We start from the raw sequence: 72,089 nt of genomic DNA on the forward strand, positions 1-72,089 counted from the left end.
CCAGTTCTCTGACCTGTGGCCCGCAGCCCTCCGCTGCACCCACTAGATGTGGATCCTTGGGGACACATTAGCATAGGAAATGGGCGTTCCTAGCCGCAGTGGCGACCCCGGAGAGCACAACTGGGACCGAACCCCCACCCACAGCCATCTAAATCTCGACCCGCGCAGCCCAGGTTTACCCCGCCCCGGGTGCGCTCCCGGCGCGTTTCCAGCCTCAGTGGCCACCACCGAGAGCACAACTGGGAAGCCCTCCCCCACCCCCGCCAGGAGCCAAACCCCGCCCCGCGCCACCAGGGTTCACCCCGCCCCTGCCGCACTCCCAGCGCGTTTCCAGCTGCAGTGGGGACCCCCGAGAGCACAACTGTTACCACCCCCCACCCCCTCCCGACCGGAACCCCGACCCGAGCCGCCTGGGATCGCCCCGCCCCTGGCGCGCTCCCGGCGCATTGCCCACTTCCACCAGGGGCTCCCGGTGAGCCCTGTCCCCACGCCCGGTTCCAGGAGAGGCTCTCGGACCTCGCTACTGCCGCCAGGTCAAACACGAGGACAATACATACACCCCACAGAGACAATCCAAGCTGTCTATGATTTAGGGTTCAAACGAGGACTACAGAAAGGAAAGATGTCCTGACCTAGGAGGGCCATGAGAGTCTATAGATCCAAACAAAATTGGGTACCAAGGAAGCTTTTTTCCTTGGAACCCGGAAAGCTGGTTCTTTTCATATGCAATGACCAACAATTAGCTTGTTACCCAAGCCTGCCTCGCTGCCACCCCCACTCCCCCCCCCCCACTTCCCAGGAAAACGGCTCAAAGAAATATTTTAAATCTCAGGCGGAAAACTGGAAGATGTCTTGTCTGTCTGTCTGGATTAAGGTATATGTCAGTGTGAGCCTTGTGTTTTTTGATAATATTGCTCAAGTTCTGAGTTCTGATTTCAATGGTCTCAAGACAAGTCAGCCCTTCCAAATCAAACTGCTGGAAATACAAGAAAACATTGACCTAAATGAATGTCAGAGTCCCGTGAACTGGGAACTAGTCAATATTAAATATCTAGTATTTTTGGTTTTGCTCCTCCACTATAGACATGTCTAAGAGTCAACAACATTAAGCACAACATGTTCATAGTGCCTAGGTTTCTTCTGAGGTAAAAATTGCTCTATTGTTATATGTGTCACAAGCTTGTCAGCAAGAAAGTACCTGGAAACAGCAACAACCAATGTAAAATATGTAAATGTGATATGAGCTTTTAGATAAACTCTTAACAATAATTATACTCTAAAATATCTGCCTCTCATAGTCTTGATTGAAGGCAGAGGAGAAGGGGATGACAGAGGATAAGATGGTTGGATGGCATCACTGACTCGATGGACATGAGTTTGAGCAAGCCCCTGGAGTTGGTGATGGACACGGAAGCCTGGCGTCCTGCAGGCCACGGGGTCACAAAGAGTCAGACTCGACTGAGCAACTGAACTGAACTGAACTTACAATCGTTCCTCCAGGTGTTTTGGTTACCTGAGTTTCTATCCTGGTGCTAAACTAAGTGACGACAGTGTATTGAATAGCTAGGTCACTTCCAAATAAATGAAACTTCTTAAACATTCACGACTTGAAAGGACCTCCCTTTTACACAGAAACAAAAGAGATTTTTGACTCTGCATGAATAGTGACTGGCACCATCCGAACATATTAAATGTAAGAAAGCAATTTTTTTGTTTTGTTTTGTTTTGTTCTGTTCTTGCAGGAAGCGGGGTGGGCGCTATTATCACTGATAGGTATGCTCACCAATCTATCAAATGCCAATATAAGAGTCAGTTCTTGGTTGCTGAAGGGAAATGTATGACTTGTTATTACAAGAATGTATGGAATGCAATCACACTTTAAGAAGGAAAACGAAGTAGTTCTGTCTTACAGGTGGCATTTTCAGGACGGGAGAAGCAAAGGAATGGGTACAGAATGGGATAAGGAGGTTGTAGGGAAAGTAGGCCCCCAGAAAAGAGTTTTGTGCCTAGCACAAGTTTTCTTGAGATGTTGAACTGCCTTTGCTAATGGAGTTTAAGTTTCTTTACCTCTTAAGTGATCTCTTCTAGGTTGACCTAGAACAGAAATCTTTCGTTAGCTTTGGCTAAGAGGAGAAGTATTGTTTCACGATGACATATGTGATCCTACCTGACTGTTCTCATCCCCTTTGATATCTATGCACTGCTGCTGCTGCTGCTGCAGCTGCTAAGTGGTTCAGTTGAGGCCGACCCTGTGCCACGCCATAGATGGCAGCCCACCAGGCCCCGCAGTCTCTGGGGTTCTCTAGGCAAGAACACTGGAGTGGGTTGCCATTTCCTCCTCCTATGCATGAAAGTGAAAAGTGAAAATGAAGTCACTCAGTGGTGTCCGACTCTTAGCCACCCCATGGACTGCAGCCTACCAGGCTCCTCCATCCTTGGGATTTTCCAGGAGTGGGGTGCCATTGCCTTCTCCCATATCTGTGCACAAGCCTGCCTAAATAATTGACTTCTAGCCAACTTTGGGATGCCCATGACCACCCACCCTTACCAGGCAACAGAGAAGAGAAAAACACTTACCACAGGAGGTTCTGATAAGGAACAAGGAACTAACAAGCTCCCACCTACCAGGATTCTGCAGAGGTCAACAAGAGGTCAGCAAGAGATGAGAGACTGCAGTCCAGAGGTCCTAGCTACTTCCATCTAGCAACAAACACCCAGCATAGTCAAAACGATTTCAATGTTAAAGAATAAATAAATAAATAAATAAAAGGACAGAAGTTCTTTGAACACATGTCTGAATTTAGGGGTGAGGCATTACATATGTGTCCCAGGATAATCTTAAAGTGTCAGAAAGTAAAGAAATTAAAGACAACTATCAAGCTGTCCAAACTGATAAAAATGAATGATTACACAGTTTTATCTGTATACATTAGCAGATAATAATCTGAAAAGGAATTTAAAAAAATTCCCTTTCAATAATATCAACATGAATACAACACTTTGCCATGGATGTAACGAGGATGACAAGACTGGCACACTGGAAATTATACACCCTGGCTGAAAACTATCCTGAATACATGGACAGATATTCCATAACGATGGAAAGACTTAAGATGGCAATACCATGGAATGCATCTTCAATCTGAAATGAAGATTTGATATGATTTGATCGCTCAGAGCTTTTGTGTCATCAATTGTTATTAAAGTATAAATGAGATAGAGAAAGCTGCTGACTTAGACTTGAGGCGGGGTGTACGCCCTGCTGGTCTCTAGCCAGATATTCTACAGGCACTAGCAGTCAGCTAAGGAAAGAAAGGCACTGTCTCAGGGAATGGCACCAGGCCCCTCCCCCACGACATGCCTTGAGGTCACATTGGCAGCAGGTGAGTCATCCTGGGCCAAAAACTGATTGACATGAATCTTGAAGAAAGGCAGTATTCCAGGCAAATATATCATTTCCTTAACATAGATTAGGAGAACAAGGTACGAGGAAAACATACTGTTTTGTTCAAGTCGCTTCTGAGCCTATTGGGGGAACCGACCTGAAGCCAGAGTCCAGCAGATATACATAGGATATTTACATCGCTTAAGACAAACATTTCCTCAGGAACAAATGCATTGCTTAGCTCAAGGTTTGTCTGCAAAATTCTTACACATCAGTAGATGGCTCCGAGCTGGGTTTCTACGCACAAGAACATGAATGCAAAGGACAAGCCTGCACAGCCCATCTGCCCCCCTCCCCCACAGCCAGCAGCATTTCCAAGTGACCTCCTAAGGCCTTCCCCAAAATACAGGGGCACCTCTGGGTTTCCTGTTTCAAGCTCTTCGAACACTTTTCTTAAAAAAAAAAAAAAATCCTGCACACTTCTTGATAGAATGCCACAGTGCAAGGAAAACAGGCCTTCAATACTTAAACCTCCCTGTGCCAAACACTTGGGGCTTGGTTTTGTTTTGTTTTGTTTTTTAATTACACCACCACATAATTTAAACTTTTTACAATTTCTAATTATTCAGTACCAAAACACCAAACTTTTATTGCACAAGGTCCCCATGAAAAGGCCCATGCATCAGGACAGCCACAGATTCTGCCATGAAAGGGCAGCAAGGTGCCCTCCCCACTTCTTTGCTGCCTGGGCGGCCACCAGGGTTTGAAATCCATGCACCCTACTAACTTTCTAGGGTGCAATTCGCGGACCCTTCCCTTTCTCATCCTAGCAGGTGCTCCAGGGCCCGCTGGCCTACAAAGTGCCAGAAGCAGGGCTGGGCCAGCCGGCCAGAGTTCAGGGTTCTGTCCCTTGGACTTCCAGGGGACACTAGGCTGCTTGGGAAAACCGTGCAGACTGAGATTTTTCAGCAAAGGGGTGGAGCGGTAAAGGCCTTGACACCAAGGGCGAGGCCTTTCTGCAACCGCCAGGTTGGGGAGCTCCGAGAATGTGCCAACAGAGGGCGGAATACGTGGTTCCCTGCTCCAAGCAGTCCCAGTTCTCTGACCTGTGGCCCGCAGCCCTCCGCTGCACCCACTAGATGTGGATCCTTGGGGACACATTAGCATAGGAAATGGGCGTTCCTAGCCGCAGTGGCGACCCCGGAGAGCACAACTGGGACCGAACCCCCACCCACAGCCATCTAAATCTCGACCCGCGCAGCCCAGGTTTACCCCGCCCCGGGTGCGCTCCCGGCGCGTTTCCAGCCTCAGTGGCCACCACCGAGAGCACAACTGGGAAGCCCTCCCCCACCCCCGCCAGGAGCCAAACCCCGCCCCGCGCCACCAGGGTTCACCCCGCCCCTGCCGCACTCCCAGCGCGTTTCCAGCTGCAGTGGGGACCCCCGAGAGCACAACTGTTACCACCCCCCACCCCCTCCCGACCGGAACCCCGACCCGAGCCGCCTGGGATCGCCCCGCCCCTGGCGCGCTCCCGGCGCATTGCCCACTTCCACCAGGGGCTCCCGGTGAGCCCTGTCCCCACGCCCGGTTCCAGGAGAGGCTCTCGGACCTCGCTACTGCCGCCAGGTCAAACACGAGGACAATACATACACCCCACAGAGACAATCCAAGCTGTCTATGATTTAGGGTTCAAACGAGGACTACAGAAAGGAAAGATGTCCTGACCTAGGAGGGCCATGAGAGTCTATAGATCCAAACAAAATTGGGTACCAAGGAAGCTTTTTTCCTTGGAACCCGGAAAGCTGGTTCTTTTCATATGCAATGACCAACAATTAGCTTGTTACCCAAGCCTGCCTCGCTGCCACCCCCACTCCCCCCCCCCCACTTCCCAGGAAAACGGCTCAAAGAAATATTTTAAATCTCAGGCGGAAAACTGGAAGATGTCTTGTCTGTCTGTCTGGATTAAGGTATATGTCAGTGTGAGCCTTGTGTTTTTTGATAATATTGCTCAAGTTCTGAGTTCTGATTTCAATGGTCTCAAGACAAGTCAGCCCTTCCAAATCAAACTGCTGGAAATACAAGAAAACATTGACCTAAATGAATGTCAGAGTCCTGTGAACTGGGAACTAGTCAATATTAAATATCTAGTATTTTTGGTTTTGCTCCTCCACTATAGACATGTCTAAGAGTCAACAACATTAAGCACAACATGTTCATAGTGCCTAGGTTTCTTCTGAGGTAAAAATTGCTCTATTGTTATATGTGTCACAAGCTTGTCAGCAAGAAAGTACCTGGAAACAGCAACAACCAATGTAAAAAATGGAAATGTGATATGAGCTTTTAGATAAACTCTTAACAATAATTATACTCTAAAATATCTGCCTCTCATAGTCTTGATTGAAGGCAGAGGAGAAGGGGATGACAGAGGATAAGATGGTTGGATGGCATCACTGACTCGATGGACATGAGTTTGAGCAAGCCCCTGGAGTTGGTGATGGACACGGAAGCCTGGCGTCCTGCAGGCCACGGGGTCACAAAGAGTCAGACTCGACTGAGCAACTGAACTGAACTGAACTTACAATCGTTCCTCCAGGTGTTTTGGTTACCTGAGTTTCTATCCTGGTGCTAAACTAAGTGACGACAGTGTATTGAATAGCTAGGTCACTTCCAAATAAATGAAACTTCTTAAACATTCACGACTTGAAAGGACCTCCCTTTTACACAGAAACAAAAGAGATTTTTGACTCTGCATGAATAGTGACTGGCACCATCCGAACATATTAAATGTAAGAAAGCAATTTTTTTGTTTTGTTTTGTTTTGTTCTGTTCTTGCAGGAAGCGGGGTGGGCGCTATTATCACTGATAGGTATGCTCACCAATCTATCAAATGCCAATATAAGAGTCAGTTCTTGGTTGCTGAAGGGAAATGTATGACTTGTTATTACAAGAATGTATGGAATGCAATCACACTTTAAGAAGGAAAACGAAGTAGTTCTGTCTTACAGGTGGCATTTTCAGGACGGGAGAAGCAAAGGAATGGGTACAGAATGGGATAAGGAGGTTGTAGGGAAAGTAGGCCCCCAGAAAAGAGTTTTGTGCCTAGCACAAGTTTTCTTGAGATGTTGAACTGCCTTTGCTAATGGAGTTTAAGTTTCTTTACCTCTTAAGTGATCTCTTCTAGGTTGACCTAGAACAGAAATCTTTCGTTAGCTTTGGCTAAGAGGAGAAGTATTGTTTCACGATGACATATGTGATCCTACCTGACTGTTCTCATCCCCTTTGATATCTATGCACTGCTGCTGCTGCTGCTGCAGCTGCTAAGTGGTTCAGTTGAGGCCGACCCTGTGCCACGCCATAGATGGCAGCCCACCAGGCCCCGCAGTCTCTGGGGTTCTCTAGGCAAGAACACTGGAGTGGGTTGCCATTTCCTCCTCCTATGCATGAAAGTGAAAAGTGAAAATGAAGTCACTCAGTGGTGTCCGACTCTTAGCCACCCCATGGACTGCAGCCTACCAGGCTCCTCCATCCTTGGGATTTTCCAGGAGTGGGGTGCCATTGCCTTCTCCCATATCTGTGCACAAGCCTGCCTAAATAATTGACTTCTAGCCAACTTTGGGATGCCCATGACCACCCACCCTTACCAGGCAACAGAGAAGAGAAAAACACTTACCACAGGAGGTTCTGATAAGGAACAAGGAACTAACAAGCTCCCACCTACCAGGATTCTGCAGAGGTCAACAAGAGGTCAGCAAGAGATGAGAGACTGCAGTCCAGAGGTCCTAGCTACTTCCATCTAGCAACAAACACCCAGCATAGTCAAAACGATTTCAATGTTAAAGAATAAATAAATAAATAAATAAAAGGACAGAAGTTCTTTGAACACATGTCTGAATTTAGGGGTGAGGCATTACATATGTGTCCCAGGATAATCTTAAAGTGTCAGAAAGTAAAGAAATTAAAGACAACTATCAAGCTGTCCAAACTGATAAAAATGAATGATTACACAGTTTTATCTGTATACATTAGCAGATAATAATCTGAAAAGGAATTTTAAAAAATTCCCTTTCAATAATATCAACATGAATACAACACTTTGCCATGGATGTAACGAGGATGACAAGACTGGCACACTGGAAATTATACACCCTGGCTGAAAACTATCCTGAATACATGGACAGATATTCCATAACGATGGAAAGACTTAAGATGGCAATACCATGGAATGCATCTTCAATCTGAAATGAAGATTTGATATGATTTGATCGCTCAGAGCTTTTGTGTCATCAAGTGTTATTAAAGTACTAAAGAGATAGAGAAAGCTGCTGACTTAGACTCGAGGCGGGGTGGGGGGGTAGTAAGAGTACCCCCTGCTGGTCTTTAGCCAGATATTCTACAGGCACTAGCAGTCAGCTAAGGAAAGAAAGGAACTGTTTCAGGGAATGGCACCAGGCCCCTCCCCCACGACATGCATTGAGATAATATTGGCAGCAGGTGAGTCATCCCGGGCCAAAACTTGATTGACATGAATCTTGAAGAAAGGCAGTATTGCAGGCAAATATATCATTTCCTTAACATAGATAAGGAGAACAAGGTACGAGGAAAACATACTGTTTTGTTCAAATCGCTTCTGAGCCTTTTGGGGGAACCGACCTGAAGCCAGAGTCTAGCGGAAATACATAGGATATTTACATCGCTTAAGACAAACATTTTCTTAGGAAAAAATGCATTGCTTAGCTCAAGGTTTGTCTGCGAAATTCTTACACATCAGGAGATGGCTCCGAGCTGGGTTTCCACACACAAGAACATCCATGCAAAGGACAAGCCTGCACAGCCCATCTGCCCCCCTCCCCCACAGCCAGCAGCATTTCCAAGTGACCTCCTAAGGCCTTCCCCAAAATACAGGGGCACCTCTGGGTTTCCTGTTTCCCTCACTTCGAACACTTTTCTTAAAAAAAAAAAAATCCTGCACACTTCTTGATAGAATGCCACAGTGCAAGGAATACAGTCCTTCAATATTTAAACCTCCATTTGCAAAACACTTGGAGCTTGGTTTTGTTTTGTTTTGTATTTTAATTACACCACCACATAATTTAAAGCTTTTACACGTTCTAATTATTCAGTTCCAAAACACCAAACTTTTATTGCACAGGGTCCTCATGAAAAGGCCCACGCAGCTGGACAACCACAGATTCTGCCATGAAAGGGCAGCAAGGTGCCCTCCCCCCTTCTTTGCTGCCTGGGCGGCCACCAGGGTTTGAAATCCATGCACCCTACTAAGTTTCTAGGGTGCAATCCATGGACCCTTCCCTTTCCCATCCCAGCAGGTGCTCAAGGGCCCGCTGGCTTACAAAGTGCCAGAAGCAGGGCTGGGCCAGCCGGCCAGAGTTCAGTGTTCTGTCCCTTGGACTTCCAGCGGACACTAGGCTGCTTGGAAAAACCGCGCAGACTCTGAGATTTTTCAGCAGAGGGGTGGAGCGGTAAAGGCCTTGACCCCAAAGGCAAGGCCTTTCTGCGACCGCCAGGTTGGGGAGCTCCGAGAATGTGCCAACAGACGGCGGAATACTTGGTTCCCTGCTCCACGCAGTCCCAGTTCCCTTACCTGTGGTCCGCAGCCCTCCGCTGCACCCACGGGATGGCGATCCTTGGGGACCCAGGAGCGGACGAAATGGGCGTTCCCAGCCGCAGTTGCAACCCCCGAGAGCGCAACTGGGAACCCCTCCCCATCCCCCCCGTGAGCTGACCCCGCCCCGCTCCGCCAGGGTTAGCCCCGCCCCTGCCGCGCTCCCTGCGCGTTCCCAGCCGCAGTGGCGACCCCTGGAGCACAACTGGGACCGACCCCCACCCAAAGCCATCTGAATCTCGACCCCCGCAGCCCGGGTTTACCCAGTCCCGGGTGCGCTCCCGGGGCGTTTTCAGCCTCAGTGTCCACCTCTGAGAGCACAACTGGGAAGCCCGCCCCCACCCCCGCCAGAAGCCGACCCCCGCCCCACGCCGCCCGCGTTCGCCCCGCCCCTGCACGGTCCAGGTACCTTCCCAGCTTCTAGCGTTCACGCCCGGGTAGGAGCAGGATGTAGGAGTATGGGAGATGTGTCTGGAGCCTGACAGCCTCAGCTCCGCTCTGGCCTGCCCTTTGGACCTAGGAGCCAGGCCAACTTGCAGAGGGCTTAGGGCCCCATTGTATGCAAACTACCAAGGCCTACCGCAAGGAGAGCTCTGTCCGAGGGAAGGGAAGTGCCCCAGGCTGCGTTCCCAAGCTGTTGCTTGGCAATGCAGACTCAGCGGTAAACGGAGGGAATCAGGCTCTCTGTAGCCGCAGCTTCACACACAGGTGTGTCTCCGTAGGAATCAAGAAAGATCCTGACAGGGTGAGGTTCATTAGAGCTATACTAAAGAGCAAAGGCTTGTCCATGTGGTCTTGCCTTCCCCTGTGCCTTTGGGTCTCCAGGCTCGGCCCCAGCTCCGTGGAAACAACCCCTGAGAAAATATCTTCAAGATCCACATTTCCCAGTGTCTGGGAACCGGGGTTCGTAGGAGGAGAGAAAAGCACGCCTCCATCGGGAACAAAAATGCAGCCCACCTGCCTGTGTTTTGAAGCCTCTATTTGGAAGGAATGGGTTAGCTTCTCCTAAAGGAGACCTCCAGATCTGCTCAGAAGTCGGTAATTCCAGAGGCAGGGTACTGGTTCCTGACTGCCCTTTGCTAGCCTTGCAAAGATATTCCTAGATTCTAGAGTTATTTTCCATGAAGGAGCAGGCTTCGGGAATGTGTCAGACGGGACTGGCTCCTTATTGACCTCAGCTCAGCTATTGCCTTTCCATTCAAACTAGGACAAGGCCCTAGTTTATGAAGGGTAAGGGTCTTCTTCTTTGCAAACTGCCAAGGGCTACAGCAATGAGACCTCTGTCAAGGTGAGGGAAGCCTAAGAGGATGGATTCTCAAGCAGGTGCTTTGCCACAAAGCATCAGCACCCCACGGAGAGAATCAAGCTCCCTGTGCACCAATGTTGGGAGTGTAGCTTCACATACAGAGTTGTCTCTATAGGAGCCAAGAATGTTCCTGAGAGATTAGGTTCACTAAACCTCTCCTACAGAGCATAGACCTGTCCATGTGGTTTTGCCTTCCCCTGTGAGTTGGGTCCTCGAGGTCCGCCACACCTCCGGGGAAACTGTCCCTGAGAAAATATCTCCAGGAACCGCTTCGCTGAGGCTGGGAAATGCTGTTCACAGGAAGTAAGGCAAGCGAATCTCCTGCAGAGTAAAAGAGGCCTTACAGTCCCTGGAGGAGCAGGCTGCCAGAGTGTGTGAAACCTGACTGTTGCCTTACTGGCCTCAGCTCCGCCATTGCCTGTTCATCCGAGCTAGCACCCAGGCCTACTTGGAAAAGCGTTTGGGTGCAGATTTCTACAAAGTGCCAAGGGCTACAGCAGTGAGAATTCTCTCAGTGGTAAGGGAGAGCATTTTATGGATTCTCAAGCTGTTTTCTGAACGACAGCGTCAAAATGAACAGAGAGAATCAGGCTCTCTGTGCCCCTATGTTAGGTACGCAGCTTCACACACAGAGGTGTCTCTATAGGAGCCAAGAATGCTCCTGAGAGATGAGGTTCACTAGAGGTCTGCTACAGAGCATAGACCTGTCCATGTGGTCTTGCCTTCCCCTGTGCCTTTGGGCCCCGGGCTCGGCCCCAGTTCCGTGGAAACAACCCCTGAGAAAATATCTTCAAGATACGCTTTTCCCAGAGGCTGGGAACTGGGGTTCATAGGAGGAGAGAAAAGCAAGCCTCCTTCGGGCACGAAAGGCAGCCAACCTGCCTGTGTTTTGAAGCCTCTATTTGGAAGGAAAGGGTTAGCTTCTCCTAAAGGAGACCTCCAGATCTGCTCAGAAGTCGGTAATTCCAGAAGCAGGTTGATGGTTCCTGACTGCCCTTTGTCAGCCTTGCAAAGACATTCCAAGATTCTAGAGTTATATTCCATGAAGGAGCAGGCTTCGGGAATGTGTCAGAGGGGACTGGCTCCTTATTGGCCTCAGCTCAGCTATTGCCTTTCCATTCAAACTAGGACAAGGGCCTACTTTATGAAGGGTAAGGGTCTTCTTTTTTGAAACTGCCAAGGGCTACAGCAATGAGACCTCTGTCAAGGCGAGGGAAGCCTAAGAGGACGGATTCTCAAGCAGGTGCTTTACTACAAAGCATCAGCACCCCACGGAGAGAACCAAGATCCCTGTTCCCCAATGTTGGGAGTGTAGCTTTACACACAGAGTTGTCTCTATAGGAGCCAAGAATGTTCCTGAGAGATTAGGTTCACTAAACCTCTCCTACAGAGCATAGACCTGTCCATGTGGTTTTTCCTTCCCCTGTGAGTTGGGTCCCCGAGGTCCGCCACACCTCCGGGGAAACTGTCCCTGAGAAAATATCTCCAGGAACCGCTTCGCTGAGGCTGGGAAACGCTGTTCACAGCAAGTAAGGCAAGCGAATCTCCTGCAGAGAAAAAGAGGCCTTACTGTCCCTGGAGGAGCAGGCTGCCAGAGTGTGTGAAACCTGACTGTTGCCTTGCTGGCCTCAGTTCCACCATTGCCTGTTCCTCCGAACTAGGACCCAGGCCTATTTGGAGAAACGTTTGGCTGCGGATTTCTACAAAGTGCCAAGGGCTACAGCAGTGAGAATTCTCTCAGCGGTAAGGGAGAGCATTTTATGGATTCTCAAGCTGTTTTCTGAACGACTGCGTCAAAATGAACTGAGAGAATCAGGCTCTCTGTGCCCCTATGTTAGGTACGCAGCTTCACACACAGAGGTGTCTCTATAGGAGCCAAGAATGTTCCTGAGAGATGAGGTTCACTAGAAGTCTGCTACAGAGCATAGACCTGTCCATATGGTTTTGCCTTGCCCTGTGAGTTGGGTCCCCGAGGTCCGCCCCAGCTCAGGGGAAGGAGCCCCTGAGAAAAGATCTCCAGGGACCGCTATTCCCCCAGGCTGGCAAACGCAGTTCACAGGAGGTAACACAAGCGAGCCTCCTGCAAGGCACAACAGGCCTTAGTGTCCCTGGACGATCAGGCTGCCAGAGTGTGTGAGACCTGACTGGTGCCTTACTGGCCTCAGCTCCGCCATTGCATGTTCCTCCGAACTAGGACCCAGGCCTACTAGGAGAAGGGTTTGGGTATGGATTTCTAAATACTGCCAAGGGGTATAGCAATGAGAACTGTGTCACGGGTAAGGAAGAGCATTGTTTGGATTTTCAAGCTGTTGTTTGAACGACAGCTTCAAAGCTGCACAGAGAGAATCAGACTCTGTGTCTCCATGTTCGGTACACAGCTTCACAGACAGGGGTGTCTCCATAGGAAACAAGAACGTTCCTGACAGAGTGAGGTTCACTAGAGCTCTCCTAGAGAGCAAAGACTTGTCCATGTGGTTTTTCTTCCCCTGTGCGTTTGGGGCTCCAGGCTCGGCCCCAGCTCCGTGGAAACAACCCCTGAGAAAAGATCTTCAAGATCCACTTTTCCCAGAGGCTGGGATGTGGGGTTCATAGGAGGCGGGAAAAGCAGGCCTCCTTCAGAGAGCAAGAGGCAGCCAAGCGGCCTGCGTTTGGAAGCCTCTATTTGGAAGAATGGGTTAGCTTCCCCTAAGGGAGACCTCCAGATCTGTTCAGAAGTCGGTAATTCCAGAGGCAGTGTGCAGGGTCCTGACTGCCCTTTGCCAGCCTTGCAAAGACATTCCTAGATTCTACAGTTATCTTCCTGAAGAAGCAGGCTTTGGGAATATGTCAGACTTGACTGGCGCCTTATTGGCCTCAGCTCAGCTATTGCCTTTCCATTCAAAGTAGGACAAGGCCCTACTTTATGAAGGGTAAGGGTCTTCTTCTTTCCAAACTGCGAGGGCTACAGCAATGAGACCTCCGTAAATGCGAGGGAAGCATAAGCGGATGGATTATCAGGAAGGTTCTTTGCCACCAAGCATCAGCACCCCACGGAGGGAATCAGGCTCCCTTTGCCCCTATGTGGGGTGTGTAGATTCACACACAGTGGTGTCTCTACAGGAGCCAAGAATGTTCCTGAGAGATGAGGCTCACAAGAGCTCTCCTACAGAGTGCTCACCTGTACATATGGTTTCGCCTTCCCCTGTGAGTTGGGTCCCCGAGGTCCGCCCCAGCTCCGAGAAAACAGCCTCTGAGAAAAGATCTCCAGGAACCGCTTTTCGCCCAGGCTGGGAAAAGCTGTTCACAGGAAGTAAGGCAAGTGAGCCTCCTGCAGAGAAAAAGAAGCCTTACTGTCCCTGGAGGAGCAGGCTGCCAGAGTGTGTGAAAACTGACTGGTGCCATACTGGTCTTAGCTCCGCCATTGCTTGTTCCTCCGAACTGGGACTCAGGCCTACTTGGAGAAGGGTTTAGGTGCAGATTTCTACAAACTGCCAAGGGCTACTGCAATGAGAACTCTCTCAGAGGTAAGGGCGAGAATTGTATGGATTCTCAAGCTGTTTTCTGAACGACAGCATTAAACCTGCACAGAGAGAATCAGGCTCTCTGCCGCCATGTTGGGTACGCAGTTTCACACACAGAGGTGTCCGCATAGGAGCCAAGAACGTTCGTCAAAGACTGAGGTTCACTAGAGCTCTCTTAGAAAGCAAAGACTTGTTCATGTGGTTTTGCCTTCCCCTGTATGTGTGGGTCTCTGGGCACAACCCCAGCTCCGTGGAAACAACCCCTGAGCAAAGATCTCCAAGAATCTGCTTTTCCCCCATGCTGGGAACCAGGGATCATAGGAGGCAGGAAAAGCAAGCCTCCTTCAGGCAAGAAGAGGCAGCCAACCGGCCTGTGTTTGGAAGCCTCTATTTGCAAGGAATGGGTTAGCTTCTCCAGAAGGAGACCTCCAGATCTGCTCAGAAGATAGATATTCCAGAGGCAGGGTTGAGGTTCCTGACTGCCCTTTGCCAGCCTTGCAAAGACATTCCTAGATTCTAGCAATATTTTCCATGAAGGAGCAGGCATCGGGAATATGTCAGAGTTGACAGGTGCCTTACTGGCCTCAGCTCAGCTATTGCCTTTCCTTTCAAACTAGGATCAGGGCCTACTTGGTGAAGGGTAAGGGTCTGCTTCTTTCCAAAGTGCCAAGAGACACAGCAATGAGACCTCTGTCAAGGCGAGGGAAGCGTAAGCGGATGGATTCTCAAACAGGTGCTTTGCCACAAAGCATCAGCACCCCACAGAGAGAATCAGGCTCCCTGTGCCCCTATGTTCGGTGTGTAGCTTTACACACAGAGGTGTCTCTGTACGAGCCAAGAATGTTCCTAAGAGATGAGACACACTAACGTCTCCTACAGAGCATAGACCTGTCCATGTGGTTTTTCCTTCCCCTGTGAGATGGGTCCCCGAGGTCCACCCCAGCTCTGGGGATAGAGCCCCTGAGAAAAGATCTCCAGGAACCGCTTTTTGCCCAGGCTGGGAAACGCAGTTCACAGGAGGCCAGGCAAGCGAGCCTCCCGCAGGGAAAAATAGGCCTTACTGTCCCTGGAGGAGCAGGCTGCCAGAGTGTGTGACACCTGACTGGTGCCTTACTGACCTCAGCTCCGCCATTGCATGGCCATCCAAACCACGACCCAGCCCTACTTGGAGAAGGGTTTGGGTGCAGATTTGTAAAAACTGCCAAGGGCTACTGCAATGAGAAGTCTCTCAGAGGTAAGGGAGAGCATTGTATGGATTCTCAAGCTGTTGTTTGAACGACAGCTTCAAAGCTGCAAAGAGAGAATCAGGCCCTGTGTGCCCCCTTGTTGGGTATGCAGCTCCACACACAGAGGTATCCCCGTAGAATCCAAGACTTTCCTCACATACTGAGGTTAACTAGAGTTCTCCTACAGAGCAAAGACTTGTCCATGTGGTTTTGCCTTCCTCTGTGTGTGTGGGTCTCCGGGCTGAGCTCCAACTCCGTTGAAATAGCCCCTGAAAAAAGATCTCCAAGAACCACTTTTCCCCCAGGCGGGAAGCGGAGTTCACAGGAAGCGGAACAAGCAAGCCTCCTTCGGGCAAGTAGAGGCAGCCAACTAGCCTGTGTTTGGAAGCCTCTCTTTGGAAGGAATGGTTAGCTTCTCCAAAAGAAGACCTCCAGATCTGCTCAGAAGACGGAAATTCCAGAGGCAGGGTCGAGGTTCCTGACTGTCCTTTGCCAGCCTTGCAAAGACATTTCTAGATTCTAGCGTTATTTTCCACGAAGGAGCAGGCTTCAGGAATATGTCAGACTTGACTGGCGCCTTACTGGCCTCAGCTCAGCTATCGCCTTTCCGTTCAAACTAGGACAAGGGCCTACTTGGTGAAGGGTAAGGGTCTGCTTCTTTCCAAACTGCCAAAGGCTACAGCAAAGACACCTCTGTCAAAGAGAGGGAAGTGGAAGCGGATGGATTCTCAAACAGGTGCTTTGCCACAAAGCATCTGCACCCCACGGAGAGAATCAGGCTGCATTTGCCCCTATGTTGGGTGTGTAGTTTCAAACACAGAGGTGTCTCTATAGGAGCCAAGAATGTTCCTGGGAGATGAGGTTCACTAGAGCTCTGCTATGGAGCATATACCTGTCCATATGGTTTTGCCTTCCCCTGTGAGTTGGGTTCCCGATGTTCGCCCCAGCTCCGAGGAAGAAACCCCTGAGAAAACACCTCCAGGAACTGCTTTTCGTCCAGACTGGGAAACGCAGTTCACAGAAGGCAAGGCAAGCGAGCCTCCTGCAGAGAAAAAGAGGCCTTACTGCCCCTGGAGGAGCAGGCTGCCAGAGTGTGTGAGACCTGACTCGTGCCTTACTGGCCTCAGCTCCGCCATTGCATGTTCCTCCGAACTAGGACCCAGGACTACTTGGAGAAGGGTTTGGGTGCGGATTTCTAAAAACTGCCAAGGGCTACAGCAATGAGAACTCTGTCACGGGTAAGGAAGAGCATTGTATGGATTTTCAAGGTGTTTTTTGAACGACATCTTTAAAGTTACACAGAGAGAATCAGGCTCTCTGTGCCCCCATGTTGGGTACGCAGCTTCACACATAGGGGTGTCTCCATATGAATCAAGAATGTTCGTGACAGAGTGAAGTTCACTAGAGCTCTCCTAGAGAGCAAAGACTTGTCCATGTGGTTTTTCTTCCCCTGTGAGTTTGGGTCTCCAGGCTTAGCCCCAGCTCCGTGGAAACAACCCCTGAGAAAAGATCTTCAAGATCCGCTTTTCCCAGAGCCTGGGAAGCTGGGTTCATAGGAGGCAGGAAAAGCAAGCCTCCTTTGGGCACGAAGAGGCAGCCGACCGGCCTGTTTTTGGAAGTCTCAATATGGAAGCAATGAGTTAGATTCTCCTAAAGAAGACCTCCAGATCTGCTCAGAAATCGGTAATTCCAGAGGCAGGGTGCAGGGTCCTGACTGCCCTTTGCCAGCCTTGCAGAGACATTCCTAGATTTCAGCGTTATTTTCCATGAAGGAGCAGGCTTCGGGAATATGTCAGACTTGACTGGCGCCTTATTGGCCTCAGCTCAGCTCTTGCCTTTCCTTTCAAACTAGGACAAGGGCCCACTTTATGAAAGGTAAGGGTCCTCTTCTTTCCAAACTGCCAAGGGCTACTGCAATGAGACCTCTGTCAAGGCGAGGGAAGCGTAAGCTGATGGATTCTCAAGCAGGTGCTTTGCCACAAAGCATCAGCACCCCACGGAAAGAATCTGGCTCCCTTTGCCCCTACGTTGCGTGTGTAGCTACACACACAGAGGTGTCTCGATAGGAGCCAAGAATGTTCCTGAGAGAGGAGGTTCACTGTTGGGGGCCAGAGTGAGGCACTTCGCCCATGGCAAACGTCATGAGGAAGGAGGCTCGACATACGCAAAGGCGGGATCGAGCCTCAGGAGTCCCCCTGGAAATCCTCGAGCATCTACCCCCATAACCAGAGCCTGCCTACCTTACTACTTTGTGCTCTCACCTACACCTCTGACTTTACGGGGGGCTGTCCCCCACCACCTCTTTCGGAGAAGGAGTTAACCTAGAGCTCCAGTTGATAAAAACCCCTGGGTGTGACAAGAGTGTTTTAACCTACAAACTCCTCTGAAGGTTCTCTAGCCTGCCTGACAGGCTTGTCCGGCCACATGTGATTGCTCACAGCCGCCCAACCATGAGAGGCATGAGATGCTTTAAACCTTCTAAAAACAGGTTCCTTAGAAAAGTTAGAAAATTATTAGTATAAGTATAATGGGCTGATTAGAAATCATATTGGTGAAGGGTTTTTCATTTGTTGAGCTGATGTTTACTGCTAAGTCTCCACATCCCCTGCCCTTATACACATTAATGAATATATAGAAGAAATAAGTAGTAACCTTTGCTATAAATCACGTTAGACCTTAGGCTAAGTAAATTCTTTCCTTAACTAAAACCCACTACACCCTCACCCTATAGGAATGTAACTTTATTTGGGTGGCGTCTGTTTTAAGAATAATCACCCCTGGAGAAATAAGTGTCCTGGTTGACTGACCGCTGTCACAAGGAGAGGGTCGTAAATTGTCAGCAGGCCCCCCGGCCAGAAGATGATGTAACACCCCTAAGACCTCTGTATACTTTTGTATGAAGCACCTGACTTTGATAAAAGTCAGGACTGCTGACCCCACGTGACTTTTGCATAACATCTCAGTGTATAAAAGTAGACCATGGAAAATAAAGAATTGGGATCAGTTTCTCGAAATACTGGTCTCCCCATGTCTCTCTCTCTCTCTCACTCTGGTTGAGTCTCTATCTGGAGCGCGGAACCCACCAAGCTTACTAATTTTGCCTGGGCTTCTAAGATCCGACCGGGGAGGCCTCAGTGTCTCCTCTCATTCGGGAGAACGGAAGGACGCCTGCAGCCTACGTAAGTGGTGCAAGCTTCTTGTCTTGAAGTTTTATTGGTCCCCCGCGTAAACCAAGCTACTCAGCCTCTTTTCTCCACTGAATTTTCCTACTGAGCTATCCTCATTTTATTACTCTTTATATCCTTAATTAACGTTTAATTAAGCAGTTGTTCCCTGACCCTCGCCTACGCCGTCTCTGCTTCGAATACCCTGGATCAGCTGGGGCTGGACCCCGGCAGTTCACTAGAGATCTCCTACAGAGCATAGACCTGTCCATTTGGTTTTCCCTTCCCCTCTGAGTTGGGTCCCCGAGGTCCGCCCCAACTCCGGGGAAACAGCCCCCGAGAAAAGATCTCCAGGAACTGCTTTCCGCCCAGGCTGGGAAACGCTGTTCACAGGAAGTAAGGCAAGCGAGCCTCCTGAAGGGAAATAGAGGCCTTACTGTCCCTGGAGGAGCAGGCTGCCAGAGTGTGTGACACCTGACTGGTGCCTTACTGGCCTCAGCTCCGCTATTGCATGTTCATCTGAACTTGAACCCAGGCCTACTTGGAGAAGTGTTTGTGTGCCGATTTCCAGAAACTGCGAAGGGCTACAGCAATGATAACTCTCTCAGTGGTAAGGGAGAGCATTGTGTGGATTCTCAATTTGTTGTTTGAACGACAGCGTCAAAGCTGCACAGAGAGAATCAGGTCTCTGTGTCTCTATGTTGGCTATGCAGCTTCCCACACAGAGATGTCCCCATTGGAGCCAAGAACATTCCCCATAGAGTGAGGTTCACTAGAGCACTCCTAGAGAGCAAAGACTTATCCATGCGGTTTTCCCTTCCCCTGTGCATGTGGGTCTCCGGGATCGGCCCCTGCTCCGTGGAAACAGCCTCTGAGAAAAGATCTCCAAGAACCTCTTATCCCCCAGGCTGGGAAGCGGAGTTCGCAGGAGGTGGGATAAGCAAGCTTCCTTCGGCAAGAAGAGACAGCCAACCGGCCTGTGTTTGGAAGCCTATATTTGCAAGGAATGGGTTAGTTTCTCCTGACCGAGACCGCCAGATGTGCTGAGAAGATAGAAATTCGAGAGGCAGGGTCGAGGTTCCTGACTGCCCTTTGCCAGCCTTGCAAAGACATTCCCAGATTCTAACGTTATTTTCCATGAAGGAGCAGGCATCGGGAATATGTCAGACTTGACTGGCGCCTTACTGGCCTCAGCTCAGCTACTGCCTTTCCATTCAAACAAGGACAAGGGCCTACTTGGTGAAGGGTAAGGGTCTGCTTCTTTCCAAACTGCCAAGGACTACAGCAATGAGACCTCTGTCAAGGTGAGGGAAGCCTATGCGGATGGATTCTTAGCAGGTGCTTTGCCACAAAGCATCAGCACCCACGGAGAGAATCAGACTCCCTTTGCCACTATGTTGGGTGTGTAGCTTCATGCACAGAGGTGTCTCTGTAGAAGCCAAGAATGTTCCTGAGAGATGAGGTTTACTAGAGCTCTCCTACAGAGCATAGACCTGTCCATGTGGTTTTGTCTTCCCCTGTGAGTTGGGCCCCGAGGTCCGACCCAGCTCCAGGGAAACAGCCCCTGAGAAAAAATCTCCAGGAACAGCTTTGCGCCCAGGCTGGGAAATGCAGTTCACAGGAGGCAAGGCAAGCGAGCCTCCTGCAGGGAAAAAGAGGCCTTCCTGCTCCTGGACGATCAGGCTGCAAGAGTGTGTGAGACCTCACTTGTGCCTTACTGGCCTCAGCTCCGCCGTTGCCTGTTGTTCCGAGCTAGGACCCAGGCCTACTTGGAGAAGGGTTAGGGTGCGGATTTCTACAAACTGTCAAGGACGACAGCAATGAGAATTCTCTTAGCAGTAAGGGAGAGCATTGTATGGATTCTCAAGCTGTTGTTTGAATGACAGCTTCAAAGCTACACAGAGAGAATCAGGCTCTCTGTTCCCCTATTTTGGCTGTGCAGCTTCACACACAGAATTTGACTCTGTTGGAGCCAGAAATATTCCTGAAAGACTTAGGCTCACCAAAGCTGTCCTCCAGAGCAAAGACATTGGATGTGGTTTTGCCTTCCCTTGTCAGTATGGGTCCCCTAGCTTGGCCCCAGCTCCGGGGATACAGCCTCTGAAAAAAATCTTCCAAGAAGCGATTTTCCTCCAGGCTGTTAAGCGGAATTCGCAGTTTGCAAGTTAAGGAAGCCTGCTTCGTGGAAGAGCAAGCAGCCAACTGGCCCTGTGTTAGGAAGCCTGTATTTGAAAGGAATGGGTTAGCTTCTACAGCGGGAGAACCTCAGATCTGCTCAGGGGACTGAAATACTAGAGTCAGGGTCGAGGTTCTCCCTTGTCCTTTGCGCACCTTGCAAAGACATTCCTAGCTTCTAGCGTTAGTGTCCCTGTAGTAGCAGGCTGCAGGAGCATGTGATAAATGACTGCCGCGTTCCTGTCCTCAGCTCCGCTATTAACTTTTTATTCGAACTAGAACCCAGGCCTACTTTGAGAGGGGTTAGGGTCCAGTGTTTCCAAACTGCCAAGGGCTACGGAAATGCGAGCTCTGTCAGAGGTAAGAAAAGAGCAATTGGTTGGATTCTTCAGCTGCTCCGTGGCTGCAGAGCTTCCGCGCCGCATGGAGAGCATGAGGCTCCTTGTGGCCCTATTTTGGGTACGCAGCAACATGCACACAGAATGTCTGTGTTCACTTATGTACAGGCTTATGTACACTAGAGCTCTCCTACAGAGCGAAGACCACTCAGTGGGCTCCAAGAGATACCTGTCGCGACTCGAGAAGAGAGTGGAGTCCTTTGCTTCCCCTCGAGATGAGGCCTGACTCCCCGGGTGAGTATGGAATGCAACCCCAAATCCCTGTCGCCTATGGAGAGGAACATTAAGTCCTGGATACAAGCCTAGATGAGGTCTAGTTTGCCCTTCAGTGAATGGAGCCCAATCCCCAGCTCTCCCTGGCAACTCAAATGGAAGATTAGACTTCCTGGGCCAACACAAGAGGAAGCCTGAATTCCCCGTCGTAACTCGAGAATCCGACCTCAACTCGAGAAAAACCACGTGCTTCCCTCGTCATCGCAAGATGAGGCCCTTTGTCCGCTACAGCATCTCAAGAGAAGTCCCACGTTCCATCCTGAAATGCGAAACGGTACTTGGCACCCTTGATGCGAACCCAAAAGTTCCGCGACATACCAGACTCACTCAAGGGGAACACCGAGTTTCCCGGCACCACTTCATCTGACCCCTTCTCCTCTCCTGATTGCGACAGGAGGGTCGACTCCCGTTCTCTGTCTGCAAGGGGTTCCCGACCTTCCGGGCGCACCTCAGGATGAGGCCGGTCTCATGAGGAAGTTCGAGACGTAGCCTCGTGGGTGGTGCCACATGCTGAAAGACCCCAATTTCACAGTCCACTCTTGAAAAGAACCCGATGCCAGCACACCTCTTTGAAGGAAAACCTGTGGATGAAGGCACAAGACGAAGGGGCACTGACACCCGCGTGCATCGTCCAGAAAAACCCGCAGGTCCCACAGACATTTCGAAAAGTGGACTGTTACCCTGTAAACAACTCGAAAGGCAAACGAAGGTCCACTTCCTCAACAGAAGACTAGGTGTGACTCTCTTGTGCCTACTCTGCAGGGACCATGGGATCCGAGTCAGAAACGGAGAGGAAGCCTGAGGTTCCTGCGTCAACTCGAGATGAGGCCCTCTTCCATTGCACCACACCCAGTGGAGTCCCGAGAGGCCCCTACCAACTCCACAGTATCCCTGAGTTCTCACAGGCACAATGAGAAGCTCCCTGAGGTCACAGGCACAAGTTGAGGGAACCCTGGGTTTTTTGCCGCGACTCGAGAAAGACCGCGAGAGTGCTTCAAAATGTCTTGAGTCGCAATTCCCCTACCATGACTCGAGAGCCATGACACGCTCCCCCTCGCCACGCGCATGGAGACCTGACTTCCCTGGCGTGGCACGAGAGGCTCCCTGAGATCCTCGTCGTGCCTCGGGAGAAAAACCCCCATGGGCTCCGCAGTTCGAGGAAACCCCTGAGACGCCCCCGTCCACGCGAGCTGAGGGCCTTCTTTTCCTGCATGGCCTGGAGAGCAATCCCGGGTCCTCTCTCCAAACGGAAGAGGAGGCTGGACTCCCTTGAGGCCGCTCAGGGGGCTCCAAGAGACCCGCGTCGCGACTCGAGAGGAGAGCGGAGTCCTTGGCTTCCCCTCGAGACGAGGCCTGACTCCCCGGGGGAGCCTGCAATGCAACCCCGAGATCCCTGCCTTCCCTGGAGAGGAATATTAGGTCCCGGACACACGCCTAGGTGAGGTCTCTTCGGCCCTGCAGTGACCCGAGCGCAACCCCCAGCTTTCCCTCGCAACTCGAGGGGAAGATTGGGCTTACCAGGGCCAACCCAAGGGGAAAGCTGAGATACCCGTCGTAACTCGAGAATGCCGCCGCAACTCGAGAAAATCCACGTGGTTCCCACCTCTTGGCAAGATGAGGCCCTTGCCCGCGACGGCGTCTCAAGGGAAGTCCCCTCTTCCGCCCTGAAGGGCGAAACGGTCCCTGACAGCCTTCCTGCGGCCCCCAAAAGTCCCCCGACACGCCGGGGTCCCCCGAGGGGAACACCGAGGGTCCCGGCACCGCTTCCTCTGAGCCCCTTCTCCCCTCCTGATCGCGACAGGAGAGGCGATTCCCCTGCGTGGTCTGGAAGGGGTTCCCGGCCTTCCCGGCGCACCTCAGGATGAGGCCGGTCTCACGTGGAAATTCGAGACGAGCTACGTGGGTGGGGCCACATGCCGAACGCCCCCGATTCCCCGGTCCGCTCTTGAGAAGGACCCGAGGCCCGGACCCCTCTTCGAAGGCAACCCTGTGGCTGAAGGCACAACACGAAGGGGCACTGCCACCCCCGTGCATCGTCCGCAAAGACCCGCGGGTTCCACACACAGCTCGACGAGGGGCCTGAGACCCCCTGAGCAACTCGAGAGGCCATCGGGGTTCCCTTCCTCAGACAAGACGAGGCCTGACTCTCCTGTCCCAACTCTGCAGGGACCCTGCGGTAGGAGTCCGAAATGGAGAGGAAGCCTGAGGTTCCTGCCTCCCCTCGAGGTGAGGCCCTCTTCCGTTACGCCAGACCCAGCAGAGTCCCGAGGGGCCCCGCCACCTCCACAGGATTCCTCGCCTCTCAGAGGCACCCTGAGAAGTTCCCTAAGGTCCCCGGCAGAAGGCGAGGGAAACGAGGGTTTCCCGCCGCCCCCCGAGAAAGACCTCGAGAGTCCTTCTTCAACGCGTCTCGAGGCCCTAGTCCCCTCCCGTGACTCAAGAGCCAGGACGCGCTCCCCCTCGCCACGCGCAGGGAGACCTGACTTCCCTGGCGCCGCACGAGAGGCTCCCTGAGATCCTCGTCGTGCCTCGGGAGAAAACCCCCACGGGCGCCGCAGCTCGAGGAAACCCCTGAGACACCCCCGTCCTCGCGAGCTGAGGGCCTTCTTTTCCTGCATGGCCTGGAGAGCAATCCCGGGTCCTCTCTCCAAATGGAAGAGGAGGCTGGACTCCCTTGAGGCCGCTCAGGGGGCTCCAAGAGACCCGCGTCGCGACTCGAGAGGAGAGCGGAGTCCTTGGCTTCCCCTCGAGACGAGGCCTGACTCCCCGGGGGAGCCTGGAATGCAACCCCGAGATCCCTGCCTTCCCTGGAGAGGAATATTAGGTCCCGGACACACGCCTAGGTGAGGTCTCTTCGGCCCTGCAGTGACTCGAGCGCAACCCCCAGCTTTCCCTCCCACTAGAGGGGAAGATCGGGCTTCCCAGGGCCAACCCAAAAGGAAGCCTGAGATCCCCGTCGTAACTCGAAAATCCCGCCGCAACTCGAGAAAAACCACGTGGTTCCAACGTCTTTGCAAGATGAGCCTATTGCCCGCTATGGCGTCTCAAGGGAAGTCCCAGTTTCCGTCGTGAAGTGCGAAAGAGTACCTGACACCTTTCTTGCGACCCCCAGAAATTCCCCGACACACCGGGTTCCCTCGAGGGAAACACCGAGGGTCCCGACACCACTTCATCTGAGCCCCTTCTTCCCTCCTGATCGCGACAGGAGTATCGATTCCCCTGCGTGGTCTGGAAGGGATTCCCGGCCTTCCCAGCGCATCTCAGGATGAGGCCGTCCGCACAAGGAAATTCGAGGTGAGCCACGGTGGTGGTGCCACATGCCGATCGACCTCGATTTCCTGGTCCACTCTTGAGAAGAACCCGTTGCACGGACACCTCTTCGAAGGCAACCCTGTGGGTGAAGGGACAACACGAAGGGGCACTGACACTCCCGTGCATCGTCCAGAAACACCCGTGGGTTCCACACACAGCTCGAAGAGGGGCCTGAGACCCCCTGAGCAACTCGAGAGGAAAGTGGAGTTCCCTTCCTCAGACAAGATGAGGCCTAACTCTCCGCTCCCAACTCTGCAGGGTCCCTGAGGTCGGAGGGTCGGAGTCAGAAACAGAGAGGAAGCCTGAGGTTCCTGCCTGCCCTCGAGATGAGGCCCTCTTCCATTGCGCCAACCCCAGCGGAGTCCCGAGAGGCCCCGCTAACTCCACAGCATCCCTCACCTCTCAGAGGCACCCTGGGAAGTTCCCTCAGGTCCCCGGCAGAAGTCAAGGGAAATGAGGGTTTCCCGCCGCCACTCGAGAAAGACCTCGATAGTCCTTCTTCAAAGTGTCTTGAGGCCCTTGTCCCCTCTCTGGACTAGAGAGCAATGATGCGCTCCCCTTCGCCTCGCGCATGCAGACCTGGCTTCCCTGGCGCCGCACGAGAGGCTCCCTGAGATCCTCGTCGTGCCTCGGGAGAAAACCCCCACGGGCGCCGCAGCTCGAGGAAACCCCTGAGACGCCCCCGTCCTCGCGAGCTGAGGGCCTTCTTTTCCTGCCTGGCCTGGAGAGCAATCCCGAGTCCTCTCTCCAAACTGAAGAGTAGGCTGGACTCCCTTGAGGCGACTCAGTGGGCTCCAAGAGATCCGCGTCGGGGCTCGAGAGGAGAGCGCAGTCCTTTGCTTCCCCTCGAGGCGAGGCCTGACTCCCCGGGGGAGTCTGGAGTGCAATCCCGAGATCCTTGTCTTCCCTTAAGAGGACTATTAGGTCCTGGACACACGCCTAGATGAGGTCTCTTTGGCCTTGCAGTGATTCGAGCACAACATCCAGCTTTCCCTCGCAACTCGAAGGGAAGTTTGGGCTTCCCAGGGCCAACACAAGAGGAAGCCTGAAATCCACGTCGTAACTCGAGAATCCCGCCGCAACTCGAAAAAAACCACGTGGTTCCATCGTCTTCGCAGCATGAGGCCCTTGCCCGCCACAGCGTCTCAAAATAAGTCCCACGTTCCTACTGAAGTGCAAAACGGTACTGGGCACCCAAGATGGCACCCCAAAGCTCCCCAACATACAGGCATCACTCGAGGGTAACACCCATATTCCCCGCACCACATCATTTGAGCCCCTTCTCCCCTCCTGATTGCAACAGGAATGTCGATTCTCCTGCTTTTTGTGGAAGGGGTTACCGATCTTCCCAGCGCACATCAGGATGAGGCCGGTCTCACGAGGAAATTGGAGATGTAGCCTCGTGGGTGGTGCCACATGCGGAAAGACCCTATTTCCCGGTCAGCTATTAATAAGAACCCGATGCCCGTACACTTCTTGGAATGCATCCCGTAGGATGAAGGCACAACAAGGAGGGACCCTGAACACCCGTGCATCTTTTGGAAAATTCTGCAGGTTCCACATACAGCTCGACAAGTGACCTGTTACCTCGTGAACAACTCGAGAGGCAAGCTAAGTTTCATTTCTCCACAGAATACGAGGCCTGACTCTCCTGTCCCAACTCTGCAGGAATCCTGAGATCGGAGTCTGAAATGGAGAGGAACCCTGAGGTTCCTTCCTCAACACGAGATGAGGCCCTCTTGTATTATACCACAGCCAGTGGAGTCCCTAGAGGCCCCTCCCAACTCCACAGTATCAGTGTCTTCTCAGAGGCACCCTGAGAAACTCCCTGAGGTCACCGGCACAAGTCGAGGGAACACAGGGTATCCTGCCGCAACCTGAGAAAGACCTCAAGAGTCCGTCTTCAACGCGTCTTGAGGACGGATTCCCCTACCATGACTCGAGAGCAATGACACGCTGCCCCTCGCCATGCGCATGGACACCTGACTTCCCTGGCGCCACATGAGAGGCTCCCTGAGCTCCCCGTCATACCTCGTGAGAAACCCCACACTGGCGCCGCAGCTCGGGAAAACCCACCGTCATCGCGAGATTGGGGACTTCTTTTCCTGCCTGACCTTGAGAGGAATCCCTGGTCTTTTCTCCAAACTTCACAGGAGGCTTTACTCCCTTTAGGCCACTCAATGGGCTCCAAGAGATACCTGTCGCGACTTGAGAGGACAGCAGAGTACTTTGTTTCCCCTTGAGACGAGGCCTTACCACGGGTGAGTCTGGAATGCAACCCCGAGATCCCTGTTGCCCCTGGAGAGGAACATTATGTCCTGGACAAAAGCCTAGATGAGGTCTATTTTGCCCTACAGTGACTCGAGAGCAACACCCATCTCTCCCTCGCAATTCGAATGGAAGATTGGTCTTCACTGGGCCAACACAAGAGGAAGTCTGAATTTCCCGTTGTAACTCGAGAATCCCGCCGCAACTCTTAAAAACCACGTGGTTCCCCATTCATCGCAATATGAGGCCTTTGCCCGCTACAGAGTCTCAAGAGAAGTCCCATGTTTCGTCATAAAGTTCGAAATGCTACTTGGCACCCTTGATGCGACCCCAAAAGTTCCCCAATATACCGGTCTCACTCCAAGGGAACACCGAAGTTCCTGGCACCACTTCATTTGAGCCCCTTCTCCGCTCCTGATCACGGCAGTAAGGTCAATCCCCCTGCTTTGTCTAGAAGGCGTTCCCGACCTTCATGGCGCACCTCAGGATGAGGCCAGTCTCATGAAGAAATTCGAGACGTAGCCTCGTGTTGGTGCCACGTGCCAAAAGACCCCGATTTCTCGGTCTTGCTCTTGATAAGAACCCGATGCCCGGACACCTCTTCTAAGGCAACCCTGTGGATGAAGGCACTACACGAGGGGGCACTGGCAACCCTGTTCATCGTCCGGAAAACCCCGCAGGATCCACATACAGCTCCACAACTGGCCTGTCACCCCTTAAACAATGAGAGAGGAAAGCGGAGTTCCCTTCCTCAGACAAGACGAGGCCTGAGTATCCAATCCCAACTCTGCAGGCACGCTTCGATCTGAGTCAGAAATGGAGAGGAAACCTGAGGTTCCTGCCTCAACCCGAGATGAGGCCCTCTTCCATTAAAACAAACCCAGTGGAGTCCCGAGAGGCCCCTCCCATCTCCACAGTATCCCTGACTTCTCATAGGCATTCTGAGAAGCTCCTTGAGGCCACCGGCAAAAGTCGAGGGAAATAAGAGTTTCCTGCCACAACCGAAGAAAGACCTCGAGAGTCCTTCTTCAATGCGTCTTGAGGTCAGATTCCCCTACCATAGATCGAGAGCAATAATGCGCTCCCCCTCGCCACGCACATGGAGACCTCACTTCCCTGGCGCCACACGAGAGGCTCCCTGAGCTCCCCGTCGTACCTCGTGTGAAACCCCACACTGGCGCCGCAGCTCGAGAAAACCCACAAGATCCCTCCGTCATCGCGAGATGAGGGCCATCTTTTCCTGCATGGCCTGGAGAGCAGTCCCAAGTCCTCTCTCCAAACTTCACAGGAGGCTTGACTCCCTTTAGGCCACAAAGTGGGCTCCAAGAGGTGCCCGTCGCGACTCGAAAGGAGAGCGGAGTCCTTTGCTTCCCTTCGACACGAGGCCTGACTCCCTGGGTGAGTCTGGAATGCAAACCTGAGATCCCTGTGGCCCTTGAAGAGGAACATTAGGTCCTGGACACAAGCCTAGATGAGGTCTCCTTTGCCCTGCAGTGACTCGAGCGCAACCCCCAGCTCTCACTCGCAACTCGAATGGATGATTGGACTTCCCTGGCCCAACACAAGAGGAAGCCTGAAATCCCCGTCGTAACTCGAGAATCCCGCCGCAACTCGAGAAAAACCACGTGGCTCCCCCGTCATCGCAAGATGAGGCCCTTGGCCGCTACAGCGTATCAAGGGAAGTCCCACGTTCCATCCTGAAGTACAAAACGGTTCTTGGCACCCTTGATGCGACCCCCAAAGTTCCCTGACATACCGGTCTCACTCGAGGGAAACACCAAAGTTCACGGCACCACTTCCTGTGAGCCCCTTCACCCCTCCTGATCGCGACAGAAGGGTCGATTCCCATGTTTTGTCTGCAAGGGGTTCCCGACGTTCCCCGCGAACCTCCGGATGAGGCTGGTCTCATGAGGAAATTCGAAAAGTAGCCTCATGGTTGGTGCCATATGCTGAAAGATCCCGAATTCCCGGTCCACTCTAGATAAGAACCTGACGCCCGGACATCTCTTCGAAGGCAACCCTGTGGATGAAGGCACAACACAAAGGGACAGTGACATCCCCATGCATCATCTGGAAAAACCCGCAGATTCCACTCACAGCTCCAAATGTGGACTGTCACCTCATGAACAACTCGAGAGGCAAGTGAAGCTGCATTCCTTCACACAAGACGAGGCCTTACTCTCGTGTCCCAACTCTTCAGGGACCCTGCAATTGGAGTCAGAAATGGAGAGGAACCCTGAGGTTCCTGCCTCAACTAGAGAAGAGGCCCTCTTCCATTGAACCAAACTCAGTGGTGTCCCGAGAGGCCCCTCCCAACACCACAGTATCCCTGAATTCTCAGAGGCTCCCTGAGAAGCTACCTGAGGTCACTGGCACAAGTCGAGGGAACCCAGAGTTTCCAGAAGTAACCCGAGAAAGATTGGAGAGTCATTTTTCAACGTCTCTTGATGCCCGATTCCCCTACCATGACTCCAGAGCAAGGACGCGCTCCCCTAGCCACAAGCAGGAAAACTGACTTCCCTAGTACCACACAAGAGGCTCCCTGAGTACCCCATCGTGCCTCGTGAGAAAACCCACACTGGCGCCGCAGTTCGAGAAAAACCACAAGATGCCCCCGTCAAGGAGAGATGGGGGCCTTCTTTTCCTGCCTGACCTGGAGAGCAATTCCTGGTCCTCTCTCCAAACTTCACAGGAGGATTGACTCCCTTTAGGCCACTCAGTTGGGTCCAAGAAATACCCGGTGCGACTCGAGAGGAGAGCGGAGTCCTTTGCTTCCCTGGAGACGAGACCTGACTCCCCGGGTGAGTTTGGAATGCAACCCCGAGATCCATGTCACCCCTGGAGTGGAACATTATGTCCTAGACACAAGCTTAGATGAGGTCTATTTTGCCCTACAGTGACTCGAGAGCAACCTCCATCTCTCCCTCACAATTTGAATGGAAGATTGGTCTTCCCACGGTCAACACAAGAGGAAGTCTGAATTTTCCATCGTAATTCGAGAATTCAGCCTCAAGTCTTAAAAACCATGTGGTTCCCCCTTCATCGCAATATGAGGCCTTTGCCAGCTAGAGTCTCAAGAGAAGTCCCACGTTCCATCTTAAAGTTCGAAATGCTACTTGGCACCCTTGATGCGACCCCAAAGTTCCCCAACATACCGGTCTCACTCCAGGGGAACACCGAAGTTCCCGGTGTCTCCAGGGAAGTCCCATGTTCCGCCCTGAAGGGCGAAACGGTACTTGACACCCTTGATGCGACCGCAAAAGTTCCCCGACACGCTGGGTTCCCTCGAGGGGAACACCGAGGGTCCCGGCACCACTTCATCTGAGCCCCTTCTCCCCTCCTGATCGTGACAGGAGAGTCGATTCCCCTGCTTTGTCTGGAAGGGGTTCCCGGCCTTCCTGGCGCACCTCAGGATGAGGCTGGTCTCAGGAGGAAATTCGAGACTAGCCACATGTGAGGTGCCACGTGCCTAACGACTCCGATTTTCCGGTGCGCTCTTGATAAGAACCCGATGCCCGGACACTTCTTCGAAGGCAACCCTGTGGGTGAAGGCACAACACGAAGGTGCACTGACACCCCCGTGCATCATCCGGAAAAACCCGCAGGGTCTACACACAGCTCGACAAGGGGCCTGAGACTCCCGGAACAACTCGAGAGGCAACCAGAATTCCATTCCTCAGACAAGACGAGGCATGACTCTAGTGTCCCAACACTGCAGGGACCGTGCAATTGGAGTCCGAAACCCAGAGGAAGCCTGAGGTTCCTGCCTCCCCTCGAGATGAGGCCCTCTTCCATTGCGCCGAACCCAGCAGAGTCCCGAGAGGCCCTGCCAACTACACAGCATCCCTCACCTCTCAGAGGCACCCTGGGAAGTTCCCTAAGGTCCCCTGCAGAAGTCGAGGGAAACGAGGGTTTCCCGCTGCAACCCGAGAAAGACCTCGAGAGTCCTTCTTCAATGCCTCTTGAGGACCTTGCCGCTTCCCATGACTCGAGAGTGATGACCAGCTCCCCCTCGCCATGCACATGGAGAACTGACTTCCCTGGCGCCGCACGAGAGGCTCCCTGAGGTCCTCGTCGTGCCTCGTGATAAAACCCCCATGGGCGCAGCAGCCTGAGGAAACCCATGAGACGCCCTCGTCATCGCGAGATGAGGGCCTTCTTTTCCTGCCTGGCCTGGAGAGCAATCCCGAGTCCTCTCTCCAAACTGAAGAGGAGGCTCGACACCCTTGAGTCCACTCAGTGGGCTCCAAGAGATCCGTGTCGCGACTTGAGAGGAAAGCGGAGTCCTTTGCTTCCCCTCCAGGCGAGTCCTGACCCCCCGGGGGAGTCTGGAATGCAAACCCGTGATCCCTGTCTTCCCTTGAGAGGAATATTAGGTCCTGGACACACGCCTCGATGAGGTCTTTTTGGCCCTGTAGTGACTCGAGCAGAACCCCCAGCTTTCCATCGCAACTCGAATTGAAGTTTGGGCTTCCCAGGGCCAACACAAGAGGAAGCCTGAAATTCCTGTCGTTTTCGAGAATCCCGATGCAACTCGAGAAAAACGACGTGGTTCCAACGTCTTCACAGGATGAGGACCTTGCCCGCTACAGCATCTCCAGGGAAGTCCCATGTTCCGTCCTGAAGTGGGAAACGGTACTTGGCTCCCTTGATGCTACCCCTAGAGTTCCCTGAAACGCCGGGTTCCCTCGAGTGGAACACCGAGGGTCCCGGCACCACTTCATCTGAGCCCCATCTCCCCTCCTGATCGCGACAGGAGAATCGATTCCCCTACTTTGTGTGGAAGGGGTTCCCGGCCTTCCCGGCGCACCTCAGGATGATGCTGGTCTCACGAGGAAATTCGAGATGAGCCACGTGGGTGGTGCCACATGCCGAATGACCCCGATTTCCCGGTCCGCTCTTGATATGAACCCGATGCCCGGACACCTCTTTGAAGGCAACCCTGTGGGGGAAGGCACAAAACGAAGGGGCACTGACACCCCCATGCATCTTCTGGAAACATCCGCAGGTTCCACACACAGCTTGTCAAGGGCCCTGAGACCCCCTGAACGACTCGAGAGGCAAGCAGAGTTCCGTTACTCAGACAAGACGAGGCCTGACTCTCCTGTCCCAACTCTGCAGGGACCCTGCGGTCGGAGTCAGAAATGGAGAGGAAGCCTGAGGTTCCTGCCTCCAAGACGCCCCCGTCATCACGAGAGGAGGGCCATCTTTAACTGCATGGTATGCAGATCAAGCGTGAACCTTCTGTCCAAGCTACACAGGACGCTTGACTCCCTTTAGGCCACTCATTGGGCTCCAAGAGTTACGCGTCCCGACTCGAGAGGATAGTGGAGTCCTTTGCTTCCACTCAAGACGAGGCGTGACCCACCGGGTGAGACTGGAATGCGACCCCGATATCCCTGTCGCCCTTGGAGAGGAACATTACGTCCTGGACCCAAGCCTAGATGAGGACTCTTTGCCCTGAAGTGACTCGAGAGCAACCCCCAGCTCTCTCTGACAAGTTGAATGGAAGATTGGACTTCCTGGGCCAACACAAGAGGAAGCCTGAATTCCCCATTGTAACTCGAGAATCCCGCCTCAACTCGAGAAAAACCACGTGTTTCCCTCGTCATCGCAATATGAGGCCCTTGCCCGCTACAGCATCTCCAGAGAATTCCCACGTTCCGTCTTGAAGTGCGAAACTGTACTTGGCACCCTTGATGCGACCTCAAAAGTGCCGTGACATACCGGTCTCACTCGAGGGGACCACCGAGGTTCCCGGCACCACTTCATCTGAGCCCCTTCTCCCCTTCTGATTGCGACCGGTGGGTCGATTCCCCTGCTTTGTCTGCAAGGGGTTCCCGAGCTTCCCGGCGCACCTCAGGATGAGGCCGGTCTCCCGAGGAAATTCGAGACATAGCCTCGTGGGTGGTACCACATGCTGAAAGACCCCAATTTTCCGGTACGCTCTTGAAAAGAACCCGATGCCCAGACACCTCTTTGAAGGCAACCCTGTGGATGAAGGCACAACACGAAGGGGCACTGACACCCCCGTGCATCGTCCGGAAAAACCCGCAGGTTCCACACTCAGCTCAACAAGAGGCCTGTCACTCCGTGAACAACTCGAAAGGCAAGGGGAAATCCATTTCTCCTCAGAAGACGAGGCGTGACTCTCTTGTCCATACTCTGCAGGTACCCTGCGACCCGAGTCAGAAATGGAGAGGACCCCTGAGGTTCCTGCCTCCATTCGAGATGAGGCCCTCTTCGATTGCACCAAACCCAGTTGAGTAACGAAGGGCCCCTCGCTAATCCACAGTGTCCCTGACTTCTCAGAGGCACCCTTAGAAGTTTCCTGAGGTCACCGACACAAATCAAGGGAACCCAGGGTTCCCTGCCGCAACCCGAGAAAGACCTCAAGAGTCCTTCTTCAACGCGTCTTGAGGCCCGATTCGCCTACTATGACTCGAGAGCAATCACGCACTCCCCTTCACCACACGCACGGAGACCTGACGTCCCTAGCACCACACGAGAGGCTCTCTGAGCTCCCCATTGTACCTCGTGAGAAATCTGATACTGGTGCCGCAGCTGGAGAAAACCCACGAGATGCCCCCGTCATCGCGAGATGAGGGCCTTTTTTCCTGCATGGCCAGGAAAACAATCCCGAGTCATCTCCAAACTCCATAGGAGTCTTCACTCCCTTTACGCCACGCAGTGGGCTCCAAGAGATACCCGTCGCGACTCGACAGGAGAGCGGAGTCCGTTTTTTCCCCTCAAGATGAGGCCTGACTCTCCGGGTGAGTCGAGAATGCAACCCTGAGATCCCTGTCGGCCCAGTAGTGGAACACTAGGTCCTGGACACAAGCGTAGATGAGGTCTATTTTGCCCTGCAGTGACTGGAGAGCAATCCCCAGTTCTAACTTGCAACTCGAATGGAATACTGGATTTTCCTGGCACCATACAAGAGGCTCCCTGAGATCCCCGTGGTACTTCATGAGACACCCCACACTGGCGCCGCAGCTCGAGAAAACCCACGAGACGCCACCGTCATCTCGAGATGAGGGCCTTCTTTTCCTGCATGGCCTGGAGTCCAATCCCGAGTCCTCTCTCCAAACTCCACAGGAGGCTTGACTCCCTTTAGTACACACAGTGGGCTCCAAGAGATACCCATCACGACTCGAGACGAGAGCGGAATTCTTTGCTTACCCTCGAGGTGAGAACTGACTCCCCGGATGAGTCTGGAATGCAAACCCGAGATCCCTGTCGCCCCTGGAGAGCAACGTTAGATCCTGGACACAAGCCTAGGTTAGGTCTCTTTTGCCCTGCAGTGACTCTAGCGCAATCCCCAGCTCCCCCTCGCAACCCGAATGGAAGATTGGATTTCAAGGCCAACAAAAGGAAGCCTAAATTCCCTGTCATAACTCGAGAATCCCACCGCAACTCGAGCAAAACCACGTGGTTCTCCCGTCATCGCAAGATGAGGCCCTTGCCCGCTACAGCGTTTCAAAAGATGTCCCAGGTTCCGTCTTGAAATGCGAAACGGTACTTGGCATCCTTGATGCGACCCCAAAAGTCCCCCAACACGCCGGTCTCACTCAAGGGGAACACCGAGGTTCCCGGCACCACTTCATTTAAGCCCCTTCTCCCCTCCTGATCGTGACCGGTGGATCGATTCCCCTGCTTTGTCTGCAAGGGGGCCCGACCTTCCCTGCACAACTCAGGATGAGGCCGGTCTCATGGGGAAATTCGATACGTAGCTTTGTGGGTGGTGCCACTTGCTGAAAGACTCCAATTTCCCGGTCCGCTCTTGATAAGAATCCGATGCTCGGACACCTCTTGGAAGGCAGCCTTGAGTATGAAGGTACAACACGAAGGGGCACTAACACACCTGTGCATCATCAGGAAAAACGGGCAGGTTACACACACAGCTCGACAAGTGGCCTGTCACCTAGAGAACAACTCGAGAGGCAAGAGGAGTCCCATCCTCCAGAAAAGACGAGGCCTGACTCTCCTGTACCAACATGCAGGGACCTTGCGATCTGAGTCAGAAATGGAGAGGAACACTGAGGTTCCTGCTTCAACTCGAGATGAGTCCCTCTTACATTCCACCAAATGCAGAGGAGTCTCGAGAGGCCCCTCGAAACTACACAGTATCCCTGACTTCTCAGAGGCACTCTGAGAAGCTCCCTGAGGTCGCAGGCACAAGTCAAGGGAACCCTGGGTTTTATGCAGTGACCCGAGAAAGACCTCGAGAGTCCTTCTTCAACCCGTCTTGAGGCCCGATTACCCTACCATGACTCGAGAGCAATGACGAACTCCCCCTAGCCATCTCATGGGGACCTGACTTCCCTGGCGCCACACGAGAGGCTCCCTGAGCTCCCTCTCGTACCTCGTCAGAAACAAGGCACTACTGCGGCAGTCTAGAAAACCCACAAGAGGCCGCCGTCATCGCGAGATGAGGGCCTTCTTTTCCTGCATGGCCTGGAGAGGAATCCCGAGTCCTCTATCCAAACAGCACAGGAGGCTTGACTCCCTTTAGGGCACACAGTGGGCTCCAAGAGATACCCATCGCGACTCAAAAGGACAGCGGAGTTCTTTGCTTCCCCTCGAGACGAGGCCTGATTCCCCGGGTGAGTCTGGTATGCAAGCCTGAGATGCCTGTCGCCCCTAGGGATGAACATTAAGTCCTGGACACAAGCCTAGATGAGGTCTATTTTGCCCTGCAGTGACTCGAGGGCAATCCCCAGCTCTCCCTTGAAACTCGAATGGAAGATAGGACTTCCCTGGGCCAACACATGAGGAAGACTGTATTCCCCGTCGAAACTCGAGAATCCCGCCACAACTCGAGAAACGCTACGTGGTTCCCCCATCATCGCAAGATGAGGCCCTTGCCCCGTACAGCGTCTCAAGAGAAGTCCCACGTTCCGTCTTAAAGTACGAAACGGTATTGGCACCCTTGATGCGCCCTCAAAAGTTACTCGACACACTGGTTTGACTCGAGGAGAAGACCGAGGTTCCCGGCACCACTACATCTGGGCCCCTTCTCCCCTCCAGATAGCGACAGGAGGGTCGATTCCCCTGTTTTGTCTTGAAGGGGTTCCCCCCTTTCCCGGTGCATCTCAGGATGAGGCCAGTCTCACGAGGATATTCGAGACATAGCCACGTGGATGGTGACACATGCCGAAAGACCCCGATTTCCCGGTTCGCTCTTGATAAGATCCCGATGCCCGGACACCTATTTGAAGATAACCCTTTTGATGAAGGCACAACACGAAGGGGCACTGACACCCCCGGGTATCGTCCGGAGAAACCCGCAGGTACCACACACAGCTCGAGAAGTGACCTGTCACCCCGTGAACAACTGGAGAGGCAAGCAGAGTTCCATTCCTCCACACAAGACGAGGCCTGACTCTCCTGTTCGAACTCTGCAGCGAAACTGCGATCCGAGTCAGATCTGGCCCAGGGGAAGTCAGCAGAGGAAACATGAGTTTCCTGCCTCCACTCGAGATGAGGCCCTCTTCCATTGCACCAAACCCAGTGGAGTCCCGAGAGACCCCTCCCAACTGCACAGTATCCCTGACTTCTCAGAGGCACCCTTAGACCTTCCTGAGATCACCGGCACAAGTCGAGGGAACCAAGGGTTTCCTGCCCCAACCCGTAAAAGACCTCGAGAGTCCTTCTTCAATGCGTCTTGAGGTGCGATTCCCCTACCATGACTCGAGAGCAATGACGCGCTCCCCCTAGCCACGCGCATAGAAACCTGACTTCCCTGGCGCCACAGGAGAGGCTCCCTGAGCTCCCCATTATACCTCGTGAGCAACACCACACTGGAGCCGCAGCTCGAGAATACCCACGAGACGCCCCAGTCCTCACGAGATGAGGGCCTTCTTTTGCTGTATGGCCTGGAGAGCAATCCTGAATCCTCTCTCCAAACTCCACAGGAGGCTTGACTCATTTTAGGCCACATAGTGAGCTCCAAGATATACCCGTCGCGACTTGACAGGAGAGCGGTGTCCTTGGCTTCCCCTTGAGACGAGGCCTGACTCCCCGGGTGAGTCGAGAATGCAATGCTGAGATCGCTTTCGCCCCAGCAGACGAACATTAGGTCCTGGACACAAGCATAGATGAGGTCTATTTGGCCCTGCAGTGTCTCGAGAGGAATCCCCAGTACTAACTCACAATTCGAATGAAAACTGGACTTCCCTGGGCCAGTTGAAGAGGAAGCCTGAATTCCCGGTTGTAACTCGAGAATCCCGCCCCAACTCAAGAAAAACCACGTGGTTCCCCCGTCATCGAAACATGAGGCCCTTGCCCGCTACAGCGTCTCAAGAGAAGTCCCACGTTCCGTATTGAAGAGCGAAAAGTTACTTGGAACCCTTGATGCGACCCCAAAAGTTCCCCGACATACCAGTCTCACTTGAGGAGAACACCGAGGTTCCCGGCACCACTTCATCTGAGACTCTTCTCCCCTCTTGATTGCGACAGGAGGTTCGATTCCCCTGCTTTGTCTGGAAGGCGTTCCCGACCTTCCTGGCGCACATCAAGATGAGGCCAGTCTCAGGAGGAAATTCGAGACATAGCCTCGTGGGTGGTGCGGCATGCCAAAAGACCCCGATTCCCTGGTCCGCTCTTGATAAGAACCCGATGGCAGAACCCAACTCGAAGGCAATCCTGTGGAACAAGGCACAACACGAAGGGGCAGTGACACCCCAGTGCATCGTCCAGAAAAACCCGCAAGTTCAACATACAAATCGACAAGTGGCCTGTCACCCCATGAGCAACGCGAGAGTCAAGCGGAGTTCGATTCCTCCACACAAGACGAGGCCTGACTCTCCTGTCCCAACTCTGCAGGGACTCTGCGATCCGAGTCAGATCCAGCGCATTCGAAGCCAGGACAGGAACCCTGTGGTTCCTGCCTCAACTTGTCATGAGGCCCTCTTCCATTGCACCAAACCCAGTGGAGTTCCGAGAGGCCCCTCCCAACTCCACAGTGACCCTGACTTCTCAGAGGCACGCTGAGAAGCTTCCTGAGGTCACTGGCACAAGTCGATGGAACCCAGGGTTTCCTGCTGCAACCCAAGAAAGACCTCGAGAGTCCTTCTTTAACACGTTTTCAGGCCCAATTCCCCTACCATGACTCGAGAACAATGACGGGCTCCCTCTCACCACGTGCATAGAGACCTGACTGCCCTAGCACCACATGAGAGGCTCACTGAGCTCCCAGTCTTACTTCGTGAGAAACCCCACACTAGCGCCACAGCTCGAGAAAACCTACGAGACGCCCCAGTCATCGGGAGATGAGGGCCTTCATTTCCTGCATTGCCTGGAGATCAATCCCGTGTCCTCCCTCCAAACACCAGAGGAGGTTTGACTCCCTTTAAGCCACTCAGTGGGCTCCAAGACATACCCGTCCGACTCGAGAGGAGAGCAGAGTCCTTTGCTTCCCCTCGAGACGAGGCCTGACACCATGGTGAGTCTGGAATGCAACCCCGAGATTCCTGTCGCCCCTTGACATGAACATTAGGTCCTGCACACAAGCCTTGGTGGGGTCTCTTTTGCCTTCAGTGACTAGAGCGCACCTCCAGCTCTTCCTCGAATCTCGAATGGAAGATAAGAATTTTGTGGGCCAACACAAGAGGAAGCATGAATTCCCTGTGGTAACTCAAATATCCCACCGCAACTAGAGAAAAACCAAGTGGTTCCCCAGTCATTCCAAGATGAGGCCCTTGCCCGCTGGAGCACCCCAAGAGAAGTCCCACGTTCCAATTTGAAGAGCGAAACGGTAACTTGGAACGCATTATGTGACCCCAAAAGTTACCCGACATACCTGTCTCACTTGAGGGAAACATCGAGGTTCCCAGCAGCACATCATCTGAGCCACTTCTCCCCTCCTGATCGCCACAGGAGGGTCGATTCCTCTGCTTTGTCTGGAAGGGTTTCATGACCTTCGCGGCACACCTCAGGATGAGGCCGGTTTCATGAGGAAATTCGAGACTAGCCACGTGGGTGGTGCCAAATGCTGAACGACCCCGATTTCCCAGTCCGCTTTCATAAGAACACGATGCCCGGACACCTCTTCGAAGGCAACCCTGTGGATGAAGACACAACACGAAGGGTCACTGACACCCCCATGCATCGTCCGCAAAGACCCGCGGGTTCCACACAGAGCTCGACGAGGGGCCTGAGACCCCCTGAGCAACTCGAGAGGCCAGCGGGGTTCCCTTCCTCAGACAAGACGAGGCCTGACTCTCCTGTCCCAACTCTGCAGGGACCCAGCGGTCGCAGTCCGAAACGGAGAGGAAGCCTGAGGTTCCTGCCTCCCCTCGAGGTGAGGCCCTCTTCCGTTGCGCCAGACCCAGCGGAGTCCCGAGGGGCCCCGCCACCTCCACAGGATCCCTCGTCTCTCAGAGGCACCCTGGGAAGTTCCCTAAGGTCCCCGGCAGAAGGCGAGGGAAACGAGGGTTTCCTGCCGCCCCCCGACAAAGACCTCGAGAGTCCTTCTTCAACGCGTCTCGAGGCCCTAGTCCCCTCCCGTGACTCGAGAGCCAGAACGCGTTCCCCCTCGCCACGCGCGTGGAGACCTGACTTCCCTGGCGCCGCACGAGAGGCTCCCTGAGATCCTCGTCGTGCCTCGGGAGAAAACCCCCACGGGCGCCGCAGCTCGAGGAAACACCTGAGACGCCCCCGTCCTCGCGAGCTGAGGGCCTTCTTTTCCTGCATGGCCTGGAGAGCAATCCCGGGTCCTCTCTCCAAACGGAAGAGGAGGCTGGACTCCCTTGATGCTGCTCAGGGGGCTCCAAGAGACCCGCGTCGCGACTCGAGAGGAGAGCGGAGTCCTTGGCTTCCCCTCGAGACTAGGCCTGACTCCCCGGGGGAGCCTGGAATGCAACCCCGAGATCCCTGCCTTCCCTGGAGAGGAATATTAGGTCCCGGACACACGCCTAGGTGAGGTCTCTTTGGCCCTGCAGTGACCCGAGTGCAACCCCCTGCTTTCCCTCGCAACCTGAGGGGAAGATTGGGCTTCCCAGGGCCAACCCAAGAGGAAGCCTGAGATCCCCGTCGTAACTCGAGAATCCCGCCGCAACTCGAGAAAAACCACGTGGTTCCCACCTCTTGGCAAGATGAGGCCCTTGCCCGCGACGGCGTCTCAAGGGAAGTCCTCTGTTCCGCCCTAAAGGGCGAAACGGTCCCTGACAGCCTTCCTGCGACCCCCAAAAGTTCCCCGACACGCCGGGTTCCCTCGAGGGCAACACCGAGGGTCCCGACACCGCTTCCTCTGAGCCCCTTCTCCCCTCCTGATCGCGACAGGAGAGTCGATTCCCCGCGTGGTCTGGAATGGGTTCCCGGCCTTCCCGGCGCACCTCAGCATGAGGCCGGTCTCACGAAGAAATTCGAGACGAGCCACGTGGGTGGTGCCACATGCCCAACGCCCCCGATTCCCCGGTCCGCTCTTGAGAAGGACCCGAGGCCCGGACCCCTCTTCGAAGGCAACCCTGCGGGTGAAGGCAAAACACGAAGGGGCACTGCCACCCCCGTGCATCGTCCGCAAAGACCCGCGGGTTCCACACACAGCTCGACGAGGGGCCTGAGACCCCCTGAGCAACTCGAGAGGCCAGCGGGCTTCCCTTCCTCAGACAAGACGAGGCCTGACTCTCCTGTCCCAACTCTGCAGGGACCCTGCGGTCGGAGTCCGAAACGGAGAGGAATCCTGAGGTTCCTGTCTCCCCTTGAGGTGAGGCCCTCTTCCATTGCACCAAACCCAGATGAGTCGCGAGAGGCCCCTCCCAACTCCACAGTATCCCTGAATTCTCAGAGGCACCTTGAGAATCTACCTGAGGTCACCGGCTCAAGTCCAGGGAACCCAAGGTTTCCTGCTGCGACCCGAGAAAGACCTTGAGAGTCCTTCAGCGCGTCTTGAGGCCCGATTCCCCTACCATGACTCGAGAGCAAAGACCCGCTCCCCATCGCCATGCGCATGGAGACCTGACTTCCCTGACTCCTGAAGAGAGTCTCCCTGAGCTCCCCGTCGTACCTCTTCGGAAACCCCATTCAGGCACCGCAGCTCGAGAAAACCCACGATACGCCCCCGTCATCACGAGATGAGGGACTTCTTTCCTGCCTGGCATGGAGAGCAAAACCGAGTCCTCTCTCCAGACTCCACAGGAGGCTTGACTCTCTTTAGGCCTCTCAGTTGGCTCCAAGAGATACCTGTCAGGACCTGAAGGGAGAGCAGAGTCCTTTGCTTCCCCTCGAGACGAGGCCTGACTCCCCGTGTGATTCTGGAATGCAACCCCGAGTTCCTGTCACACCTGGAGAGGAAAACTCGGTCCTGGACACAAGCCTAGATGAGGTCTATTTTGCACTGCAGTTACTAGAGAGCAATCGCCAGCTCTCCCTCGCAAATCGAATGGAAGATTGGACTTCCCTGGGCCAATACAATTGGAAGCCTGAATTCGACATCGTAACTCGAGAATCCCGCCGAAACTCGAGAAAATCCACGTGGTTCCCCCATCAGCGCTAGATGAGGCCCTTGCCCGCTACAGCGACTCAAGAGAAGTCCCACTTTCTGTCTTGAAGTGCGAAACGGTACTTGGCACCCTTGATGCAATCTCAAAATTCCCCGACATACCGGTCTCACTCGAAAGGAACACCGAGGTTCCCGGAACCACTTCATTTGAGCTCCTTCTCCCCTCGTGATCGCGACAGGAGTGTCGATTCCCCTGCTATGTCTGGAAGGGATTCCCGACCTTTCCAGCGCGCCTAAGGATGAGGCAGGTCTCACGAGGAAATTCGAGACATAGCCTCGTGGGTGGTGCCACAAGCCGAAAGACCCCGATTTCCCGGTCTGCTCTTGATAAGAACGTGATGCCCTGACACCTTTACGAAGGAAAACCTGTGGATGAAAGCACAACACGAAGGGGCACTGACACCCCCGTGCATCGTCCAGAAAAACCTGCAGGTTACAAACACAGTTCAACAAGTGGTCTGTCACCCCGTGAACAACTCGAGAGGCAAGTGGAGTTCCATTCCTCCACACAAGACGAGACCTGATTTTCTGTACCAACTCTGCAGGGAAACTGCGATCCGAGTCAGTACCAGCGACAGGAAACCCAGGAGAGGAAACATGAGGTTCCTGCCTCCACTCGAGATGAGGCTCTCATCCATTGCACCAAACCCAGTGGAGTCCAGAGAGGCCCCTCCCAACTCCACAGTACCCCTGACTTCTCAGAGGCACCCGGAGAAGCTCCATGAGGTCACCAGCACATGTCGAGGGAACCCAGGGTTTCCTGCCACAATGGGAAAAAGACCTCGAGAGTCCTACTTCAACGTGTCTTGAAGCCCGACTCTGCTTCCATGGCTCTATAGAAATGACACGCACCCCCTCGCCACGCACATGGAGACCTGACTTCCCTGGCGCCATAAGAGAGGCTCCCTGAGCTCCCTCTCGTACCTCGTGAGAAACCCCACACTGACGCCGCAGCTTGAGAAAACTCACCATACCTCCCTGTCATCGCGAGATGAGGGCCTTCTTTTCCTGCATGGCCTGGAGAGGAATCCCGAATCCTCTTTCCAAACTCCACAGGAGGCTTGACTCCCTTTAGGCCACTTAGTGGGCTCCAAGAGATACCCGTCGCGACTCGAGAGGAGAACGGAGTCCTTTGCTTCCCCTCGAGACAAGGCCTGACTCACCAGGTGGGTCTGGAATGCAACCCCGAGATCCCTGTCTCCCCTGGAGAGGAACATTAGGTCCTGGAAACAAGCCTAGATGAGGTCTCTTTTGCCCTTCTGTAACTCGAGAGCAATCCCCCGCTCTCCCTGACAACTCGAATGGAAGATTGGACTTCCCTGGGCCAACACAAGAGGAAGCCTGAATTCCCCTTCATAACTCGAGAATCCGGCCGCAACTCGAGAAAAAGCACTTGGTTCCCTCGTCATCACAAGATGAGGCCCTTGCCCGCTACAGCTTCTCAAGAAAAGTCCCACGCTCCGTCTTGAAGTGCAAAACGATACTTGACACCCTTGATGTGACCCCAAAAGTTCCCCGAAATATCGGTCTCACTCGAGGTGAACACCGAGGTTCCCGGCACCAGTTTATCTGAGCCCCTTCTCCCCTCCTGTTCGTGATAGGGTCACTTCCCCTGCTTTGTTTGTAAGGGGTTCCCGACCTTCACGGGGCACTTCAGGATGAGGCCAGTCTCACGAGGAAATTCGAGACGTAGCTCGCGGTTGGTACCACATGCCAAAAGACTATGATTTCCCGGTACGCTCTTGATAAGAACCCGATGCCTGGACACCTCTTCGAAGGCAACCCTGTGGATGAAGGCACAGCACAAAGGGGCACTGACACCCTCGTGCATCGTCCGGAAAAACCCGCAGGTTCCACATACAGCTCAACAAGTGGCTTGTCACCCCTGAAGAACTCGAGAGGCAAGTGGGGTTTCATTCCTCTACACAAGACGATGCCTGACTCTCCTGTCCCAACTCTGCAGGGACTTTGCGATCCGAATCAGACCAGCGCCAGTGAAGTCACGAGAGGAACGCTGAGGTTCCTGCCTCCACTCGAGATTAGGACCTCTTCCATTGCACGAAACCCAGTGGAGTCCCGAGAGACGCGTCCCAGCTCCACAGTATCCCTGACTTCTCAGAGGCACCCTGAGAAGCTCCCTGAGGTCACCAGCACAATTCGAGTGAACCCAGGGTTTACTGCCGCCACCATAGAAAGAACTCAAGAGTCCTTCTTCAATGCGCTTTGAGGCCTGATTCCCCTACCATGACTCGAGGGCAATGACGCACTCCCTCTGCTACACTCATGAAGCCCTGACTTCCCTGGCGCCACACGAGAGGCTCCCTGAGCTCCCCGTCATACCTCGTGAGAAACCAAACACTGGCGCCGCAGATAGAGAAAACCCACGAGACGCCCCCATTTTCGCGACATGACGGCCTTCTTTTCTAGCATGGCCTGGAGAGCAATCCCGAGTCCTCTCTCCAAACTCCACAGTAGGCTTGACTCACTTTTGGTCACTCAGTGGACTCCAAGACATACCCGTCGCGACTCGAGAGGACAGCGGAGTCTTTTCCTTCCCCTCGAGGAGAGGCCTGACTCCTCGGGTGTGTCTGATATGTGAACCGGAGATCCCTGTCGCCCCTGGAGAGAAACATTAGGTCCTGGACACAAGCCTAGATGAGGTCTCTTTTTTCCTGCAGTGACTCGAGAGCAATCCCCAACTCTCCCTCGCAACTCGAATGGAAGACTGGACTTCCCTGGGCCAACAGAAGAGGAAGCCTGAATTTCCCGTTGTAACTCAAGAATCCTGCCACAACTCGAGAAAAACCACGTCGTTCCCTCTTCATCGCAAGATGCGGCCATTGCCGCTACAGCGTCTCAAAAGAAGTCTTACGTTCCATCTTGAAGTGCGATACGGTACTTGGCACCTTTGATGCGACCCCAAAAGTTCCCCAACACACTGGTCTCACTGGAGGGGAACACCGAGGTTCCCGGCATCACCTCATCTGTGCCGCTTCTCCCCTCCTGATCGAGACAGGAGGGTCGATTCCCCTGCTTTGTCTGCAAGGGGTTCCAACCTTCCCGGCGCACCTCAGGATGAGGCCGGTCTCACTAGGAAATTCGAGACGTAGCCTGGTGGGTGGTGCCACATGCGGAAAGACCCCGATTTCCCGGTCCGCTCTTAATAAGAACCCGATGCCAGGACACCTCTTCGAAAGCAAACCTGTGGATGAATGCACAACACGAAGGGGTACTGACATCCCCATGCATAGTACGGAAAAACACGCAGATTCCAAACACAGATCGACAAGTGTCCTGTCATCCCTTGAAGAACTAGAGAGGCATGCGGAGTTCCGTCCCTGCACACAAGAGAAGGCCTGACTCTCCTTTCCCAACTCTGCAGGGACCTTGCGATCGGAGTCAGAAATGTAGATGAAACCTGACGTTCCTGCATCAACTCGAAATGAGGCCCTCTTCCATTGCGCCATACCCAGTGGAGTCCCGAGAGGCCCCTAAAACTCCACAGTATCCCTGATTCTCAGAGGCACCCTCAGAAGCTCTCTGCGGTCACTGGCACAAGTCGAGTGAACCCAGGGTTTCCTGCTGCATTCTGAGAAAGACCTTGAGAGTCCTTCTTTACCGCGTCTTGAGGCCCGATACCCTACCATGACTGGAGAGCAATGACGCATTTCCCTCGCCACGCCCATTGAAACCTAACTTCCCTGGCGCCACACGAGAGGCTCCCTGCGCTCCCCGTCCTACCTCATGAAAACCCCGCACTGGCACCGCTGCTCGAGAAAACTCATGAGACGCCCCCATCATCGTAAGATGAGGGCCTTCTTTTCCTACATGACCTAGAGAGCAATCCCGAGTCCACTCTCCATAACTCCACTGGAGGCCTGACTCCCTTTAGGCCACTCAGTAGCCTCCAAGAGATACACGTCGCTACTCTAGAGGAGAGCAGAGTCCGTTGCTTCCCCTCGAGCCGAGGCCTGACTACTTGGGTGAGTCTGGAATGGGATCCCGAGATCCGTGTCGCCCCTGTAGAGGAAAACTCGGTCCTGGACACAAGCCTAAATGAGGTCTTTTTTGTCCTGCATTGACTCAAGTGCAATCCCCAGCTCTCCCTCGCAACTCGAATGGATGATTGGACTTCCCTGGGCCAACACAAGAGGAAGCCTGTATTCCCCATTGTAATTCGAGAATCCCGCGGCAACTGGAGAAAAACAACGTGGCTCCTCCGTCATCGAAATATGAGGCCCCTGTCAGCTATAGCGTCTCCAGGGAAGTCCCATGTTCCGTCTTGAAGTGTGAAACGGTACTTGGCACCCTTGATGTGACCCCCAAATTTCCCTGACACCCCGGTCTCACTCGAGGAGAACATGGAGGTTCCCAGCACCGCTTCAGCTGAGCCTCTTCTCCCCTCCTGATGGCGACAGGAGGGTCGATTCCCCTGCTTTGTCTGGAAGGGGTTCCCAGACTTCCCGGCGAACCTCAGGATGAGGCCAGTCTCACGAGGGAAGTCGAGACGTAGCCTCGTGGGTTGTGCCACATGCCGAAAGACCCCGATTTCCTGGTCCACTATTGATAAGATCCCGATGCCCGGTCACCTCTTCGAAGGTAACCCTGTGGATGAAGGCACAACACGAAGGGGCACTGACACCCCTGTGCATCGTCCCCCAAAACCGCACGTTCCACATACAACTCGAGAAGTGGCCTGTCGTCCCGTGAACAACTCGAGAGGCAAGCGGAGTTCCATTACTCCACACAAGACGAGGTCTGACTCTCCTGTCCCAACTCTGCAGAGACCCTGCTATCCGAGTCAGAAATGGAGAGGAACCCTGACGTTACTGCCTCAATCCGAGATTAGGTCCTCTTCAATTGCACCAGTCCCTGTGATGTCCCGAGAAGCCCCTCTCAACTCCACAGTATCCCTGACTTCTCAGAGGAACCCCGCTAAGCTCCCTGAGGTCATGGGCACAAGTCGAGGGAACCCAGGGTTTCCTGCCACACCCCGAGAAAGACATCGAGAGTTCTTCTTCGAAGCGTCTTGAGGCTTGATTCCCCTACCATGACTCGAGAGCAATGAGGCGCTCCCCCACGCCACGTCCATGGAGACCTGACTTCCGTGGCACCACAGGAGTCTCCCTGAGCTCCCCGTCCTATCTCGTGAGAAACCGCAACCAGGCACTGCACCTTGAGAAAACCCAGGAGACGCCCCCGTCATCGCGAGATGAGGGCCTTCTTTTCCTGCATGGCCTAGAGAGCAATCCCGAGTCCTCTCTCCAAACTCCACAGGAGGCTTAACTCCATTTAGGCCACTCTTGGGCTCCAAGGGATACCCGTCACGACTCGAGAGGAGAGCGGAGTCCATTCATTCCCTTCGAGACGAGGCCTGACTCCCCGGGTGGGTCTGGAATGCAACCCCGAGATCCCTGTCGCCCCTGGAGAGAAAAACTCGGTCCTGGACACAAAACTAGATGAGCTCTATTTTGCCCTGCAGTGACTCGAGAGCAATCTCCAGCTCTCACTTGCAACTCGAATGGAAGATTGGACTTCCCTGGGCCAACACAAGGGGAAACCTGTATTCCCCTTCGTAACTCAAGAATCCTGCCGCAACTCGAGAAAAAACACGTGGGTCCCCCGTCAGCGCTAGATGAGGCCCTTGCCCACTACAGCATCTCAAGAGAAGTCCCAGGTTCCGTCTTGAAGTGCGAAACGGTACTTGGCACCCTTGATACAACCAGAAAAGTTACCCGACTTTCACTCAAGGAGAGCACCGAGGTTCCCGGCACTACTTCATCTGAGCCCTTTCTCTCCTCCTGATCCCGAAAGTAGGGTCGATTCTCCTGATTTGTTTGGAAAGGGTTCCCGGACTTTCCTGCGCGCCTCAGGATGAGGCCGGTCTCACGAGAAAATTCGAGACGTAGCCTAGTGGGTGGTGCAACATGCTGAAAGACCCCAATTTCCCGGTCCACACTTGAGGAGAACACGATGCCCGGACACCTCTTCGAAGGCAACCCTGTGGATGAAGGCACAACAGGAAGGAGCACTGACGCCCCCGTGCATCTCCGAAAAACCCGCAGGTTCCACACACATCACGAAAATGGTGTTATCCTTGAACAACTTGAGATGTAAGCGGAGTTCCATTCCTCCGCAGAACACCAGACCTGACACTCCTGAGCAAACTCAACAGGGACCCTGCGATCTGAGTCAGATCCGGCCTCCAGGAAGTCAGGAGCAGAACCCTGAGGTTCCTGCCTCAACTCGAGATGAGGCCCACTTCCATTGCGCCAAACCCAGAGGAGTCCCGAGAGGCCTCTCCCAAATCCACAGTATCCCTGACTTCTCAGAGGCACCCTGAGACGCTCCCTGAGGTCACCGGCACAAGTCAAGGGAACCCAGGGTTTCCTGCCGCAACCCTAGAAAGACATCGAGAGTTCTTTTTCAACCCGTCATGAGGCCCGATTCCCCTACCCTGACTTGAGAGCAATGACGCGCTCCCCCTTGCCCCGCCCATGGAGACCTGACTTCCCTGTTGCCACACGAGAGGCTACCTGAACTCCCCGTCGTACCTCGTGAGAAACCCCACACTGGCGCCGCAGCTCGAGAATACCCACGAGACGCCCCCGTCATCTCGAGATGTGGGCCTTCTTTTCCTGCATGGCCTGGAGAGCAATCCCGAGTCCTCTCTCCAAACTCCAGAGGAGGCTTGACTCCCTTTAGTCCACTCAGTGGGCTCCAAGAAATACCCGTCGCGACTCGAGAAGAGAGAGAAGTCCTTTGTTTCCCCTCGAGAGGACGCCTGACTCCTGGTGAGTCTAGAATGCAACCCCAAGATCCCAGTCATCCCTTGAGAGGAACATTAGGTCCTAGACACAAGCCTGGATGAGGTTTCTTTTGCCCTGAAGTGACTCGAGCGCAACCCCCAGCTCTCCCTCGCAACTCGAATGGAAGATTGGGCTTCCCTGGGCCAACACAAGAGGAAGCCAGAAATCCCCTTCGTAACTCCAGAATCCCGCCGCAACTCGAGAAAAACCACGGGGTTTCCAACGTCATCCCAAGATGAGGCCCTTGCTGCTATGGCGTCTCAAGAAAAGAACCACGTTCCGTCTTGAAGTGCAAAACGGTACTTTGCACCCTTGATGTGACACCAAATGTTCCCGGACACGCCGGTCTCACTCGACAGGAACACCGAGGTTCCCGCACCACTTCATCTGAGCACCTTCTCCCCTCCTGTTCGAGACAGGAGGGTCTATTCCCCTGCTTTGTTTGGAAGGGGTTCCCCACATTCCCGGCGCACCTAAGGATAAGGCCGGTCTCACGAGGAAATTCGAGACATAGCGTCGTGGGTGGTGTCACATGCCGAAATACCCCGATTTCCCGGCCCACTCTTGAGAAGAACCCGATGCCCGGACACCTCTTCGAAGGCAACCCTGTGGACGAAGGCACAAAACGAAGGGTCACTGACACTCCCGTGCATCATTCGGTAAAAGCCGCAGGTTCCACACACAGCTCAACAAGAGGCCTGTCATCCCATGAACAACTCGAGAGGCAAGCAGAGTTCCATTCCTCCACTCAAGACGAGGCCTGACTCTCCGGTCCCAACTCTGAAGGGACCCTGCGATCGGAGTCCGAAATGGAGAGGAACCCTGAGGTTCCTGACTCCACTCGAGATGAGGCCCTCTTCCATTACACCAAAAACAGTGGAGGCCCGAGAGGCCCCTCCCAAATCCACAGTATCGCGACTTCTCAGAGGCACCCTTAGAAGCTCCCTGAGGTCACTGGCACAAGTCGAGGGAACACAGGGTTTCCTGACGCAACCCGAGAAAGACCTCGAAAATCCTCCTTCAACGCATCTTGAATCCCGATTCCCCTACCATGACTCGAGAGCAATGACGCATTCCCCCTCGCCACTCGCATGGAGACTTGACTTCCCTGGCGCCACACGAGAGGCTCCCTGAGCTCCCCGTCATACCTCGTGAGAAATCCCACACTGGCTCCCCAGCTCCAGAAAACCCACGAGACGCCTCCGTCATCGCGAGATGAAGGCCTTCTTTTCCTGCATGGCCTGGAGAGCAATCTCGAGGCCTCTCTTCAAGCTCCACAGGAGGCCTGACTCCCTTTAGGCCACTCTGTGGGCTCCAAGAGATACCCGTTGGGACTCGAGAGGAGAGCGGAATTCTTTGCTTCCCCTATATACCAGGCCTGACTCCTCAGGTGAGTCTGGAATGCAACCCCGAGATCCCTGTCGCCCCTGGAGAGGAACATTAGGTCCTAGACACAAGCATAGATGAGGTCTCATTTGCCCTGAAGTGACTCGAGAGCAATCCCCTGCTCTCCCTCGCACCTCGAATGGAAGAATGGACTTCCCTGGGACAACACAAGAGGAAACCTGAATTCCCCGTCGTAATTCGAAAATCCCGCTGCAACTCGAGGAAAACCACGTGGTTCCTCCGTCATCGCAAGATGAGGCCCTTGCCAGCTACAGCGTCTCAGTAGAAGCCCTACGTTCCATCTTGAAGTTTAAAACGATAATTGGCAACCTTGATGTTATCACAAAAGTTCCCCGACACCCTGGTCTCACTCGAGGGGAACACCAAGGTTCGGTGCACCGCTTGTTCTGAGCCCCTTATCCCCTCCTGATCGCGACGGGAGGGTCGATTACCCTGCTTTGTCTGGAAGGGGTTCCGGACCTTCCCGGCGCACCTCAGGATGAGGCCGGTCTCACGAGGAAATTCGAGACGTAGCCTTGTGGTTGGTGCCACACGCCGAAAGACCCCGATTTCCCTGTCTGCTCTTGGTAAGAACCCAATGCTAGGACACCTCTTCGAAGGCAATCCTGTGGACTAAGGCACAAAACGAAGGGGTCTGACACCCTCCTGCATCATTGGAAAAGCCCGCAAGTTCCACATACAGATCGACAAGTGGCCTGTCACCCCGTGAACAACTCCAGAGGCAAGAGGAGTTAAATTCCTCCACACAAGACGAGGCCTGACTCTCCTGTCCCAACTCTGCATGGACACTGAGATCCGATTCAGAAATGGAGAGAAACCATGAGGTTCCTGCCTCAACTCGAGATAAGGCCCTCTTCTACTGCACCAAACCCAGTGGAGTTCGGAGCGGCCCCTCCCAACTGCACAGTATCCCTGACTTCTCAGAGGCACCCTGAGAAGCTCCCTGAGGTCACGGGCATAAGTCGAGGGAACCCAGGGTTTCCTGCCGTAACCTGAGAAAAACCTTGAGAGTCCTTCTTCACGCGTCTTGAGGCCCGATTCCCCTACCATGACTGGAGAAAAATGACGCGCTCCCCCTCGCCACGCGCATGAAGATCTGACTTCCCCGGCACCACATGAGAGGCTCCCTGAGCTCCCCATCGTACCTCGTGAGAAACCCCACACTGGCGCCGCAGCTCGAGAAAACCCACGAGACGCCCCTGTCATGGTGAAATGAGGGCCTTCTTTCCTGCATGACCTGAAGAGCAATCCCGAATCCTCTCTCCAAACTCCAAAGGAGGCTTGACTCCCTTTAGGTCACTCAGTGGGCTCCAAGAGATACCCGTCGATACTCAGGAGGAGAGCGGTGTCCTTTGCTTCCCCTCGAGATGAGGCCTGACTACGAGGGTGAGTCTGGAATGCAACCCTGGATCCCTGTCGCCCCTGGAGAGGAACCTTAGGTCCTGGACAAAAGCCTAGATGAGGTCTCTTTGGCCCTGCAGTGACTCAAGCGCAACCCCTAGCTTTCCCTTGCAACTCGAATGGAAGATTGGCCTTTCTGAGCCAACACAAGAGGAAGCCTGAATTTCCAGTTGTAATTTGAGAAACCCGCCGCAACTCGAGAAAAATCACGTGGTTCCCCGTATTGCAAGATGAGGCCCTTGCCCCCTACAGCGTCTCAAGAGAAGTCTCACATTCCGTCTTGAAGTGCAAAACAGTACTTGGCACCCTTGATGCGACCCCAAAAGTTCCCCTATATACCGATCTCACTAGAGGGGACACTGAAGTTTCCGGCACCACTTCATCTGAGGCCTTTCTCCTCTCCTGATCGCGATAGGAGGGTCGATTCCACTGCTTTGTCTCGAAGGGATTCCCGACCTTCCCGGCACACCTCAGGATGAGGCCGGTCTCACGAGGAAATTCGAGAGGTAGCCTCGAGGGCCATACTACATGCCGAAAGACCCCGATTCCATGGTCCACTTTTGATCAAAACCAGACTCCTGGACACCTCTTCGAAGGCAAGCCTGTGGATGAAGGCACAACACATAGGGGCACTGACACCCCGTGCATCTTCCGGAAAAACCCGCAGGTTCCTCACACAGCTCCACAAGTGGTCTGTCACCTCGTGAACAACTCGAGAAGCAAGCGGAGTTCCATTCCTCCACACAAGACGATGCCTGACTCTCCTGTCACAACTCTAGGGACCTTGCGCACCGAGTCAGAAATGGAGAGGAATCCTGAGGTTCCTGCCTCCACTCAAGATGAGGCCCTTTTCCATTGCCACAAAACCAGTGGAGTCCCGAGAGGCCCGTCCCAAATCCACAGTATGCCTGACTTCTCAGAGGCACCCTGAGAAGCTCCCTAAGGTCACCGGCAGAAGTCGACGGAACCCAGGGTTTCCTGCCGCAACCCGAGAAAGACCTTGAGAGTCCTGCTTTAACGTGTCTTGAGGCCCGACTCCCGTATCATATCTCGAGAGCAATGACGCGCTCCCCCTTGCCATGCCCATGGAGACCTGAATTCCCTGGTGTCACACGAAAGGCTCCCTGAGCTTCCCGTCGCACCTCGTCAGAAACCGCACACTGGCACCGCAGCTCGAGAAAACCAACAAGACGCCCCTGTCATCTCGAGATGAGGGTCTTCTTTTCCTGCATGGCCTGGAGAGCAATCCTGAGTCCTCTCTCCAAACTCCACAGGGGGCTTGACTCCCTTTAGGCCACTCAGTGGGCTCCAAGAGACACCTGTGGTGACTCAAGAGGAGAGCGGGGTCCTTTGCTTCCCCTCGAGTCGAGCTCTGACTCCCAGGATGCGTCTGGAATGCAACCCCGAGATCGCTGTCGGGCCTGGAGAGGAATATTAGGTCCTGGACACAAGCCTAGATGAGGTCTCTTTTGCCCTGCAGTGACTCAAGAGTAAACCCCAGCTCTCCCTCGAAACTCGAATGGAAGATTGGACTTCCTGGGCCAACACAAGAGGAAGCCTGAATTCCCCGTCGTAACTCGAGAATCCCGCCGCACCTTGAGAAAAACCACGTGATTCCCCCGTCATCCCAAGATGAGGCCCTTGCCCTCTACAGCGTGTCAAGAGAAGCCCCAAGTCCGTATTGAAGTGCAAAATGGTACTTGGCACCCTTGAAGTGACCCCAAAAGTTTCCCGACACACCGGTCCCACTCGAGGGGAACACCGAGGTTCCCGGCACGACTTCAACTGAGCCCTTTCACTCCTCCTGATCGCGACAAGATGGTCGATTCCCCTGCTTTGTCTGGAAGGGGTTCCCGATCTTCATGGCGCACCTCAGGATGACACCAGTCTAACGAAGAAATTCGAGACGTAGCCTCATGGATGGTGCCACATTCTGAAAGACCCCGATTTCCTGCTCTGCTATTGATAAGAACCCGATGTCCGGACACCTCTTTGAAGGCAACCCTGTGGATGAAGGCACAACACGAAGGGGCACTGACCCCCTCATGCATCTTACGGAAAAAAACGAAGGTTCCACTCACAGCTCGACAAATGGTCTGTTATCCTGTGAACAACTCGAGAGGCAAGTGGAGTTCCATTCCTCCACACAAGACGAGGCCTGACTCTCCTGTCCCAACTCTTCAGGGACACTGTGGTCGGAGTTTTAAATGGAGAGGAACCCTTAGGTTCCTGCCTCAACTCGAGATGAGAACCTTTGCCATTGCACCAAACCCAGTGGAGTTCCAAGAGCGCCTCCCAAGTCCACAGTATGCCTGACTTCTCAGAGGCACCCTGAGAAGCTCCCTGAGGTCACCGGTACAAGTCGAGGGAACCCAGGGTTTCCTGCCGCAACCTGAGAAAGACCTCGAGACTCCTTCTTCAACACGTCTTGAGTCCCGATTTCCCTACCATGATTCGAGAGCATTTATGGGCTCCTCCTCATCACACGCATAGACACCTGACTTTCCTGGCACCACACGAGAGGCTCCCTGAGCTCCCCATCGTACCTCGTGAGAAAACTCATACTTGCGCTCCAACTCGAGAAAACCCACAAGACGCCCCCGTCATTGCGAGCTGAGGGCCTTCTTTCCTGTATGGCCTGGAGAGCAATCCCGAGTCCTCTCTCCAACTCCACAGGAGGCTTGACTCCCTGGAGGCCACTCAGTGGGCTCCAAGAGATACCTATCGCGACCCAGGAGGATATCAGAATCCTTTGCTTCCCCTCGAGCTGAGGCCTGACTCACTGGGTGAGTCTGGAATGCGTCCCCGTGATCCCTATCGCCCCTGGAGAAGAACATTAGGTCCTGGACGCAAGCCTAGATGAGGTCTATTTTGACCTGCCGTGACTCGAGAGCAATTCCCACCCAGCTCTCCCTGCCAACTCGAATGGAAGAATGGACTTCCCTGGGCCAACAGAAGAGGAAGCCTGAATTCCCCGTCGTAAGTCAACAATCCCATCGCAACTCGAAAAAAACCACGTGGTTTCCCCTTCATCACAAGATGAGGCCCTGGCCCGCCACAGCGTCTCAAGAGAAGTCCCACGTTTCATCTTGAAGTTTGAAACAGTATTTGGCAAGCTTCGTGAGACCCCAAAAGTTCCCTGACATACCGGTCTCACTCAAGGGGAACACCGAGGTTCCCGGCACCACTTCATCTGAGCCCCTTCTCCCCTCCTGATCGCGACAGTAGGGTCGATTAACCTGCTTTGTCTGGAAGGCTTTCCCCACCTTCCAGGGGCACCTCAGCATGAGGCCCGTCTCACGAGGAAATTCGAGACGTAGCCTCGTGTGTGGTGCCGCATTCCAAAAGACCCCGATTTCCTGGTCCGCTCTTGATAAGAACCCGATGCCCGCACACCACTTCGAAGGCAACCCTGTGGATGAAAGCACATCACGAAGGGGCACTGACACCCCCGTGCATTGTCTGGAAAAAACCGCAGGTTCCACACACAGCTCGACAAGTGGCCTGTCACTCCTTGAACAACTCGAGGGGCAAGCGGAGTTCCATTCCTCCACACAAGACGAGGCCTGACTCTCCTGTCCCAACTCTGCAGGGACCCTGCAATCTGAGTAAGAAATGGAGAGGAACCCTGAGGTTCCTTCCTGATCTCGAGATTAGGCCCTCTTCCATTGCAGCAAACCCAGTGAAGTCCCGAGAGGCCTCTCCCAGCTCCATAGTATCCCTGACTTCTCAGAGGCACCCTGAGAAGCTACCTGAGGTCACAGGCACAAGTCGAGGGAACCCAGGGTTTCCTGCCGCAACCCGAGAAAGACCTCGAGCGTCCTTTTTCATTGCGTTGAGCCCTGATTCCACTACCATGACTCGAGAGCAATGACGTGCGCCCCCTCGCCACTCGTATGGAGACTTGACTTCCCTGACACCACACGAGAGGCTCCCTGAGCTCCCGGTCGTACCTTGTGAGAAACCCCACACTGGCACCGCAGCTCCAGAAAAACCACGAGACTCCCCCGACATCGCGAGATGAGGGCCTTCTTTTCCTGCATGGCCTGGAGAGCAATCCCGCGTGCTCTCTCCAAACTCCACAAGAGAGGAGCCAAGATTGCTGAGGAGTAGGACGGGGAGAACTCTTTCCCCCCCAAACAATTTCATCAAAAGAGCATTTAAACGTCGAGTAAATTCCACAATACAACTTATGAATGCTGCCAGAGGACATCAGGCACCCAGAAAAGAACCCAACTCTTGGAAAGTAGGTAGGAAAAAGTATAAAAGACAAAAAAAAGACAAAAGAGGGAGGGAGGGATTTCCGTCCCGGGAAGACAGTCTTAAAAAGAGAAAAGTTTCCAAACACCAGGAAAGCTTTTCACTGCCAAATCTTTGCCAAGCTTTGGAAGCACAAAGGGCAACATAAGGGGGATAAAAATAAATAAACAATTAAAACTCGCAGATTGCAAGCCCTACGGTAACTCCCCCAGCCGCAAAGCAGTGCAGACGCCTGCTCACACCATTAACAAGCAGGGGCTGGGCAGGGAGGCGCAGCGCGGGCTGCATCACTTAGAGTAAGAATCTGGCCTGAATACCCTGAGCGCTATCTGAACGAAATAACTTGGGCTAGCAAACCAGACTCTGGGATATCTACCACGCAAAAAGCCAGCCCTAACCTAAGACACCGCCAGGCCCGCGCACGGAACAAAGGACTGAACAGAGATAGCCGGCTGCAGACCTTCCCCCTCCGGTGACAGGCAGCCAGAGCCGGAAGGGGGCAATCGCAGCCCCAGAGAGACATTATCTATAAAACTGTAAGCAGCCTTCTTTGCTAACTAAAACTTCTTGGGGATCTGGACGGTCAACATCTGCCTGAGAAGGTGCGCCTGTTTTACACCCAGATAACCGAGTGGCGGGGAGGCGATAAGTCACAACATTGGCGCTCGCCAAACACCTCATCACCTGAGCTGCTCGGACCTGGGAAGAGCACAAAACGCAGGCCCAACCGAGTCTGTGCCTCTGAGGACTACCCGAGTGCCTGAACCTGAGCGGCTTGGACCTGGGAGGTGCATGCAGCCCAGGGCCAGCCTCGGATTGTTCCCGGTGGAACAACCTAGAGCCCGAGCATTGTGGGCAGGGAGGCTACACGTGCCGTGAGCGGGGGCAGACCCAGTGTGGCTGAGGCACTGCGAGCGCACGCCAGTGTTATTTGTTTGCAGCATCACTCCCTCCCTCCCTCCCCACAGCGCAACTGAACAAGTGAGCCTAAAAAAAAAAAGTGTCCTCCACCGTCCCCTTTGTGTCAGGGCGTAAACCAGACACTGAAGAGACCAGCAAACAAAAGAAGCTATAACAGAGGGAAACGCCTTGGAAGCTACAGGCAATAGATTAAAACCCTGTGGTTACTAGGACTACATAGGAAGGCGCCTATAGATCTTGAGAAATATAAGTCGGACCAAGGAACTAGCCAAAAATGAACCGAACCCACGATACTCACAACAAAACCAGAGAAAGTCCTAGATATATTTTTATGATCATTCTTACTTTTTTTTAATTTTTTTAATTTTAAGTTCTCTATTGTTCATTTAATTTTCACTTTTATAACCTATTACTTTGCAAAAAAAAAAAGACCCTATTTTTTTCTTCTTCAGCAAACTTCATATATATATATATATATATATATATATAAAAAATAATTTTTGACCTTGTTTTTTTGTTTTGTTTTTTTTCTTCTTTTCTTTAACATTGTATTTTTGAAATTCCAAACTGTACTCTAGATTTTTAATTTATGTTTTTTGATATTTGATATCAATTTTGTACCTGTAGTTTCTTTATAATTTTTGCGACATTGCTTGTTTTTGTTTGTTTGTTTTCTCTTTAGTTTTCTTCTTCCTTTTTTTTAACATTGTAGTTTTGAAATTCCAAACTCTACTCTAGATTTTTAATTTTTGCTTTTTGGTATTAGTTATCAATTTTGTACCTGTATTTTCTTGATAATTTTTGCGACCTTGTTTGTTTTTCTTTGTTCGTTTTTTCTCTCTTTCTTTTCCTTCTTCTTTTCTTTAACATCATATTTTTGAAAGTCCAAACTCTACTCCAGATTTTTAATTTTTGCTTTTATGTATTTGTTACCAATTTTGTACCTTTAAGAACCCAATCTTCAGTACCCATTTTTCACTAGGGAGCGAGATTACTGGCTTGACTGCTCTCTCTCCCTTTGGACTCTCCTTTTTCTCCACCAGGTCGCCTGTGTCTCCTCCCTAACCCCTCTCTACTCTACCCAACTCTGTGAATTTCTGTGTATTCCAGACGGTGGAGAACACTTAGGGAACTGATTACTGGCTGGATCTGTCTCCCTCCTTTTCATTCCCCCCTTTTATCCTTCTGGCCACCTCTGTCTCCTTCCTCCTTCTTCTCGTCTCTGTATAACTCTGTGAACATCTCTGAGCGGTCCAGTTGTGGAGTGCACATAAGGAAGTGACTACTGGCCAGCCCACTCTCTCCACTATTGATTCCACCTGATCTCATTTGGGTCACCTCTAACTCCCTCCTCCCTCTTCTCTTCTCCATGTAACGCTGTGAACCTTTCTGAGTGGCCCTCACAGTAGAGAAACTTTTCTTCTTTAACGTAGATGTTTTATCAATGGTGCTGTATAGAAGGAGAAGTGTTGAAACTACTGTAAAAGTAAGACAGATAACTGGAAGCAGGAGGCTTAAGTCCAAACCCTGACTCCAGGGAACTCCTGACTCCAAGGAACATTAATTGACAGGAGCTCATCAAATGCCTCCATACCGACACTGAAATCAAGCACCACACAAGGGCCAACAAGTTCCAGGGCAAGACATACCAAGCCAATTCTCCAGCAACAAAGGAACGCAGCCCTGAGCTTCAAGATACAGGCTGCCCAAAGTCACCCCAAAACCACAAACATCTCATAACTCATTACTGGACACTTCATTGCACTCCAGAGAGAAGAAATACAGCTCCACCCACCAGAACACGGACACAAGCTTCCCTAACCAGGAAACCTTGACAAGACACCTGTACAAACCCACACACAGCGAGGAAATGCCACAGTAAAGAACTCCACAAACTGCCAGAATACAGAAAGGACACCCCAAACTCAGCAATTTAAACAAGATGAGACAGAGGAATACCCAGCAGATAAAGGAACAGGATAAATGCCCACCAAACCAAACAAAAGAGGAAGAGATAGGGAATCTACCTGATAAAGAATTCCGAGTAAGGATAGTGAAATGGATCTAAAATCTTGAAATTAAAATGGAATCACAGATAAATAGCCTGGAGACAAGGATTGAGAAGATGCAAGAAAGGTTTAACAAGGACCTAGAAGAAATAAAAAAAGAGTCAATATATAATGAATAATGCAATAAATGAAATTAAAAACACTCTGGAGGCAACAAATAGTAGAATAACAGAGGCAGAAGATAGGATTAGTGAATTCGAAGATAGAATGGTAGAAATAAATGAATCAGAGAGGATACATGAAAAACGAATTAAAAGAAATGAGCACAATCTCAGAGACCTCCAGGACAATATTAAACGCTACAACATTCGAATCATAGGGGTCCCAGAAGAAGAAGACAAAAAGAAAGACCGTGAGAAAATACTTGAGGAGATAATAGTTGAAAACTTCCCTAAAATGGGGAAGGAAATACTCACTCAAGTCCAAGAAACCCAGAGAGTCCCAAACAGGATAAAGCCAAGGCGAAACCCCCCAAGACACATATTAATCACATTAACAAAAATCAAACACAAAGAACAAATATGAAAAGCAGCAAGGGAAAAACAACAAATAACACACAAGGGAATTGCCATAAGGATAACAGCTGATCTTTCAATAGAAACTCTTCAAGCAAGGAGGGAATGGCAAGACATACTTAAAATGATGAAAGAAAATAACCTACAGCCCAGATTATTGTACCCAGCAAGGATCTCATTCAAGTATGAATGAGAAATCAAAAGCTTTTCAGACAAGCAAAAGCTGAGAGAATTCTGCACCACCAAACCAGCTCTCCAACAAATACTAAACAGGAAACACAAAAACGGTGTATAAATTCAAACCCCAAACAATAAAGTAAATGGCAATGGGATCATACTTATCAGTAATTACCTTAAACGTAAATGGGTTGAATGCTCCAACCAAAAGACAAAGACTGGCTGAATGGATACAAAAACAAGACCCCTACATATGTTGTCTACAAGAGACCCACCTCAAAACAGGGGATACATACAGACTGAAAGTGAAGGGCTGGAAAAAGATTTTCCATGCAAATAGGGACCAAAAGAAAGCAGGAGTAGCGATACTCATATCAGATAAAATAGACTTTAAAACAAAGGCCGTGAAAAGAGACAAAGAAGGTCACTACATAATGATCAAAGGATCAATCCAAGAAGAAGATATAACAATTATAAATATATATGCACCCAACGTGGGAGCACCACAGTATGTAAGACAAATGCTAACAAGTATGAAAGGAGAAATTAACACTAACACAATAATAGTTGGAGATTTTAATACCCCACTCACACCTATGGATAGATCAACTAAACAGAAATTTAACAAGGAAACACAAACTTTAAATGATACAATAGACCAGTTAGACCTAATTGATATCTATAGGACATTTCACCCCAAAACAATGAATTTCAACTTTTTCTAAAGTGCACATGGAACCTTCTCCAGGATAGATCACATCCTGGGCCATAAAGCTAGCATTGGTAAATTCAAAAAAATAGAAATCATTCCAAGCATCTTTTCTGACCACAATGCAGTAAGATTAGATCTCAATTACAGGAGAAAAACTATTAAAAATTCCAACATATGGAGGCTGAACAACACGCTGCTGAATAACCAACAAATCACAGAAGAAATCAAAAAAGAAATCAAAATTTGCATAGAAACGGATGAAAATGAAAACACAACAACCCAAAACTTGTGGGACACGGTAAAAGCAGTCCTAAGGGGAAAGTTCATAGCAATACAGGCACACCTCAAGAAACAAGAAAAAAGTCAAATAAGTAACCTAACTCTACACCTAAAGCAACTAGAAAAGGAAGAAATGAAGAACCCCAGGGTTAGTAGAAGGAAAGAAATCTTAAAAATTAGAGCAGAAATAAATGCAAAAGAAACAAAAGAGACCATAGCAAAAATCAACAAAACCAAAAGCTGGTTCTTTGAAACGATAAATAAAATTGACAAACCATTAGCCAGACTCATCAAGAAACAAAGGGAGAAAAATCAAATCAATAAAATTAGAAATGAAAATGGAGAGATCACAACAGAAAACACAGAAATACAAAGGATCATAAGAGACTACTATCAACAATTATATGCCAATAAAATGGTCAACGTGGAAGAAATGGACAAATTCTTAGAAAAGTACAACTTTCCAAAACTGGACCAGGGAAGAACTAGAAAATCTTAACAGACCCATCACAAGCACGGAAATGGAAACTGTAACCAAAAATCTTCCAGCCAACAAAAGCCCAGGTCCAGACGGCTTCACAGCTGAATTCTACGAAAAATTTAGAGAAGAGCTAACACCTATCCTGCTCAAACTCTTCCAGAAAATTGCAGAGGAAGGTAAACTTCCAAACTCATTCTATGAGGCCACCATCAGCCTAATACCAAAACCTGACAAAGATCCCACAAAAAAAGAAAACTACAGGCCAATATCACTGATGACATAGATGCAAAAATCCTTAACAAAATTCTAGCAATCAGAATCCAACAACACATTAAAAAGATCATACACCATGACCAAGTGGGCTTTATCCCAGGGATGCAAGGATTCTTCAATATCCGCAAATCAATCAATGTAATACACCACCTTAACAAATTGAAAAATAAAAACCATATGATTTTCTCAATAGATGCAGAGAAAGCCTTTGACAAAATTCAACATCCATTTATGATTAAAAACTCTCCAGAAAGCAGGAATAGAAGGAACATACCTCAACATAATAAAAGCTATATATGACAAACCCACAGCAAACATTATCCTCAATGGTGAAAAATTGAAAGCATTTCCTCTAAAGTCAGGAACTAGACAAGGGTGCCCACTTTCACCATTACTATTCAACATAGCTTTGGAAGTTTTGGCCACAGCAATCAGAGCAGAAAAAGAAACAAAAGGAATCCAAATTGCAAAAGAAGAAGTAAAACTCTCACTGTTTGCAGATGACATGATCCTCTACATAGAAAACCCTAAAGACTCCACCAGAAAATTACTAGAACTAGTCAATGACTATAGTAAAGTTGCAGGATATAAAATCAACACACAGAAATTCCTTGCATTCCTATACACTAATAATGAGAAAACAGAAAGAGAAATTAAGGAAACAATTTCATTCACCATTGCAACAGAAAGAATAAAATACTTAGGAATATACCTACCTAAAGAAACTAAAGACCTATATATAGAAAACTATAAAACACTGGTGAAAGAAATCAAAGAGGACACTAATAGGTGGAGAAATATACCATGTTCATGGATTGGAAGAATCAATATAGTGAAAATGAGTATACTACCCAAGGCAATTTATAGATTCAATGCAATCCCTATCAAGCTACCAACAGTATTCTTCACAGAGCTAGAACAAATAATTTCACAATTTGTATGGAAATACAAAAAACCTCGAATAGCCAAAGCGATCTTGAGAAAGAAGAATGGAACTGGAGGAATCAACCTACCTGATTTCAGGCTCCGCTACAAAGCCACAGTTATCAAGACAGTATGGTACTGGCACAAAGACAGAAATATAGATTAGTGGAACAAAATAGAAAGCCCAGAGATAAATCCACACACATATGGACACCTTATCTTTGACAAAGGAGGCAAAAATATACAATGGATTAAAGACAATCTCTTTAACAAGCGGTGCTGGGAAATCTGGTCAACCACTTGTAAAAGAATGAAACTAGAACACTTTCTAACACAATACACAAAAATAAACTCAAAATGGATTAAAGATCTAAACGTAAGACCAGAAACTATAAAACTCCTAGAGGAGAACATAGGCAAAACACTCTCTGAAATACATCACAGCAGGATCCTCTATGACCCACCTCCCAGAATATTGGAAATAAAAACAAAAATAAACAAATGGGACCTAATTAACCTTAAAAGCTTCTGCACATCAAAGCAAACTATTAGCAAGGTGAAAAGACAGCCTTCGGAATGGGAGAAAATAATAGGAAATGAAGCAACTGACAAACAACTAATCTCAAAAATATACAAGCAACACCTACAGCTCAACTCCAGAAAAATAGGTGACCCAATCAAAAAATGGGCCAAAGAACTAAATAGACATTTCTCCAAAGAAGACATACAGATGGCTAACAAACACATGAAAAGATGCTCAAAATCACTCATTATCATAGAAATGCAAATCAAAACCACTATGAGGTACCATTTCACGCCAGTCAGAATGGCTGCAATCCAAAAGTCTACAAATAATAAATGCTGGAGAGGGTGTGGAGAAAAGGGAACCCTCTTACACTGTTGGTGGGAATGCAAACTAGTACAGCCACTATAGAGAACAGTGTGGAGATTCCTTAAAAAACTGGAAATAGAACTGCCTTATGATCCAGCAATCCCACTGCTGGGCATACACACTGAGGAAACCAGAAGGGAAAGAGACACGTGTACCCCAATGTTCATCACAGCACTGTTTCTAATAGCCAGGACATGGAAGCAACCTAGATGTCCATCAGCAGATGAATGGATAAGAAAGCTGTGGTACATATACACAATGGAGTATTACTCCGCCATTAAAAAGAATAGAATGAATCAGTTCTAATGAGGTGGATGAAACTGGAGCCTATTATACAGAGTGAAGTAAGCCAGAAAGAAAAACACCAATACAGTATACTAACGCATATATATGGAACTTTGAAAGACGGTAACAATAACCCTGAGTACGAGACAGCAAAAGAGACACTGATGTACAGAAGAGTCTTATGGACTCTGTGGGAGAGGGAGAAGGTGGGAAGATTTGGGAGAATGGCATTGAAACATGTAAAATATCATGTATGAAAAGAGTTGCCAGTCCAGGTTTGATGCATGACACTGGATGCTTGGGGCTAGTGCACTGGGATGACCCAGAGGGATGCTATGGGGGGGAGGAGGGAGGAGGGTTCAGGATGGGGAGCACATGTATACCTGAGGCGGATTCATTTTGATATTTGGAAAAACTAATACAATTATGTAAAGTTTAAAAATAAAATAAAATTAAAAAAAAAATCCACAGGAGGCTTGACTCCCTTTAGGCCACTCAGTGGTCTCCAAGAAATACCCGTCGGGACTCGAGAGCAGAGCAGAGTCCTTTCCTTCCTCTCGAGATGAGGTCTGACTCCTCGGGTGCATCTAAAATGCAACCCCGAGATCTCTGTCGCCCCTGGAGAGGAACATTAGGTCCTGGACACAAGCTTAGATGAGGTCTCTTTTGCCCTGAAGTGACTCGAGAGCAATCCCTAGCTCTCTCTCGCAACTCCAATGGAAGATTGGACTTCCCTGGGCCAACACAAGAGGAAGCCTGAATTCCCCATCGTAACTCGAGAATCCCGCCGAAACTCGAGAAAAACCACATGGTTACCCTGTCATCGCAAGATGAGGCCCTTGCCCGCTACAGCGTCTAAAGAGAAGTCCCAGGTTTCTTCTTGAAGTGTTTTCACACTTCAAGTGTGAAAACTTGGCACCCTTGATGCGATTCCAAAAGTTCCCCGACACCCTGGTCTCTCTCGAGGGGAACACCGAGGTTCCCGGTACGACTTCATCTGAGCCACTTCTCCCCTCCTGATTGCGACTGGAGGGTCGACTCCCGTGCTTTGTCTGGAAGGGGTTCCCAACCTTCCCGGCGCACCTCAGGATGAGGCCGGTCTAACGAGAATATTTGAGACGTAGCTTCATGGGTGGTAACACATGCTGAAAGACCCCGATTCCCCGGTCCACTCTTGATAAGAACCCGATGCCCGGACATCTCTTGAAAGGCAACCCTGTGGAAGAAGGCACAACACGAAGGGGCACTGACACCCTCGTGCATCGTCCGGAAAAACCCGCAGATTCCAAACACAGTTCGACAAGTTGCCTGTCACCCCGTGAATAACTCGAGAGGCAAGCGGAGTTCCATTCCTCCTTACAAGACGAGGCCTGACTCTCCTGTCCCAACTCTGCAGGGACCCTGCGATCAGAGTCAGAAATGGAGACGAACCCTGAGGTTCCTGCCTCCACTCGAGATGAGGCCCTCTTCTATTGCACCAAACCCAGTGGAGTCCCGAGAGGGCCCTCCCAACTCCAGGGTATCCTTGACTTCTCAGAGGCACACTGAGAAGCTCCCTGAGGCCACCGGCACTAGTCGAGGGAACCCAGGGTTTACTGCCGTGACCCAAGAAACACCTTGAAAGTCCTTCTTTAACGGTTCTTGAGGCCCGATACACCTTCCATGACTCTAGAGCAATGACGCGCTCCCCCTCGCAATGCGCATGGTGACCTGACTTCCCAAGCACCACATGAGAGGCTCCCTGAGCTCCCCGTAGTACCTCATGAGAAACCCCACACTGGCGCTGCAGCTCGAGAAAACCCACGAGACGCCCCCTTCATCGCGAGATGATGGCCTTCTTTTCCTGCATGGCCTGGAGAGCAATCACGAGTCCTCTTTCCAAACTCCACAGGAGGCTTGACTCCCTTTAGGCCACTCAGTGGGCTCCAAGAGATACCCGTCTCAACTCGAGAGGAGAGCGGAGTCCTTCGCTTCCCCTCGAGACAAGGACTGACTCCCCGGGTGCATCAGGAAAGCAACCCCGAGATCCCTGTCCCCCCTGGAGACGAACATTATGTCCTGGACACAAGCCTAGATAAGGTCTCTTTTGCCCTGCAGTAACTCAAGTGCAATCCCTAGCTCTCCCTCGCAACTCGAATGGAAGACTGGACTTCCCTGGGCCAACACAAGAGGAAGCCTGAATTTCCTGACCTAACTCGAGAATCCCGCCACAACTCGAGAAAAACAACGTGGTTAACCCGTCACCACAAGATGAGGCCCTTGCCAGCTACAGCGTCTCAAGAGAAGTCTCACGTTCCGTCTTGAAGTTTGAAACGGTACTTAGCACCTTTGATGTGACTCCAAAAGTTCCCCGACATCCCAGTTTTACTCGAGGGGAACATCGAGGTTCCCGGCACCACTTCATCTGAGCCCCTTCTCCCCTCCTGATTGGGACAAGAGTGTCGATTCACTTGCTTTGTCTGAAAGGGTTACCGACCTTCCTGGTGCACCTCAGGTTGAGGTCCGTCTCAAGAAGAAATTCGAGACGTAGGCTTGTGGGTGGTGCCACATGCCGAAAGATACTGATTTCCTGGTCTGCTCTTGATAAGAATCTGAAGGCTGGATACCTCTTCGAAGGCAACCCTGTGTATGAAGGCAAAAAACGAAGGGGAACTGACACCCCCATGCATTGTCTGGATAAAACCGCAGGTTCCACACACAGCTCAACAAGTGGCCTGTTATCCGGTGAACAACTCAAGAGTCCAGTGGAGTTCCATTCCTCCACACAAGACGAGGCCTGACTCTCCTGTCCTAACTCTGTAGGGACTCTGTGTTCAGAGTCAGAAATGGAGAGCAACCCTGAGGTTCCTGCTTCAAATCGAGATGAGGCCCTCTTCTGACAAGGTCCAGCCTCGGCTGGTCCAGGGTTTTCGAAGGGGAGACAGAGTAGGCGACCTATTGATTTATTTATCGAAGATATAAAGAGTAATAGAATGAGGATAGCTCAGTAGGAAAATTTAGTGGAGAAAAGAAGCTGAGTAGCTTGGTTTATGCGGAAAATCAGTATAACCCGTGACACCAGGTTAGCTCTGACCACGGAGGCCGCAGGCTCCCTCTCCAATAGCGAAAAGTGCCCCACCTTAGACACCTTCTCAAGTGGTCTTCGAAGCCCAGGCAAATAAATGGTCGCAGAGGATATCCGCGCTCCAGATGGACACTCATCTGAAAATTGAGGGGAAGAATGACATTAGGAGACTAAGCGTTGGCAATCAAGGCCCGTAGCTTTATTTTCTACAGGGGTTTTTATACCCTAAGTTACACATAGAGGATAATGGGGATGCAAAGACAGCAGCCGTTGATCCTTCTCAAAAACCAGAGTTTCTGTCCTGCAAATGTATCGTATACAAATGGTTTAGGTGATTTACATCATCTTCTAGCCAGAAGACCTATTAACATTTTATGACTCTTGACAAAGACTTATCAACCGTAAGACTTATTTTCTCTAAGAGTAATTATTTTAAGGTTTGGCCCCATCTTTCGAAGATAAAATTGCATTCCTATAGGGCAGATGTGTAATGGGCTTACAACAAAGGAAATAATTTATTACCTTGAGGGTCTAAAGTTAGTAACACCAAGGCCACTACTTATTTCTTCTACATACCAACTATATTAATTAATACACATTCAAGGATACAATTCAGGGGATGTGGAAACTTGGCAACAAGCATTGGTTCATCAATGAAATCTTTTACTAGTTTTATTCTGACAGTTTCTAACTCTCTGAGAGGCTCTAAGCTATTTGAATATCTTAAGCTTCCTGTGCCTCTCGAGGCTCGGAGACTGTAAACAATTGTATGCATTGCTGTAGGAGACCGGGTAAACTTGTCAGGCGAGTTAGAGAGCCATCTGACGTGTTTGGATTTAAACACTCCTAATTGCCCAGGAACTTTATTAATTGGAGCTGTAAGTTAGCTCTTTGACAGAGAGAGTGAGATGGTGGTGGGGGACAGCCCCCAGTAAAGTCAGAGGGGAGAGCACAAAGCAATAAAGTAGGCAGACTCTGGTTTTGGGGGGTAGATGCTCAAGAATATCCGGGAGGACTCCCGAGGCTCGATCCCGCCTTTGTGTATGCCCAGCCTCCTTCCTCATGACCTTTGTCACGAGTGGACTGTCTCTCGCCGGCTCCCGGCATCTCCCCGTTTTTTATTTCTTAAAACAGCCAGATGTAGCTCAGTCGCGAGCCTCTGAATACTCTGCCGAAGAATCCTGACAATACAAGGAAGAATGATTATGAGAAGCAGAATTAAAGCAGCCACCGCAGCATAGCTAAAGACATTAGACAGAATATTCTTTCCTGAGATGTAGTTAGGGAAAGTATGGAAGAAATCATTTGCTGTTCCAGCAGCAGTAAAATCTAATCGGGAGTGCTCCATGGTTGCTATTTGATAGTGAAGTTTCCCTACGTCTCAACCAATGTCAGAGCTGTTCCAGATACCTGAAATATGGTTTTTAATCTTTTCCCATTCAAAATCTGTCTCATTTACTTTCAGGGGTGTTACACATATCCACCGATAGTCAGCATGACAAGACAATGCCATTTTCACCTTTAAAGCCTGCAATTCAGTCCCAATATGTATTACTGCTTCCTCTAGGGCGTCTACCCTCATTTCTAATTTTCTCTCTACAGCTTCCTGTGTTGCCAATGTTAAAGAAACATTTTTGGACATAGAATCAACATATTGAGCAGTATGTACTTGTTGAATCAATGATATTGCTGCCACAGTAACAGAAGTGATTGCACTTATCAAAGCTGCTGTTCCCAAGATAATTAAGCCCACAAACCGTCGTGTTTGCATTAAATCCTGTAGTTGTTGTAATACAGCAAGACTATAATTCAATAAGTGGTTACATCATAAGATAAGGTGGATGTTGTAGCATTACAAAGGAGCAAACATTATATTGAGGGTTTAAACAAGATGAACCAGGGAGCAGCTGTAGGCGTCAGCCCGGGGGAGCAGTGTCCCCAGCATCAGGAGGCAGAACGCGAGCGGCAGGCTGTGGGCCAAGGCGCCTATGGTGGGCGGAGGGACACGGTTCGTGGTTTAGGGCTAGCCGCCACCGCTTGGGCTCAGGGCGGTCCCCTCTCGCCGGTGGGGCCACACTGGTCTGGACGGCACTCCGCGGGCGCGCTTTCCTCTCTGGCCCTCACTCGCTGCACAGACTTCTTTGCTCTAGGTCACGGGGTGCAGAGAGGTGGGTGCGAGGCGCTGCTGGTGGCACGGAGGCGAGAGCTGGCTGGGGGAGGGGGAGCGAGCGAGTGCGCGCGCCGCGAACCTGGTCTTTGGGGAATGTGACATGACGAATTTGTCTGAGATCCAAACCGGAGAATCTGCATTCTGTAGAAATATACAAGCATACCCTCTCCCACAAGTTACCAACACATCTGGCCTTTTTCACTCTCCCGTAAGGAGGCCTTTTTACTTGACCAGGGGCCGAGTCGTAGCCTGTAATTCAGGCATCTAGTGTCTCATCATTGTAGTCTGCCCCTGTGTGTTTACGTTTAAGTGATTAATTACAATTGGAACATAACTTCACTATTTGTCTAGCTGTTTCCCTATGGATATGTTAATTTAGGTCTAATGTTTAGTTTAGGTCTCTGTATAAATTTAAGTAATAAATGTATAACCTCCTTATCTCATTTTGGTATACAGGTATACAGATATACCTAAATGCAAAATGCATTTATATATGTATTTATATATGGCAACAAGTATAAAGTTATTGACATATAATATATATAAATCAATATACTTGAATTAATCTTTATAATTAATATATTAATTAATATATATTACAACAATACAACACATACACAGCTAATACCAACCAACACAAACCAATATACTGTAATAATACATGTCACACATTTATAATTATACAGTATATAGAACATATATCATCACAGCACATCAATCCATACCAATTAATATCAGCCACACACACATTATATTACTGCCATATATATTTAATTATACAGTATATATATATGTGTGTGTGTATAGTATACATATTAATTTATATACAAATTAATTAAGTATAGATCTATAAATAGAATTAGGTATACCTTTATTATATTTTATTTATACCCATACCTAATTAGGCAAACTGTAATTAGGCAAATACATTTATATTATGTATTTATAACAATATATAAAGTATTGTTAAATGTACCACCTGTACAGCATCTCCACCCCACATACCACTTTCTCTAATCCCACCAACTCATTTTCAGTATTATGTGTTGGCCAGGAGCTGGGCCAGTCTTTCCCAGCAATGTTAAGAGACGTCTGTTCCTGTGTCTAATAGCCCTGGCGTTTTATTCTCTTGAATTAAAAGATCTTTTAAAGGCCTTAGAACTGTAATTTCCTGCACCCAAAAGGCTAGATCACTAGATCCAAATGTTTTGTGGCTCTTAGCTTGAGAAGTCAAGTTTTTCCTTGTCTGATAGTAAGGTAAAAGTAAAAGCTGTGTTACTCTTTGACCTTTATTAATTTGTACAGTTTTGATAGGCAGTGAGATCAAGACTTTAATTTCTCAATATCATCAGAATCTACTACACCATGCACCAGCGAAATTTCTTTTCTTTCTTTTTTTTTTATTTAATTTTTTTTAAAAGAAAGCAAGCTACGCCCCAGGACAAATCTTACAATGTCCTCAGATAGGGGGCCAGCCACTCCGGTTGGAATTGGAGTAAGCGGCACATCAGGGGTTAATATTGTTATTAAATCTCCTTGCCTTTTCGCTTTTCTCCTAGCCTGGGTGAGACCCCCCTGAGGGAGTTTTCTTCAAGGAGCACGCTCTGCATATTGTGTACTAAAAGCTCCTTTGTTTAAAAAACTTTTTATCTTCCTCAGTCTTAGGCAACACTTTGGGAGGCTTTGGGGGCAAAGTGGGGAACTCCTGGGTCCTGGGAGGCACAATCGAAGGCGGTGGCAGTCGCCTTAAATCAGAAAGTGGTGGATAAGTTTTTTAAAGGTTTGCGCAGAGGGGGAGGGAGCTCGCCAGGGCTCTCGGCCGCAGCGTCCTGTAAGCCCTCTCCTTCCTCGGGAGGTAGACCACTTTCTCCCTCCTTTTTTTTTTTTCAATGGCAGAAAATATGATCTGTGCAGTAAATGGAGACTCACCACCATCCACCTCTATAGCCTCCCCCATAGTCTATTTAACAGCCTCGTGACGGAGGTCCAGGACATTTCTAATCATATTCCACAGTCAATAAATATTTGTCTATTCTTAGATGCAGAGAAATCCATTTTTAATTTTTTTTTTTTAATTTTAGAGAATATTTTTATTTATTTTGTAACCTCTTTACTCTGGCTAAACTGCAGAGGGGACTAGAAAAGAAGCCTCAAGGTGAGGATCAAGTTCATCCTTGGGACTAGAGAAAATCCTTCTCCGGGAAACTCCTAGCGGTGGCCCTTTACCCCGACATGGAGGAGGAGGCATAGGGGGATGGGAGCGTCCCAAAGTTTTCCTCTTCTGTTCCGGAGATCCTTTAACTGTTTGGTAACTAAATCTTACGAACTGTCTGATCGGGGATGTTTCCCTCAACCTCCTAGGAGCGGATGGTCTGATTAGGGATGTTTTCTTAAACTTTTAGGAGCATCTTTAGCTTAAAAAAAAAAAAATCCTCATCAGAATGGCATCGAGCTGCTGTTTCCTCTAAACCTTTTTCAAATTGAGGGGAGAGCTGATCTTTCTTTTCATCCCTATCTTTTACATGCTCATTGGCAGTCATAGCAGCTAGCCATTCATTTAGCTGTCGATAGCTAGGTATAGCCTCTTCATTTTCACTTTTCTTTATAACAGGTACCTTTTCAGATTTGCTTTTTTGTTTAACAGGTACTTTTCCAACTTTACTTTCCTCTTTAACAGGTACCTTTTCAAATTCATGAGCTGGATCTAAAACATCTCTAGTCATATTCCACAGAGGAAAGGTGTAAGTAGGGATTTTTTCCAAACCTTGCTGAGCACAATAAGCTCTTAGCTGTTTTCCTAGTTTTTTCAAGATATCTAGGTTAACAGTGCCTTGTTGTAGAAACCAAGGGCAGTGGTCTTGTACAAATGTAAAAAATGATTGAATGGAAGATTTTTTAACCTTGATTCTTCTTTTACTTAATAACTGTAAAATTACTCCTATAAAGAGCTGTCTTTCATTTGATTCAGTGTTGCCCATGTCAGAAACTTAAGGATAGTAAAAGATTTTGCTTTTAGCTATCTAAAGATTAGGCCTTTTTTGTCAGCCTTTTTAGAAACCGTTTTTTCTCTCTAACTCTTCAACACTTCCCACTCCTCTCGCCCTGTCTATTCTACAGGGGGATCTGCAGCCCCCTAAGTGGGATCCTATCTGTCCCGAAAACTGAACACTGGGGGAATGGGGTTGGGGATTTACCTTCGAAATGCCTGTCTCGGGCACCACCTGCAGAGGTCCAGCCCCAGCTGATCCAGGGTATTCGAAGGGAAGATGGAGTAGGCGACCTATTTATATATTTATTTATTCATCAAAGATATAAAGAGTAATAGAATGAGGATAGCTCAGTAGGAAAATTCAGTGGAGAAAAGCAGCTGAGTAGCTTGGTTTACGTGGAAAATCAATATAACCCGTGACACCAGGTTAGCTCTGACCACGGAGGCTGCAAGTGCCCTCTAGAATAGAGGAAGGTGCCCCACCTTAGACACCTTATCGAGTGGGTCTTCGAAGCCCAGGCAAATAAATGGTCGCAGAGGATATCCGCGCTCCAGATGGACACTCATCTGAAAATTGAGGGGAATAATGACATGGGGAGACCAAGCGTTGGCGAGCAAGGCCCGTAGCTTTATTTTCAACACAGGTTTTAATACCCTAAGTTACACATAGAGGATAATAGGGGATGCAAAGTCAGCAGTCTTTAATCCTTATCAAAAACCAGGGTTTCTTTTCTGCAGATTTATCGTATAAAAATGGTTTAGATGATTTACATCATCTTCTGGCCAGAAGACCTATAAACATTTTATGACTCTTGACAAAGACTTATCAACCATAAGAGTTATTTTCTCTAAGAGTAATTGTTTAAGGTTTGGCGCCATCTTTCGAAGATAAAATTGCATTCCTATAGGGAGGATGTGTAATGGGTTTACAACAAAGAAAAGAATTTATTACCTTAAGGGTCTAAAGTTACTAACATCAAGGCCACTACTTATTTTTTCTACATACCAACTATATTAATTAGCACACATTCAAGGATACAATTCAGGGGATGTGGAAACTTGGCAAAAAGCATTGGTTCATCAATGAAATCTTTTACTAGTTTTATTCTGACAGTTTCTAACTCTCTGAGAGGCTCTAAGCTATTTGAATATCTTAAACTTCCCGTGCGTCTCGAGGCTGGGAGACTGTACACAATCGTATGCATAGCTGTAGGAGACCGGGTAAACTTGTCAGGCGAGTTAGAAAACCATCTGAGGGGTTTGGATTTAAACACTACTAATTGCACAGGAACATTATTAGTTGGAGCTGTAAGTTAGTTCTTTGACAGAGA

This window comes from Bubalus kerabau, unplaced genomic scaffold (assembly GCF_029407905.1).
Source record: "Bubalus kerabau isolate K-KA32 ecotype Philippines breed swamp buffalo unplaced genomic scaffold, PCC_UOA_SB_1v2 scaffold_31, whole genome shotgun sequence".
Classification (NCBI taxonomy): Eukaryota; Metazoa; Chordata; class Mammalia; order Artiodactyla; family Bovidae; genus Bubalus; species Bubalus kerabau.